Here is a 72,089-nt window from a genome sequence, read left to right on the forward strand (position 1 = left end):
TTAGAACAGATCATAGACCATTAGCATACTTATTTGGTATGAAAAATCCTACTTCTAAACTGACTAGAATGAGACTAGATTTAGAAGAATTTGACTTTGAAATAGAATATTTAGCAGGTAAAGCTAATGTTGCAGCAGACGCATTATCGAGAATAATTCTTAACTCGGATGACCTAAAGGCATCAATACCAAAATCCAAAACGATTTTAATGGTTAATACGAGAGCCATGGTTAAGAAAAATAACGCACAAACTGATATAAACAAAGGTAAACCAATCGCAACAACAGGGACTGATCACCCCGCGATGTGGAAAACAGATAGACCTTCAGAAGTGAGAAAGGTATTGAAAATAGGTACGCAGAGAAATAAGAACAACGTTGAATTCATTATATACAACCATTCATATGGTAAAGCACTAGGAAAATTTCTTTTGAGAAAAGATGTAAATGGAAGTCAAGCATTAGAGTTTGCTCTTCTAGAAATGTGCAAAATCGCGAAGCAATATGGAAGAAATAAGCTAGCGTGGTCAGAAGAAGACCATTTATTTAAAGAATATTCCCAACAAACTATTAAGGAAATCGCCAACAGAGCCATTACCAAGTTTGAAATAATCCTGTTTACTCCAACTAGATGGATAACAACAGAGAAAGATAGGCTGAGAATAATTGCAGATTATCATATGACCCCTTCGGGAGGACATATAGGCCAGTACAGACTGTACCAGAAAATAAGGGAAAAATATAAATGGAAAAATATGAAAGATGATATCAAGAAATACGTACGAAATTGTAAGGCATGCATAGTTAATAAGACAACTAGACATACTAAGGAGGACACAGTTGTAACTACAACACCGACAAAACCTTTTAACATAATATCAATCGACACAGTAGGACCACTAACAAAAACTAACAAAAACAACAGGTATGCAATAACCATACAATGTGACTTAACGAAATACATCGTAGTAATACCTATCCATAACAAAGAAGCAAATACTATAGCAAGAGCATTGGTAGAAAACTTTATTCTTACATTTGGAACATTTATCGAATTAAAATCAGATCAAGGACTAGAATATAACAATGAAATATTACACAAAATCTCAGAAATCTTAAAGATCAAACAGACTTTTAGCACAGCTTACCACCCACAGACAATAGGATCATTAGAAAGAAATCATAGATGTCTAAACGAATACCTAAGAAGTTATACAAACGAACATCATGACGACTGGGACGATTGGACAAAATTTTACGAATTTGTTTACAATACAACAGAACACACAGACACAAACTACACACCATACGAATTGGTATTTGGAAGAAAAGCGAATTTACCACAAGATATATTTAAAACAAAAATAGAACCAGTTTATAATATTGACCAATATTATTTTGAAATGAAATATAAACTCCAAAAATCAAACAAAATAGCTAGAGAAAATTTGATAAAAGCAAAAAATAAAAGACAGCAAATCTTAAATAAAGATACAGTACCACTCATTATAAAGATAGGAGATCAGGTTTATTTGGAAAATGAAAACAGAAAAAAATTAGATCCAGTCTACATTGGACCTTTCACAGTAGTAAGTGACCAAGGGCCTAATTGCATAATACAAAACAATACAACTAAGAAAACCTCTACAGTACACAAAAACAGACTAATTAAGTACACAGGAGAATAACTTCAATCATTGTAATTCATTACGTTATTCTATTAAAGGGGGGAGGTGTAGCATATCTGCTATACAGAACTTATTATAATACACACTATCAGCTATAGACACATTGTAACACACTTCGGAAAGCCAAATCAAACCATAGCAACACATCCAAACCATACCGTTCATAGAAAAAACAATTGAGACACATTTATCGAAAACAACCGAAACGCGCAACATAAGCAATTCAAGCGTTACTGCGGCAAAGTGGACAAACAGAGAACGCATAGCAACTTATTGCTAAAAAGCGCAGTGTAGGCAAAGATCGACCAACGCACCCGTTCCTTGGCTAGAACAGTTGAAACTTTCCAGAACCTTTGTAAAAACACTAAAAGCGCAACATAGGCACAAATTGATAGACACCTCACTCCAATACAATGTATGAATTGTACTTCATATCAATAACCTTTAATTAGGACAAAAACACATTCCAAAACCAAATGTACGAAACCCACTGAGTATAAATAAAACCATTTCCGACCGTGGCAAGTCAGATTCGTTCGGACTGCCAAGATAGGACGTTACGCTTCCTAATACTTCGCCTTCCAACTTATTTCAAGAGTTTAGTTATGTCCCCCTACCCAAGGTAAGGCTTCTAAACTCCAACGTTTCCAGTAAGGGAAACCTCCTAAAGGTTTCTATGATCGCCTGGACGATCAAGTGTTGAAAAGTCCGCTTCGAACAAAAGTGTTATTCCACCTCGGCTCATGTCAGTAAAAACTGACCTACCGCGACGGTACTTGAGGTACAGCTGTACGCTCATCATATGGCGACCGTAGCTATCGCCTAACCCATTACAACAGTCATCGGATCAGTCGATAAACGACTACATTATCAGCCTTAAAGCGAAAGCGCAATCGTGCGATTATGGATCGTTTTTACCGGATGCGCTAAGGGATCAGTTTGTTGCTGGAATCCGAGACCATGAGCTTCGGACGCGGTTGCTGAGAGAATCGAGAGTGAAATTTGCGGATGCGTGTGAAATAGCGCGTTCGTGGGAAGGGGCGCAGCAGCACCGGCACACGCATCAACTTCACAGGCTCAAACACTAACATCACCACAATTGGGAGAACACACGCTGAACGACACTACTCATGGTCCTAATTCAACACTCATTGACGGCCCGCTTTTAATTCGCCGCACTTCCAACACCAACTTACAACAGACCACACTTGACCGTTTCTTTCACGAATAGACGAACCTCTGTTAAGTCTGCACAAACACCTACCTGTTATGTTCCTGCTGCAAATGCGCTTCGCACTGCCCGTTCCACTGCCTCTGTTTACTATCAAAACGTGCGGGGACTGCGCACGAAGGTCGATGAGTTTCGCCTGTCGGTGTTGGAATCCAATTTCGATGTAATAGTGCTTACGGAAACCTGGCTCGATCCTAGTCTACCTTCGGCTTTGCTGTTTGACGATAGCTTCCGAGTCTACCGATGCGATCGTAGTGTTGACAACAGTACATGTTCCCGCGGTGGAGGTGTGTTGATTGCGTGCTCTCAGTCTCTGACGTCACGGGAGCACACAACGGTGCATCCATCGCTTGAGCTAGTGTGCGTTGTAATACAACTAGGCAATTCCCGACTATTCATCATTGCTGCATACCTCCCGCCTAGACTTGCCGCAAATGCTGCCACGCTCCGTGAAATCGAAAATTGCATTCGCTCATTATGCTCAACTATGCATCCCGGAGACGGTTTACTCCTGTTAGGAGACTTCAACCAACCTCTCGTCTCCTGGTCAGCCGCTCAGCATGATCCGGATTTGCCATTTCTGCATTATGAGCCACGTACGCGATCGGCTCTCTCCGCTCTGTTTATGGACGAGATGCATCATAGCGGACTCTTCCAGATCAATGGTCATCTTAACACCAGCGGACGCGTCTTAGACCTGGTGTTTGCAAATAATGCTGTTGCTTCTGTTTGCCTTCCGCTTGAACTTTGCCTCACCCCGCTGTTAGCAATTGACACCTATCACCCGGCGCTTGAGTTGGCCATCCCGCTACCACGAGAGGAATCAGCCGTTCCTGCGCTAACATCACGCCTTGACTACGCGCGGACGGACTTTAACAGGCTCCTGCCGATGATCGCCTCGTTCGCGAATGTCTTCGATTGTTCCCATTACGCCACTCTTGACCTCGCTGTGAAAGATTTTGAGCGGTTCATGTTGCAAGCCCTGAATGAATGCACGCCGGTGAAACGACCTAAACGAGGCCCCCCTTGGGGTGACAGAACGCTGCGCAGGCTCAAAACGGCTAAAGCTGCCGCGTATCGCGATTATTTGTTGCGTAGGTGTCCCGCTGCATTGCGCAACTATAACACTGCGCACTCTCTCTATCGGCGCTATAACAGGTTCCGCTACCTGGGGCACGTACGGCGTACGGTTTTGCGCTGCCGCGGCAATTCACGTGTACTGTGGAACTTCGCAAACAATCGTCGGAAATCCTCTGGTTTTCCTAGCTCCGTCAGTTACAACGGGCGCAACGGCAACAATCCGTCTGCTGTATGTGATATTTTTGCCTCGCGCTTTGCCGCCACCTTCCTTCCAGCTGTAACTGATGAGAGGCAGATAGCCGACGCATTATCAAACGTACCGGTGGATGCTATGGCCCCAAACTTGCCGATCATCGATGAGTATTCAGTCTCGAAAGCGATTGACAGGCTGAAATCTTCGTTTGCTCCAGGGCCTGACGGGATCCCGGCTTCCACGCTTAAGCGTTGTGGCACCACCATCGCGCCTATCCTGGCCTCGATTTTTCGCGACTCGCTGCGTTCGGGCATCTATCCTGCCTGCTGGAAAACTTCGTGGCTTGTTCCAGTGCACAAAAAGGGGGACAAATCAAATGCATGTAATTACCGTGGCATTACATCGCTTTGTGCCTGCGCTAAGGTCTTCGAGCTCCTGGTGTACGAACCTCTCCTCGCAGCTGCCTCGAACTACATTAGCACAGCTCAACATGGATTTGTCCCTCAGCGTTCAACCACCACCAACCTGGTTGAGTTCGTTAGCCTCTGCCACAGGACCATCGATGCCGGCTCGCAGATCGACGCAGTCTACACGGACATCAAGGCTGCCTTCGATAGCGTTCCGCACGCCTTGCTGCTCGCAAAGCTCGAAACGCTTGGTCTGCCTGTGCAGCTGCTGGCCTGGATGCGCTCCTATCTTACTGGTCGCACATACTGCGTGAAGATGGGACCCCATACGTCGCGCCGTATCGATGCTTCTTCTGGGGTGCCGCAGGGGAGTAATCTTGGACCGCTGTTGTTTGTCATTTTCCTGAATGACGTAACACGGTTGCTCCCTCCTGACGGCCACCTACTGTATGCAGACGACGCGAAGCTGTTCCTGCCTATCCGCGACCGGTCAGACCAACTCCGCCTTCAAGCCACTCTAAGTGCCTTCCAGTCATGGTGCTCTTTGAATGGTCTTGAATTGTGCGTCGAGAAGTGTGTTGTCGTTACGTTTGCGAGAAAGCGGTGCCCCTTAGTGTATGACTATGCGTTAAATGGATCTACCATTGGTCGCAAAAGCTGTGTCACGGATCTAGGAGTGCTCCTTGACGAAAAGTTGAGCTTCCACGACCAGCTAGAGCACGTTGTCACTAAGGGTAACCAATTGATCGGCTTACTAAAACAAATAGCACGAGACATCACTGACCCGATTTGCATCAAGACGCTATACTGTGCTTTGGTGCGACCAGTGTTAGAATACGCTTCTGTAGTATGGTGGCCTACAGCTGCTCGTCCCCTAGCTCGTTTAGAGTCGATCCAGCGCAAATTCACGCGGTTCGCTTTGCGCTCCTGGAGTGTCCAACTTGACTATGAGGGACGCTGTGCGTTGCTTGGCATCGAGACGCTGAAGCAGCGGAACTGCAACGCTCAGAGGCTGTTTGTCGCGGGACTTCTTGACAATCGGATCGACTCGCCCGCGCTTCTTTCGAGGCTCAACATGTATGTCCCGCCGAGATCGCTCCGAGCTAGATCGCTACTTGACGTGGAGGAACGCCGCACTCGCTTTGGCTCCTCTGATCCGTTTATTCGTATGTGCCGTGAGTTTAATGTCATTTGTGATCGTCATCAACCTGACATGTCGCGCACCGCATTGTTGAATAGTATTCGTGTCGTGCGACCTTTTACATGTTAATTATGTTACTTAAGACTAAGCGTGACAAATGAATGACCGTAATGTGACTATGTTATAATGAATGAATGTAAATGAATTCGCTTCAAGTGGGCCACTTGCGGTCCGTTGAATTTTAATAAATAAATAACAAATAACAAATAGCAGAACGCAGCGATGGTGGAGAAGGAGATGCATGCGGTAGCGAGCGTGCGTAAAACACCTGTACAGCAGCAGAGCAAGCAGTTGGAACGAGAGTATGTGTATCGTCGAAGCAGCCAGGAGCAAAAGACAAGTGCGGAGTGTCATCGTTGTGGTCGTGCGCACAATCCTGCAACTTGTCCAGCAAAAGCGTGGAAGTGTTACGTGTGTGGAAAAATGGGACACGTTTCATCGAAGTGTCGGTTTGCAAAAAAACATATGAGTAACGCTAGTAGAGGTCAGCTACGGAAAGTAGATTGCGATAAAGGTCAAAATCCTCAGATGGTCCGTCTTGCTTGTAATAGTAAGCAATTAGAGTTTGAGATAGATTGCGGTGCGTGTGTTAGTGTAATTTCGGAAGAAACATATACTAAAATGTTCAACGATGTACAAATACTACCAACCGAGGAATCCTTTTTCTCAGCGTCAGGGCAAGCGATAAAGCCAATGGGAAAAATGTGTGTAAAAGTGGAAATAGCGAGGTGCGCTAAATTATTTGAATTAGAACTAATAATAATTCGATCGGAAAGAAGTGTTACGCCACTGCTAGGAAGAAATTGGTTAGATGTTTTGTTCCCGGATTGGAGAAAAGCATTCGAGTTAAAAAGTGTAGAATCAGATGTGCTGGCTGAGTTACAGAAAAAATTTCCGTGTACTATTAATGCGTCAAATGAGTCAATTAAGGGATTTGAGGCAAATTTAGTATTGAAAGAGGATTATTGTCCAATTTTTCATAAAGCCTATTCCGTTCCCTTCACCTTACAAAGGAAAGTCGAAGAAGAGTTAAACAAAATGGTCGAAGAAGGTGTGTTAGTGCCAACAAAGTATTCCGAATGGGCGAGTCCTGTGGTAATAGTGGAAAAAGAAAATGGTTCTGTTAGGCTATGTCTAGATGGAAAAGCAACGCTGAATAAGTATTTGTCGATGGAACATTATCCACTTCCAAAAATTGAGGATATATTTGCTAAAATTTCTGATTGGAAATTATTTTGTAAAATCGATTTATCAGGTGCATATTTACAAGTCAAATTGTCCGAGTCTGCGAAACAAATATGCACGATTAATACATCCACAGGATTGTTCAATTATACACGTATGCCATTTGGAATCCATACAGCCCCAGCGATCTTTCAAAGTATAATAGATCAAATATTAAGAAATACGAAAGGATTGGCATATATAGATTATATTATTGTCGGAGGGAAAAATGCGGAAGAATGCAAAACGAATTTATATGAAGTAATGGAAAAATTGAACAGTCATAACGTAAAGATTAATGCGAATAAGTCAGTTTTTTATGTGTCACGTATAGAATATTTGGGTCACACTATAACGAGTAATGGAATACACCCAATTGAATCCAAAGTAGAAGCTATTGTAAAAGCACCAGTACCGAGTAATATAAGTCAACTTCAAGCATACTTGGGATTACTGAATTATTACCATAGATTCCTTCCAAATGTATCAACCACATTATACCCTTTATATCAATTGTTGCGAAAAGAGAAAAAGTTTGAATGGACTAAATCATGTCAAGAAGCGTTTGAAAAGTCGAAAATATTGCTATGTGAAAACAGAATGTTAGTTCCATATGACCCCGAAAAACCGTTAGTTTTGCAAGTCGATGCAAGTCCATATGGAATAGGTGCAATTTTGTCGCATGTTATTAATAACGAGGAAAAGCCAATTATGTTTGCGTCAGCGTCACTATCAAAAGCCCAAAAGAATTACGCTCAAGTCCATAGAGAAGCGCTAGCTGTTGTATTCGGAGTGAAGAAATTTCACAATTATCTTTACGGGAGAAAATTTAGATTAGTAACGGACAACAGTGGAGTCAAAGAGATTTTCAATCCTACGAAAGGAACGTCGAAAATTGCTGTTGCAAGATTACAGAGATGGTCGTTAATACTAGCAAACTATGAGTACACAATAGAACATAGAGCTGGAAGGAAAATGAGCAATGTTGATGCACTGTCGCGTTTACCTTTGTCAGAGGAAAATAAGATAGAGGATACAAAGTTGAGTCTAAAAGTGTTAGAAGAAGAGACAATCGATCTAGAAACACTAAAAGAAAGTCAAAAAAGTGATGAAGAGATACGGCAATTATATGAATACGTTAAGAAAGGATGGCCAAAACAACTAAACCAAGAGTTTATACCATACTTTAAAATAAGGTATCATTTTGGGATTGAGCAAGAAGTCTTATATTTCGACGAAAGAGTGGTGGTACCAAAACGCTTGAAAACGAAAATACTACACCAATTTCATGGAAACCACGAAGGAATAGTTAGAATGAAAATGCACGTAAGGCAACATTTGTGGTGGAGAAAGTTGGATAAAGACATAATTGAATTTGTACAAGCGTGTAAGGTATGGCAAGCACGTCAACCGATAAAGAGAGAAATAGTTGACACCACTTGGAGGAAAGCAGAACAGCCCTTTGAAAGGATACACTTCGATCTATTCTATTTTGAGTCGCGTACGTTATTAATAATCGTAGACGCATATACAAAGTACATTGACGTGAGAGTACTTAATATGTCGAAAGCTACAGATATAATCGAACAGTTAGAGTCAGTCTTTGCTTACTTCGGAAGTCCAAAGGAGTTAGTGTCTGATAACGGTCCTCCGTTCAATTCCGAAGCATTTAAAGTATTTCTAGAAAAACATAAAGTCAAAGTTACAAAATCACCACCATACCACCCACAGTCGAATGGTTTAGCAGAGAGAGGTGTGAGAACTGTCAAGGAAGTGCTGAGTAAATTTTTATTGGATGAAAAAAGCAAACCATTGTCGTTAGTAAGGAAGATAAACAAATTCCTCATAAATTATAGAAATACGCCGCATACAGTAACGAAAGTAACACCATCTAGTAAGATGTTATCATATAGACCAAAAACGCAATACGATGTAACGCATTCTTTTATATCAGATTCCGTCACTAAGCCGAACGAACAAAACTACCTAAGTGGTAAACAAGATAGAAAGGATCGAAAGGGGAAGTACCAAAGAAACAAAATTGTAGTATATAAATATGGTGAAAAAATATGGTACAGGAATCACTTTAAAGAGATATTGCGATGGATACCGGCTACGGTATTAAAGAAAGTTAGCCCCCTCATCTATTTAGTAAATTTAAAGGGATCTTCAAGATTAGTCCACATTAATCAAATACGCAAAAGAGGTATCGTAAGGTCATTTCATCCTCCAATAGAAATAGAGAAAGAAATCAAATTCCATGAAATACGCAAACGGAAACGAAGTGAATCAAGATCGCCTCCGATCAGACGATCTGACCGATTAAAGGGTCAGCCTAGAAGAAAATATTGTAAATAGTGTAAATCCAAGTTAGTCCGGGAGAATGTAGTGTATGCGTGAGGTTTTAGTTTAAGAGTAATATGTATTAGTATATGTGAGTTTAAAGTGTAACTTGTATTGGTAATAAAGTAGGTCAGTCTAGTCCAGTCCGTCGATACGTATAGATGTCACATAAGGGACAATACTGTCCAACAGGCATTCAATGCCGCTTTAGAGGTGTCTCTACTACCAGTAAACAAGAATGTAACTACGAGCGAGAGATGGAACGCTCAAAAAACCAAAATAATAAACTGAGGGGCCCTTTCCGTTTGAAACTCGTAGGCTGAAATTTCAGCCTGTCAGCTGTTTGCATTGTATAGCAGTTTTCGAGCAGCTATCTGAGGGAGTATAATATACAGGTGGGCTTATCCCAAGGTGTATGAATTTAGAAGACTGATTTTTATCGCTTCTGCTTCTGAATGCAGATTTTAAGAGTGTTTTGAGTATTCGTCAAGCCTCCAGAAAGGTCGTTGGAGCAAAAGTTTTCACTCGTTCTGTCAAAAAGTGATATTCAAATTTGATTATAAAAAAATGCTATGAGACCACCTGGACTACATACACTTTGATTCCAGATTCGATCACCTGATTTCTTTAATGCACCTTGGGATAAATGTAAACAAAACCGTGTTTTCGAGCAGGTACTCGAATCTAATTCTAGCTTTTAGGCTAAAATTTTCTAGACTGAAAATCGCAGGCTAGTTTTTTGTGTGGTTTTGTATGGATTGTTTACATGATTTCAGCCTACAACTGTCAAACTCCATACAAAAAACTAACTAGAATCGTGAAGGCCTCCTGTGTCAGAAAAATACTCCCATCAAATCTGGCTGGTTCGAAGATTAATGCAGATAAGTGACCGAACGTAAGAATACTGCATACCCAGCAATGCAGCAATGGCATAGTACGCGGGCATGCGCAGAGGAATATTCACGGCTCAGACGCGAAGAGAAACGAGTTCACCGCTCCAAGAATGCTTTGGAAGAGCAAAACAGTGGGCTCATTGCTTTGATGAATTAATCAATGACTCCACCAGCTGATAGTGTCATGCTATTGCCACCTAACATACAAGAAACACAAAAGGCTCTCCGTCGGAATCGGTTGCTGAAAAATAACAAGACACCCGGAACCAACGGAATTACAGCTGTACTGGTCAAGAGTGGAGGTGCTCGACTAGAAAACGAGATTCATCAAATTGTTACCGAAGTGTGGATTGACGATTCGTTACCTTGTGATTGGAAGCTCGACATCATCTATAACCATATACAAGAAGGAAGACAGGTTTGACTGCAACAACTACAGGGGTATTACGGTGTTGAATACCGCCTATACGAAATTCTCCCTGATCCTTCAGGATCGTCTAGTCCTCTACGTCGAAGAGATAATCGGAAACTATCAAAGAGGATTCCGAAACGGAAAATCAACCACTCATCAGATCTTCACCAGGCGGCAGATCTTGGAGAAGATGGCTGAATACAGACACGACACGTACCATCTCTTCATCGCCATCAAAGCTGCAAATGATATTATAGCCAGGGCAAAACTATACGACGCTATGAGCTTTTGGCTACCTGAATAAACGGTAGACCATTTTTATATTTTGAGATTGCCAAGATTTATTTAACTTTGTCGAGTGGTTTACAAAATTGGATGTGTCTTTGAGAAGAGAATAAAGGGAAAAGAGATCGCGTATAGTGTTCGCTGGGTTTTTATAAAAGATGAGGCGGAAGTGTATTGCGCGGCCTCGTGGCTTATGTCACGTTGACGTCTTCGGTTAATCCGTGCGCGGTGTATGTCAGGCTGACGTTTCCTGGATTAACCGTGTGCGGTGTGTACAACTGGAGGTCAGCTCCGAACAGTGGTAGAGCCACACCGTGGTCGCCACAGTACTCCCCCATCAGACTGGTGTTACCGGAAACGAAGCGGGATAATGACGCGACGCTGTGAACGAGTGACACCGGTCGAGAAATCGTTCGGAGATGACGATGTATCTGGTGGTGGTGGGGCAGGTGGTGGCGGCGTTGGCTGCGACACAGGTGTCGGCTCTTGTAGCGAATAGCAGGGCTTCAGGCGGTCGATGGAGATGTTGGTCGATCTACCGTTAATTTGGATCTGGAACGACTTACCGGAACGCTGTAACACCTCGTAAGGCCCTTGGTATGGTGGCGTAAGGGCGGGGCGTACGGTGTCGTTGCGGACGAAAACGTGGCTGCATGTCCTCAGATCTGCGTGGACAAAGGAAGCTCGTTTGTCGTGCCAGGCGGTCTGCGTTGGTCGAATGTTGTCCATAGCCTTTCTAAGCGTTTGCGTGAACTCGGTCGTGTCGGGAAGATTCGTCTGTGGGCTGCTGCAGAAAAACTCGGCCGGGATTTTCAGCGTGCTGCCGTAAACGAGTTCTGCTGGGGAAGCTTTGATGTCTTCTTTGAATGCCGTCCGCAATCCAAGCAGGATGATAGGCAAGTGATCGGCCCAATGGGTAGAATCTCTGCTACAGATGGCTGCTTTCAGGGTGCGATGCCAGCGTTCGATCAGACCATTGGCCTGAGGATGGTAAGCTGTCGTTCGCAGGTGTTTGGTGCCCAGCGCTCGGGTGAGCTCGGCGAAGAGGGTCGACTCAAACTGCCTCCCTTGGTCGGTAGTGATGAAAGCCGGGACGCCGAAGCGGGCTATCCAGCCGCTAAACAGAGCTGACGCTACCGTTGGCGCTGCGATGTCGGTGATGGGAATGGCCTCCGGCCAGCGGGTGAAACGGTCGATGATGGTAAGGCAATAGCGGTAACCATTGCTTATCGGGAACGGCCCAACGATGTCCAGATTGATGTGGGCGAATCTGGTGTCTGGTGACGGGTATCGTACGAGTGGGCTGTGTGTGTGACGATGGACCTTCGTTGTTTGGCAGGCTAAGCAGCTGCGGACGAATTCTCTGGTGTCTCGGCGAATGTTCAACCAGATGAATCTCTCGGTCATCAGTCGAATAGTGGTTCTCGCGCTGGGATGGCTCATGCTGTGGACGGCACGAAGTAGTTGTTGTCGGAAAGGTCTCGTGACGTACGGGCGGATGATGCCGGTAGGACAGTCGCAAAACAGTGTCTTGCTGCTGCCAGGAATTGGGACGCGTTGAAGGACCAGGTCCGTCCTGATTTTACCGCTGAGGATGTCAGTCAGTTCGGGATCGCGGGACTGGTCTTCGGCCAATTCGTTGAAGTCGATAGTCGAAGAGGACTGGATTGTTTCGATACGGGACAGTAGGTCGGCGGTGACGTTCTCCTGCCCTTCCACGTGACGGATGTCGGTGGTGAACTGTCCGATGAAGTCGAGGTGTCGTGCTTGCCTTGGAGATGCTTTGTCCAGCGACTGTTGGAACGCATAAACCAGTGGTTTATGATCCGTATAGATGTGGAACGAGCGTCCTTCCAGGTGGTGACGAAAGTGTCGAACTGCGAGGTACACTGCGGTCAACTCGCGGTCGTAAGTGGAGTATCTACGTTGCGCGTTGTCGAATTTCTTGGAGAAGAATCCAAGCGGTTGCATCTGCCCATCGACGACCTGGTGTAGTGCGGCGCCGGCGGCGAAGTCAGAAGCGTCACACCAAAGAGATAGCTCAGCCGATTGCACCGGGTGCGCAAGCAAAGCGGCTTGGGCAAGTTGCTGTTTGCTGTTTTCGAAGGCTGCGTCGGTAGCGGGCGTCCAGGGAAGCGGTGTTTTGTCGCGCCGCTTATTGCCGGGTATCATGTCCAATAGTGGCGCTTGTGCTCGTAGGGCATGAGGGATGAAGCGTCGGTAGAAGTTCGTCATGGCCAAAAACCTCTTCAGCTCCATGACGGTGGTCGGTTTCGGGTACTGACGAATAGCTTCCACCTTATCTTCTAACGGCCGGATGCCTTCGGCGGTGACGCGGTGTCCTAGAAAAGAGATTTCTATTTGGGCGAACTCACACTTCGCCAGGTTAATGGTTAGCCCGTGTTGCGTGAGGCGATTGAAAAGCTGTCGAAGATGGTCTCGGTGTTCCTCCGGTGTCCTTGAGGCGACTATGATGTCATCGATGTACGGGAATACGAAGTCGAGACCGCGTAGGACGTTGTGGATCAGTCTCTGGAACGTTTGGGCCGCGTTTCGCAACCCGAAAGGCATAGTGGTGTATTCGAAGAGTCCGAAGGGAGTGATGATCGCCGTCTTGGGGATGTCGTCCGGATGGATGGCGATTTGATGGTATGCCTTCTGTAAGTCCACCTTCGAGAAGATGGTCTTGCCTTCCAGCTGCATGGTGAAATCGTGCAGATATGGCAACGGATACCGGTCGGGGTTGGTGCGTGCATTGAGAGCGCGGTAATCGCCGCAGGGACGCCAGGTACCATCCGCTTTACGCACCATGTGCAGCGGACTGGCCCAGCTGCTGCTAGACGGCCGGCAAATCCCGAGTTGTATAAGGGACTCAAACTCTGCTTTGGCTGCAGCATATTTGTCCGGTGGTAGACGCCGTGAGCGGGCGAACGTTGGCGGGCCCGTGGTCTCAATGCGGTGTACTACTTCAGACGGATTTCTCGTTCGAGGTGAGTTCGTAATGAGATCGGGGAACTCATTTAGCAGGTCGGCTACGGGTGAAGACGCGTCACATACCTTGACGATGGACTGTCGGGTTGTGTCCGGCTGACCGGCTACGCGAAGGTTAGATTGCGCGTCAACTAAACAGCGATGGCGTAGATCTACAAGTAAATGATAATGGCGCAGAAAGTCCGCTCCTATGATGGCAGATCTTACGTCCGCGATAACTAAATTCCACAAAAAAGGACGGCGTAAACTAAGATCAATTGTACGGAGGGACTCACCATATACCACTATCGGCGAACCGATGGCTGCATATAGCCGCATCGTTGACGGCTTCGAGGGGATGTAGTTAGCTGACTTCGGGATGACGGAAACATCAGCGCCAGTGTCGATTAGGTAGCGGTGTTGTGTTTTGCGGTCGAAGATCACCATCCGGTTGCTGACAGGTGAGATGGTGTTCACTTGCGATCCGATGTTCCCGGCGCATCCTCATGCTGATGACGGCGGTTGACCCGAGCTCGGGGACACGGGGGCTGGATACGAGCAAGGCTGTCGGCAGGATCGTGCTGTTCTTCCAAAACGGCGGTGGTAGTAGCACTGTCCATCGGTGGTGTCAATGACACGACGAGGCGGTGTCGGTGGCTGTGAACGAGGGTGAGTCCAGAAGCGTTCGCTTTGGCGGCACTGTCGCATGAACTCGTTGAGCTGGCGGCTAAGGTCGTCCACTTTCCGCGTCATTTGTGCTTCGAAATCGGTCGTCGTGCGTACCTCGGCCATGGTGTTGCAAGCGCTGGTCGTGGCGAGAGGTGAAATGCATTCCATTATAGCGTCGGCGACGGCGGTCTTGTCTGCTGTTGCTCCTTGTGCGGCGATAACGGCCGACTGCACGTGTGGAGGTAGCTTCCCAATCCAGAGGTCCACCAGGAGCGATTCGATAATCGTATCGCCAGCGGCACGACGCATCTCCGCAAGTAGCTGGGACGGTTTGCGGTCTCCTAATTCGGTCGCGTACAATAACCGATTTAGTCGCCTGCGTTGAGATTCGCTGTAATGTGCGAGGATGTTTTTTTTTACGAAATCGTATCGGTCAGTCGCAGGCACGTTCCCTAGTAGCGGTTGTAGCTCCGAGAACAAACGAAGAGGTATCTGAGCCATCGCTATATGGAAACGTCGGTTGTCCATTTTCGCGGTGATACCGGACGCTGCGAACCAATGTTCTAAAGCACAGAAAAACGACGGTAGGTTGTTGGTGTCCATCTCCGGTACATTCAGTCGTATGGCGTGGCATGTGTCCACTTGGCGCTCTTTGGTGGGCTCCATCGTAGGTGCTGCTGCAGCCGCGTCGTTAACATCAGCCGGTCTCATCTCAGCCGCCTCTGGGACGAGGACTCAAACTCTGCTTTGGCTGCAGCATATTTGTCCGGTGGTAGACGACGTGAGCGGGCGAACGTTGGCGGGCCCGTGGTCTCAATGCGGTGTACTACTTCAGACGGATTTCTCGTTCGAGGTGAGTTCGTAATGAGGTTCGTAATGAGGTCGTCCACTTTCCGCGTCATTTGTGCTTCGAAATCGGTCGTCGTGCGTAATGCTAGGGAAGCGCGCTGCAGGTCGGGGCTGTGTTGCATCATCTTTTACGCCACGTGTAGAATCGTGGTTTCGCTGCACGCTGCTTTGAAAACCCGAAATGCCGCTGTAGGGTTCCGAAGACAATGGCGCTGTCTGCTCGTACACAATGGCGCGCTGAACTGATTGACACAAAATGGTGCGCTGTACCGACACGAATAAAATGGCGTCGCTGTGTCGGAAAATGGTGTGTCGCGAATGACGATGTCGCTTGCACTGGCCGGCTTGACGGCGTATTTGGGCTTACCGGAATGACGGCGTAATTGGTTCGAGCCAGATCGTTGGTACGGGTCGCTGGTCTCACAGGCGTAGACAGCTGAGGGCACGTGCCGGATCGATGACGAAGGCTGCTGGCTGTGTGCCGGAACCGGACCGGAACGTTGGCGCGGTGCGTGGGGTCGTACGCTGAAGCGTTGGCGTGGGCTACTAGCTACACGGGCCGGATCGTCGGCGTAAGCTGTCGGTCGCGCGGGCCGGATCTTCGACGAAAGCTGCTAGCAACACGGGCCGTAACGTCAGTTTGCTTCTTAGATCGTAAGGCGAGGTTTCGATGGTTACACGGGCCGGAACATCGGCGTACCGTGCTAGTTGCACGAGCCGGATCGTCGGCGTGTTTCGGTGGTTACACGGGCCGGAACATCGGCGGAGTGTGCAGGTTGCACAAGCCGGATCGTCGGCGGTGTTCGCAGGTTACACGAGCCGGAACATCGGCGTAGCGTGCTAGTTGCACGAGCCGGATCGTCAGCGTGTTTCGGTGGTTACACGGGCCGGAACATCGGCGGAGTGTGCAGGTTGCACAAGCCGGATCGTCGGCGGTGTTCGCAGGTTACACGAGCCGGAACATCGGCGGAGTGTGCAGGTTGCACAAGCCGGATCGTCGGCGAGGTTAGCTTGTTACACGGGCCGGAACATCGGCAAGTGTGCTGGTCGCACAAGCCGGATCGTCGGCGTGAACTGCTGGTGTAACCGTTGGGGTGCTCTTTCTCTCTCTCTCTCTCTATCGTCGATCTGCTTCCGTGGGGGGTCGGTCGGTCGCTGACTGCCAGATCGTGGATCCTGTGGACACTTCACTGGCACAATTTTCACTCGCGGCGGTAAAAATGCTCGGTCGGGCGAGGCACTCACGCACTCACGGAATACACGCACTACGCACACACTCACAATAAAACAAACGCACTCGCGTCGAAAAACTCGCAGTCGCGATAACAAAAGAAATTTTTCTTGGCAATCACGTCGGGGTCACCAGTTTTGGCTACCTGAATAAACGGTAGACCATTTTTATATTTTGAGATTGCCAAGATTTATTTAACTTTGTCGAGTGGTTTACAAAATTGGATGTGTCTTTGAGAAGAGAATAAAGGGAAAAGAGATCGCGTATAGTGTTCGCTGGGTTTTTATAAAAGATGAGGCGGAAGTGTATTGCGCGGCCTCGTGGCTTATGTCACGTTGACGTCTTCGGTTAATCCGTGCGCGGTGTATGTCAGGCTGACGTTTCCTGGATTAACCGTGTGCGGTGTGTACAACCGGAGGTCAGCTCCGAACAGTGGTAGGGCCACACCGTGGTCGCCACAAGCTCTTTTCGAATTCAGGCCAAATTGATAAGGCTAGTTAGAATGAAAAACATCACTTACCAGCTCATATAAGTAACATTTTATGTTATGTAGTCATTTACAGCGTTGACAAAAATATGATTTTCGTTATTAAATCCTAAAGATTTTGAAAGAATGTTGACAACTTTCACAAAATAATGGATTTTTCTGTCACTATGTAACGAAATGGTCCCATTTAACTTTTAAACCCTTTGTAAAAGACTATAGAACATTTCACAAGAACATAAACAGCTTAATTGCTCTTAAATTATCAAATGGAGCGCATTTTAATGCAATACCACCACTATTGGTACTACCAACACTATATGTACGTTTACCCTAAACCAGTGCTGCAAAATGTCATGAGCATCACGAGATATTCACCAACGAAAATAATGCACATATACATGGTACCCTGAAGCTCATTGTTGATAATCAATGAAAGTGCATCATGACATGCCAAACACGACATGCGAGTGCTTGAGTCAAATGCAAAACTCTGATTGACAAGCTGAGCTTAATGCCGGCGCAAGCATAATCGTCAAGCATATGCCACTGTTTCAGTCACCAACACTCATGACTGAAACGAAGCTCAAATGAGCTCACGTACACAACTGAGATGATTAGAGGTGAGACTCAAGCAGTTGGTGGATCTGTTATGGGATCTGCATGCTAAGGTTAGCGTAGTGTAACGCATGCTTTAGTTTATAGCAAACCCGAAGCTAGGGAGTGCCCGCGAGAGGCACTCAGTTAGGCTTTATAAGTAGTGGCAATGTGGCAACGAAGCTCTCTCTTTTGCTCGACACCGAAGCGATCAGTTCGACACACACACCCATCCTGTTATCTTAAGTGGTGATAAATAAAAGTACTTGTAACCCCTGTAAACCCACAAAACAGATCAATCACATGCTTGGTGACATTTAGCACCCAACTCTTGGTCACTCACTTGATTACGACATTTTATGTCGGTGATAATCGCGACATTCATGGAATATACTTGGCGTGTGGTTCCAAGCAATATAATGAACATGCTTTCTCGCTCTGTCTACTTTACTTGCTCTACTCTTCTGTCGGGTTAAACAGAACGAGAAAACATGCTCATTTTGTTTCTTGTAACAAATCACAAGCACCGCATATCACCTATGACTATCGTGATGATCACCAAGACAAAATGTCGCGACCAACTGACTGACCAAGAGTTGGTCGCTCAAAATGACACCAAGCATCTGGTTGGTAATCTGGTCATTAAGTGCGTGACGCTGACATGAATTTTGTTTCAAAGAAAGAGAGAGAGCTAGAGATAGAGAGAGACAGAGCAAAATAGAGGGAGAGCTAACTTACAGCACGCATGTAGTGAGTATTTTCATTTGTGCAGCGGAGCTTATGCAGTTTAGGTTGAACTGGGCTCGCGGTACTAAATTATAATTAGGGAATACAGTTTTTAATACATTTTTGTCGATTTATATGAGTCCTTTTTGTCATTGTGATACCGTCCGTGCATTCAACATAAAAATTAGTACGTTCACGTTCATGAAAATGAACCGAATTGCCCGAGCCTAAACCGGGCCTGAAATTAAAACCACGATCAGTTTTAAAGGCCACAGTTCCCATTGCTGATTGCTATCAGTTGGAGGTGTTTCGTAGGACTATATAAGTGGTGTGCTAGTGTGTTGTAAAGTTTATGCCAGGGAATTGATCGAAATATTTAAAAACGTTATTCGTGCTGAAGAATATCTACCACCACAAATTTTTAATTATGATCAAACTGGCTAATTTTAGGAAATAAGTCTATTGAGAAATATTCAACAGCGAAGCAACCAACTTTTCCAAGACACAAAATGATCATTTAACAAACGTTGTATTCGGGATATATTAGAGAAGAAACTCAATCAATTCACCACTATTTCAATAAAATTGGCTGCTCTTCAGGGCCAAGCAGCGTCATTTTGAAGAGTCAGACGAACAGTTGCTGGAGCAGCTTGCTCAGTCGATGGACACCCGCTTGTTTTTCACGAAATTGAAGGAAGCACGGAGCGGGTTTGCACCTAAAACCGCAATGTACCGGGATGTGGAAGGAAATCCTGACAGACCTGACCTAACAGACGAGCGGGAGGTAACCGAAAGATGGTAGTGATACATTGAAGTGACACCTGAATGGAGCAGATGCAGGAGAGGCTGGTGCAAGTGGCAGAACCAGGAAACCACCACAGCAGCAGCACAGTAGTAACAATAGCGACAGCATTGGCGCAGACGACGAGGTGCCCCCGCCATCTCTGGATGAGATTGTCAGCCCTATGAAGTAGAAACCGCCATGAACGAGGTGCAGTGCAAGGTGAGTGTTGAACTTGACATCGGAATCGTTCGAATCTCACAGGGGTCTGAGGCAAGGTGACGGACTCTGCTGTCTGCTCTTTAACATCACTCTGGAAGGTGTCAATCGAGGCGCGGGGCTAGACAACGACATCTGTGGCACGATCCTCTACCGGTCCCTCCAATTTCTTGGCTTCGCGGATGACATCGACATCATCGGCAGGACAACAGTGTGTGGAAAGTGTGTGAGGCGTACACCCGACTTAATCGCGAAGCAGCAAGAATTGGATTGAGAATCAATGCGACGAAGACGAAGTACCTGCTTGCGGGTGACTCAGACCATCTGAAAAGCAGTGTATTAGTTGACGGCGACAGTCTCGAGGTAGTAAAGGAATTTTGCTATCTCGGGACGGTCGTTACTTTGGACAACGACATCAGCAGCGAAATACGGAAACGCATTGTTCAGGGGAATCGGGCATACTATGGGCTTCAACGACTGCTGAGATCCAGCAGACTTCAAGCCCGCACGAAATGTGAGATATATCGCACATTGATTCGCCCGGTGGTCCTCTATGGACACGAGTCTTGAACCATCCGAACGGAGGATGCAAACGTTCTGGGCGTGTTTAAGCGACGCATCCTCCAGACCGTTTGGCGATGTGTTCGAGCATGGAACTTGAAGGAGAATAATGAACCACGAGCTTGATGAACTGTACGGCGAACCGAGCATCCTGACGGTGGCGAAGGCTGGCAGTATGCGATGGCTGGGCATGGTACGAGGATGCCGGACTCATACCCCACCAAGAAGGTATTCGACACCGGTTTAGGTTCAACAGGTTTAGCGAGACCTGTTAGAGATCGGTTGTCCACAGGGATGGATAGGCTGCTGCCAGGAACCGAGCATCCTGGAGAAAAATTGTTGATCGGGCTATGTCATAAAGACGTGCTCCATCGTAAGCGAGAAAGAGAGATCCAAAAAGAGAGAGAAAGAGACACAGACATAAACACAAAACGGTTGTATATTAATTCCAATTACGATCATCCACAATGCATTTGTTGCCGACGGTATCGATTTCTCGCCATCCCAACTTATTGCTATCGACAACGTGATGCACAGTACACATCTACAATTTTCATACGCCGGCGGCATAGATTTTAGCCCACATGGGAAAAATATAAATATATGTAGACACTCGTTCGATGGCAAAGAAGAAAAAATGAACTGAAACTAACGTACATGCCAAAAAAACGCTACCACAAAAAAATCTACAACACTCCTAGCCAGTGCTGCAAAATGTCATGAGTATCACGAGATTTTCACCAACGAAAACAATGAACATATCCGTGGTAGCTTGATGCTCATTGCTGATGGTCAATAAAAGTGCGTCATGACATGTTGAACACGACATGTGAATTCTTGAGTCCAACGCGATACTCTGACTGACAAGTTTAGCTTAATGCCGGCACAAGCATAATCATGATTTTTTCTGGCTGTGAACAGTGCTGCCAAATGCCACTGTTTCAGTCATTAACAATCATGACTGAAGCGAAGCTCAAATCAGATCACGTACACAACTGAGATGATCAGTGACTATACTCAAACTGTTGGAGAATCAATCACATGCTTGGTGACATTTAGTTTAGCACCCAACTTTTTGTCACTCACTTGGTCACGACATTGTTGTCGGCGATAATCGCAACATTCTTGGAATATACTTGGCGCGTAGGCTCTATTAACAAAATGAGCATGCTTTCTCCCTCTATCTGTTTTGATTATTTGTCGGGACAAACAGAGCGAGAAAACATGCTCATTTTGTTTCTTGGAATCACTCGCACGCAATGCATATCTCCCGTGACCATCGCGATGATCACCGACTGAAAATGTCGCGACCAAGTGATTGAACACGAGTTAGTTGCACACAATGTCACCAAGCATGCGATGGTCGCACCAACTGTTTAAGGCTTATCTTCGCAGTAGAGCTCGTGACGCTGAGATGATTTTGTTTTAGCCAGAATTTTTCATGACTATGTCAGTGAAATTTTGCAAAATTGATCTAAAAAAAAAAGTAAAAAAAAGTCATGATAAAGTGACTGACCAAGCGATGGTCGCAAACATGTCATGAGCATATATTAGTCACACCAATCGTTCTGAGTATCACCTCTGATTATCACAATTAAGTACGTGACGCTGATATCGATTTCGTTTCAGTCAGATTTTTTATGACATTGATAGTGACATTTTGCAGCACTACTCCTAGCAAATTTCTTCTTTTTCTCCTTCTTCTTCTTCTTCTTTTGGCTGAACAACCGTTATCGGTCATGGCCTGCCTGTACCACTTGTGAGGTTGGCTATTCAGAGACTTTTGGATTACCCTCCATAACAGGATAGTCAGTCCCTACTTATGGCAGCTCGGTCTATTTGGGGCTTGAACCAATGACGGGCATGTTGTTAAGTCGTACGAGTTGACGACTGTACTACGAAACCGGCTCTTGCAAATTTCATACTGCTGTTTAAATACAATACAACAGCATCGACTTCGTACAAAAAATCAACATGCTCCCGGTTCTTGGAAAGGTTGGAGATAAACCGTTGTACTCGCAGTAGTATTAATAGGTCCAATAGGAATGCATCCAATACGATGTATCGCAGAATAAATAAGCGCGCACGTGGTGGAAGGAGGTATTGAACAGATAGCATAGTCGTTTCCTACAGCTAACGTATCTTTGGAATTGCTCCAACTTCAATGGAATGATCTGGTCCCTCTATTTCGTTTTTTAATTGATAACGATCATGGCCTTGTAATAGAATAGTATGCAATGTATATTTCAAAAATAATCAAATCTAGTAAATTTACTCGAACATTTCAAAGTGCCTCTATCTAGCTATCCAAGGCTCCTGACTAGACAATGGAGACAGAGTTTCATCCCTCTCTCTTTCTATCTCTTTCTCTCTCTCTCTCTCTCTCTCTCTGCTTCTCTCTCTCTCTTTCTATCTCTCTCTTTCTCTCTCTTTCTATTTATCTTTCTTTCTCTGTCTCCTTTCTCTTTATCTCTTCCTGTTTTTCTCTCTACACCTGTCTTTTCTTTTCTATATCTTTCTATTTTCTCTCTCTATCTCTCTCACCAAGTTTTTTTTTTCTTTCTCTTTCTCTCTCTCTTTACATTTTTACTTGTTCTTCATGAGGGTTGCCTCCGATTTGGACGACTTGAGCCTTAACCGCTGCTCGCAGAACAGATTACCGAAGGTGGCCGATGCGCCCGGTAATGCCTGCATCGGGCTGGTCACGGCGGACACACTGCCAGTGCTGATGAACGAGGCTGACGAGCTGCTGGCGGACAAGGGTAAAGTCGATGCAGGGTGCGTCCCAGTCGGTGTTGTCGGCGAGAAGTCGTGTTTCTTGCTTCGGTCCCGGATTGGAAATTTGTTTCGTGAGCAGCTTAGGTCCAGTTCGAGCGTGTTGAACCGGGGTCGCGTACTGGCCGTCTCACCAGCGCTGCAGCTTTGCGCTCCAATTGAACGTGGTCGATGGGCAACGGTAGGCGGGAGCGTGGTAGATGAGGAGGAAACGGTGGTGGGTTCACTTAAGCGCATGGTGACTTCTTCTTCGGCCGGCTGCCGGGTCGGGGGTGGCTCGGGCACAACAATTGTAGTCCGTGCCTTTGGCAGCTTCGGCGTGGACGACATTTCGTCCAGATTTTCTACGCTCGCCTCGTGCACACTGGCGAGCGGTGGTGAGCGAAGAAGAAAGGCGACGCCACCGGCGAGCGGCGGCCCCTTGCTCGGCACCGCCGACGGTGGGAGATTCTGCGTTTGGATCTGGAGCGGGGTGTTGAGTGCTTTGGCAGTGGTTGCGGCTAACATGAGTTGTGGCTGCTGTTGGTGCTGCTGCTTACCACTCGTGGCGCCATCGGTCATTGATTGATTGCCGGTCCCTAAAAAGTCGAGATCCAGGAACAGCTCCTGCAGGAAGCGGCGCGAACCGAGCCGGTACGTGTTGCAGCCGAGCAGCTGGCACACCTCCGAGTACAGGCAAACGTTCTGGAAGGCGGTCGGGTGAGACTGTTTTAAATCAAGCAGGACGCTGCGGGATTGCTTGCTCCACACTGGGTTCGCCATACGCTGCACGTGCCGCAGCACGTTATTGGCGATCGTTTCGTCTAACGGGGGTCGGTCAATAGCGTCGACCGCCAGGTTCCAGCTCTCCTCCGGACGCTTGCTCCGGCAACAACGGACGCATTGGGAGCGGTTGTGCATGGCGTACGACCACCACTGCGGCTGACCGTCCTCCGTAGTGTCGTGGGGATTCGCATTGTGTTGGGAGGAAGACGAGGGCGAATTGAACGACGAATGGGCTGACGCAAAGCCCTTTGCCTCGCACTCGTAATCAACCACAATGCCTTCGTGCACCTCTGGATCGGTTTTGACCCGCGCCTTTGTCACCTGCATCGATCTTCCCGTGTTTTTGGTTCGCGTTTTGGAGCGATCTAGCTGTACCAGCGATCCGAGCGCCAGTGAGCGACGTTTCTCTAGCTCTGGGAACAGCTCCATTATGTCTAGCGGGAAACAAATTCCTGAGAGGAGGGCAATGAAAAAAAAGAGCAACGGAAAGGGGAGTTTTTATTTTACTCGGACACCGATTGGAATGGTTCGTGTCGTGTTCTAGCTTAACTCTCTTACCGATAAAACAAGGTCCTTGCGTATTTGACTTGGTGGGGTGAAATGAAGGTTTCATCTTAACGCTGGGATGTCCATCCTCGCTTAAAGAGTAGCTAGAAAGATTTAAAAGAAACGAATGAATCCCCATGTGCGTACCGCTTTCTACTGTTCAACTTACTGCTGTAAACTGAGACGATGGTATTTGCGATCGAGACTGCGAATCTTGGCACTGGACTCGCTCGGTTCGATAAACATAGGAGTGCGGAAGGAAAAAAACAGCCGCTCACTGCCGTCCAGCAGCTGCTGCACATCCTCCGGATCGGTCATATCCGCAGACGAGCTGGAGAGCAAGGGTCGTCGCACGTGGAACAGATGCCGATGGTGCTTGCGACCACTGATGACCTCCCGCTCGACGCTGCCCGGGTGTGAGCTACCAGGTATGGGCGAAAGCTCCCCTGTCACCGAGACCAGACAGGAGGAGGCCGGAAAGGACATGCTGTTGGCTGTGCTGTCGTCTTCGGTCGAAGCGAAGCTGTGTCGCCGTCGCCCGGGGCCCTCGCAGTCGCTCTCGTTGCTGGCGCTCGATGCGGACACCGCCGTTTCCCAATAGTTCGGCTCCGTCACCGGCCAGTGGGTGTTGCGGTCGTGCCGCACCGCCACCCAACCCATCGTACGCAGCGCGTCGGCACCCTGGGCCGTGCTCGCCACCAGACAGAGCCCACCGAGTGCGGTCGCCCGGATCGAGTACACGTCCGCACTACGCACCAGCTGCACCACATGGGCCAGCAGCCACGGTACGTGCTCAGTGAAGTACTCGATAGCTTCCTTGCTGGTGCAGGCATGCATCAGGGCCCACAGTGCCGCCTTCAGCCGCAGGCAGTCGCGCTCGTTACTGCACTGGCTCGCTCGGACCCGCTCCGCTAGTTCCAGCAGCCGGCCGTGCGTCAGCAGCTGTGAGAAACCTTTGCTCGTTTGCACCAGCTGCCCGTACAGATGCGGGGCGAGGTTCGGGGCGCCAGCGCCCCCACTCTCACCCGGGGAACCGCTTGCCACGTGCCGTCTGCTGTACGTACCGTCCTCCGTACGTATATGCTGGGTCAGGTGGGCGTGCGTGTCCGCCTCGACCAGCAGCACGTACTCCTCGTTGTACACCGCGACCCACTGCTCGAGCTCGCGCACCGTGTGTGCCTCGGGATGGAAGATTCCGCGCGGGATCGAGTAGAAGCGCATCATCACCATCTTGCCGCGATGGCCGAGCTTGTCCAGCCGGGGCCAGAAGTGTGCCAGCTCCTCCAGGTAGGCCCGCTCGTAGCACGCCTCCTCGAGCAGCTCGAGCGCTGCCGTCTGGACGCAGCGAGCCTGGCCGTCTCCGAGCATGGCCGCGACCAGCTTCAGCATCAGCTGTATGCCCCACACCTCGAAGTTGGGCAGCCGGGCGCGGAGAAGCACGCGCAGCATCTGCGTTGCGTACAGGCGCGCCTTTGGCGACGGGTGCCGCAGCAGCGCCTTCGCCAGTATGACACGCGGCTCGCCTTCGAGGCTGTAGTCCAGCCCGGACACGATTAGCTTCACGTAGCACAGGTGATTCGTCTTGAGCACGATCGTGGACAGCTCCTTGAACACGTCGGTGTTGCGCAGTATCTCGAGACCGCCCTCCGTCCGACACATGCGCCCAATGAACAGGAAGTAGTGCTGGCACATCGTGCCGGTCATGTGCAGCGGACTGAACAGACACTCGTGCGCGGACTTTTTCGCGTGAATTGCTAGCAGCTGCCGGCTGATGTCGGTGAACAGATCGGTCAGGATGCGTATGTACTCGAGCTGGAAACACAGGGGGGTTATGTTAGTTCAAGAGCTCGATCAAAGCCCTTCCGAGCTTACCTCCGTCGATTGAAGCATCGCATCGATCAGCTCCAGCCCAGCTGTTACGTATGCTGGCATCTGCCGGTTGCTGTTGAGATGCGCAAAGTCTTGGTGCGAGAAGCGGTTGTTGCTCGGCTTGAAGTAGTCCACAATCCGGCGCACAAAGCGTGTATTCTGTTCGTCTAGCTTCGTGCCCAACAAGTCCGACTGAAAAGAACAATCATCAAGCGATATTAAATAACCGTATCTTGCCGCTAAACTCCCAACACTATGCTACCACACACACACACACACACACACACACACACACACACACCCGCAGTATCGTGATGATAATGTCCCAGTCCCACAGGTTGGCATCCTTCACCGAGAGCACCCTCGATTCCTTCAGCAACCGGTCGCCCTCGGTAATGCTGGCCCACAGCTGCTGCAGCATGTTGCGCTTGGACGACCGTTTCATCGAACCGGTGCGGCTGGTGGTGCGCGACACGTCCCGCAAAAAACCGTCGTAGTTGGCGCTCCACTCGTACGCACCGCCACCGCCGCTGCCGCCACTACTGTTCATGAAGATGTTCCCGAACAGTCCACCGAACGTGCCACCGGCCGAACCGCTGCCGATGCCGCCACCGCTCGAGCTGCTCGAATCGTGCCGCGACCGCTTCAGCCCATCCAGCGTGCCGTACTTGAATGCACTGGCTACGCCGCCCACCCCCAACGGGCTGCCCTGCCCTCCGGCGACTCGCACCGGTGCAACGAGCTCGCGACGAAACGCACGGGTGTTAATCAGCTCGCCGCTCTGGATGATGCAGTCGAGGTACAGACTGCAGCTGGCCGGTCGGTTCTGCAGCATCAGGTGATGCTGCTGCAGTGCGGTGATGGCCGCCCGCGCCTGATGGTTCCCCTCGATGGCGCGGGCCACCAGCATCGGCAGGGTGGCGGTAGGCGTCCGGGCACACAGCTCCGCCGGCAGCAGACAGTGCAGCTGGTGGGTGATGCGGGCTAGCAGTATCGTCGCCCGGACCGAGATGAGCGTGTCGCTCGAGACGATGACCTCGATCAGCGCGTTCAGCAGCCCGTTCTCGACAAAGCAGTAGAGCAGCAGGGCGAGATGGATTTCGCACAGGTTCGGGACGGCCCCGGCCAGGCTCGGCAGGATCGCAATGCCTTCCGCCGCGACGAAGCCCTCGTGCAGGCGCCACGCGTCCTGATATTCGGCCGGGTCCACCGCCGCCATCGCGACCGAGTACTCGTCGGTCCACACCGGCTGCGGCAGCCCGATCAGCTCGTACAGCAGATCCAGCACCACCTTCCGAATCTCGAGCTGGTTCAGGTAGAGGATATCGATGAAGGCGCGCAGCCCGGACGGTCGGTGCGGGTCGCAGAACTCGATCGTGCCGGCCCAGGACCGCAGCACTGACAGCAGCGCCAACCGGCTGCAGGTGAAGCGCAGATCCCGCGCGTCCTTGTTCCGGTCGAGGATGCCGATGCGGTACGTAAAGTCGCAGTACGGTGCGGCGAAGCAATCCAACCGCACGCCCGCAATGTCGCGCGTCTGGGGCCACTCGAGCAGGTACAGCAGCACACCGCACAGGCTCTCGGCGATGCGCGGGCTGTGGCATTCCAGCACGCTGCGCGTAATTACGCCCACACCGCCACACTCGATCAGCAGCAGCGGATTCAGTACACCAACTTCGCACAAAGTCGCCAGACAGCAGCGCAGCAGCCGATCCTCTCCACCAGATCCTCCCACGCCCGAATGTGCACCTCCTGCGCCCGCTCCTGCTGCTCCTGGAACGCCGCCGCCGCCGCCGCCGCCGCCTCCTCCAGCACCTCCGCCAGGTCCTGCGGATCCGGCCATGCCGCCTGCGCCACTTTCGCACAGTGCGACCAGGCAGCGTACGAGGGCCGGTTGCAGCTCCTCCGGTGCGACCACCAGCATCCTACGCACCAGCTTTAGCGCCTGCAGCCGCTCCTCCCCATTCCGCAGCATCACGTCCAGGCTGCGGCAGACGAGATGCGGCAGCTGTAACCGGTTAAACTCGCGCAGATCGCTCGGCGCTAGCAGCAGGCGGCGCATCACCCGGAGCGCACCAGCCCGTATTTGGGGCAGCGGGTGAACGAGACTGCGTGCCACACAGCAAACCCACTGCTGCACCGCATACCCAAGACAAGCGTCCCGCTCGGCCGCAAGCAGCCCGACCGACCGGCCTGGCGGCTGGATCGCCGGCTCGAGCGAGGCACCACTGTCCAGGCCGGCGTCGCGCTTCCACCGGTCGATCAGCTTCGCCAGCCCATTCAACAAGCTGAGCCGCTTGTTCACGGTCGTGTGAGGCGAACAGAGCCCGCCATAGATATCGACCGCATTTTCCCGCAGTGACTTGTCCATGTCCAGTCGGTAGCAGTCTTCCGGTGCGGGGCGATCTACAAAAAAACGGAAACGATAAGTGGCGCACAGTGTACATAAAGAAAAAAAAAGATGTATCATTCAATTGGAAAACAGCTGAATGTTTCAGAAAATAGCGGATGGGGTAGGGCGCAACGAAAACAGGAATGAGATTGCAATTAGGTGGTTGGTTATTTTTAATCCTGGTAGACTGAGGCTAACTGTTGAAAAACATACAACACACAAAGGAGTGGGACACGCGTTCGGCTGGGGGATTCCGATCCGAAAGCATTCTTTCCTCCCCGTACGGACCGCCGCCCCTGTAAACCTCCTGAACTGATTGTTTGTTTTGTTTTTGCGATTGGTCACTGAACTCCCACACTGCGCACAGGGGGCGCACGCGGGGCGCGGAGGATGTGTTCATATGACCTTTCAACCAGTCAGACCTGTAATGATAGGATCAAGGGTGTGAAGGAGGTAGTAAACATTCACTCACTTTTTTGCCTTAAGCTTCGCCGGATCATCCAGCTGGACATGGCCATTTTGAGGATGTGTGTTTGTGTGTTTGTGAGGATGCTACTAATGGGCCACTCTACCGTGACGCGCTCGCTATCAATGCCCCCGCTATTGTTCGGACTGCCAATGTAAAGCTTCCTCGCGTTCCCGTGCGTCCCCTCCCCGGTCGGACGTTTCGGGATTTATTTTCGTCTCGCGTAACGCTGATGGACGATGAGTTTTGTTGATGGGCGCAGCGATTGGTGGCGGTTGCCTCGCTAGGCAAACAACCCCGGGGATCGCACTTCACGGTTCGGTCACGACCTTCGGCACACTATATGCCACACCACCTCCGACGGTCGGCGACGCAAGATGGTTTTTGATCGACGCGCCCCCTCTACCCCGTACGGCCTAGTCTTTTCTCGATCGCACGTAAGGTTGACTGTTGCTGCTACCTGATCGATTGCATTGCAGGATTCGTTCTTTCGAAAGATATTCACACACACAGACGCACGCTTGGATTTACACCCGACGCACACCTCCGCGGGCCACAATCAAAATAACCGACGCTCACCAACGGAGCAGGGGATGCCCGGTCCGAACTGACATCAGAGCCCCGCGTGGCGCGGTAGAAGCAATGAAGCGGCCGAGAGGTGCTGGGTGGTGGGTTTGATGTACACTTTTATGTTCCCACGCGCACCTGGTCGAAGATATTCCGTGCGTCTTTGTGGTGAGTGAACGTAACTAGTGCTTTTCCTTTTCTTTGCTTTTCTTCTTTGCTTTCACCACTGCTTGTGTCTAGACAAAACGGGGGCCTAATTCGTCTCCCTCTCGGTCCGCTTGTTGTTTGGCAAGTGGTTACGCGGAACCTTACAACTGATGCGACATTTTCCGACGGCTGTCAATTCCTGTTTTTAGGGTGACCAGATCAAAGTGTATCAATATGAGAAGCAAGGTCAAGATCTATGTATGTACGAGGTCAAATATTAGATGATATGTCGCAGGGAATACAGTGGAACGTCGATTATCCGGGCAGTACGGGACCGGGCGTTTGCCGGTTAATTGATTTGCACGGATAATGGTCCAAGAAATGTCAAATTCATATAAAAATTAAAAAAAAATCCACTAATTTTATGATTAATTCACCTTGAATCAATCGATAAATCGTTAGTATAATATTATTTTAATCAATAACTATAGGTTTAACCACTGTTCATGAACAAAAATAAATTTCGAAAACACCACTAGACACTACAGAGCTGCACAAAAACCTGGTTGCCCGATTGACTATCGCAGCAATTTTCGCTGTACGTTTGAACAGCTGTCACATTTATGCGCACGGTTAAGCCGCCCGCCGGATAATCGACGTTCTACTGTATTTAAGTATAAACTGGGTACATGACCAACTATAACGACATCAAACATAATTTCCGAGTGATTCTGTAAGTTTAAGGGAAGTTTAAGGCTCCAATTTAAGGGAATTTGCTCGAATTCCCGATTATTCTTGCTCCAATAACGTCACACAAAATTAGCTTTTGTTTTTCATTAAAAACTATAGATAGGAATGAAAAATGAGCTCGACAGTATCGTCCATCGATAAAAGAAAGTCTAATTTACGAACACACCAAATCTTGGCGCTTTTAACACACTTGATCACACACAAATCCACAATTTCAATCGTATCGAGTAGTAATCGAGCAGATATACGAAAAGAATTTCGAGCAAATGTCACTTGGGAACCCCGATTTTAGAACACAAAAATGTCAATTGGGAAATTTTACGCTAGATAAGCCTGACAAAGATTTAATTTTGATTGTTGTAAAAAAAATGCACGATACGTATAGTAATAACCATTTATTTAAAAAAAATATAATAGTCGTTTCACAGACCACGTCTGTTCACGCCACGGGCCGCAGGTTGGAGATCGCAGGCACTAATTACCGAATCGAATACCAAAAGCTGGCCCTAGACCAAGGTGGATTTAAAATTATCAGGTGGTGGACTCTAGTGCATTTTGACAATTAGTCATTTGACGTAAGGTCCCCAGGATTCGAACTTAGTTTACATTTATTAAATTTGTTCATATAATTTATCTACCCCATTTTTTCGATTAAATATTCTTTAAAAATTTATTTTGGACTTTGCGAGTTCTTATTTAACATTAAAATATAGATCAAAGTGAGTTATTTTGTGTTATTCCGTGAATTTATTCTATAAATCATTGTGTCTTCGACATTTTTGATGATAAAAACTAAGAAATCATTATTTTTTTCAATTTTCACATTAATTCCTCATTATCTACGAGCCGCATGGACAATGTTCGTGAGATTAGAACTCTTACATACATGATTTTAAATTTCGTGCATAAACAAATCATCAATTTGTTTGTTAACAAATCTCATTTTTTCGATAAAATCAATAGACACACAAAAATGTACATAATAACAAAGAAATCTGTTCTATTTGCTAAGCTTTGTATGCGGAAACCAATGGTTAACGGTTTTAAAATGACGTAAAGTCCCTCAACTATGGCGACCCCCCAAAGGCCCTTATCCACCACCTGATATTTTTAATCCACCTTGGTTTACACCAGAAATTTACGCCTCGAATGTCGTCCGTATTACGCGAAACAAATAAAGGGGAATAGACCGCTCCTGTTTTCGAGTTTTTCGGGCAATATTCCAACCCCGCATCCGAAAACGAATCTAAGGAATTGGTTGGTAGTGCGGATGTCCGCGAGGATGTAGTTTTGGGTGACGCGCAAACTACTGGAGCGAAAATTTTATGTCCGAATATTCTTCTACTTCCACTCAAACGCACTATCAACACGCTTAGAACGATTTGCCGAACTGTTCAACGCCAGCATGACGGGTGATTTGATCAATGAGCCGATTTTGGTAACCGGCAGCTACGACCACACGATACGGGTATGGCACCCGTACACAAGCCAATGTATACGCAACATGCAGCATGTAGACTCGGTAGGTAGCGTAGCTGAACTACTCTGCAATTATTTCATTTCATTTTCATTGCCACCCCCCTCTCTCCTTCCTTCTTTCGCACGCAGCAAGTGAACGCGCTAGAGATTTCACCAAAGCGCAACATGCTTGTGGCGTGCGGCTACCAACACATCCGGCTGTACGATCTTAACTCAAACTATCCGAACGTCAACTTCGAGGGCGTGACGAAAAACGTGACGAGCGTCGGGTTCCAGGAGGACGGTAAGTGGATGTTTACTGGGGGCGAGGATGGTAAGGTGCGCATCTGGGACATGAATTCTCCCAGCCCGGCCTGCAAGCGTATCTTTGACTGCCAGAGCCCGGTCTACGCGGTCTGCCTGCTGCCGAACCAGGTGGAGCTGCTGATGGCGCACCAGGGCGGAGGCATCTACCTGTGGGACGTTAAGTCCGACCAGCACGACCACCTGCTGCCCGAGGTGGAGTGCTCGATACTGGACGTGGCTGTCAGCCCGAACGGTATGTACATGGCGGCAATCAACAACAAAGGCAGCTGCTTCATCTGGACGCTGACGAGCTGGTCCGGCTTGCCCGACCAGGAGACGCAGCTGACCCGGTCCGAGGCGAAGCTGAAGATACAGGCGCACGACAAGTATGGGCTGCGCTGCAAGTTCAGCCCGGACTCGAACTATCTCGTGACGTGCTCGGGCGACGGCACGGCACGTATATACCGCACCGACACGTGGACACTGCACGCGGAACTGCGCATCGAGCGGTACTGGATGTGGGACGCTGCGTTCAACAACGACTCAAAGTACCTGTTCACTGCCTCATCCGATAGTCTGGCCCGGCTGTGGCGAATCGACACCAAGACGGTCGAGCGCGAGTACACTGGACATCTGAAGGCGGTTACCGCGCTAGCGTTCCGGGATGAGCCAGTGCCCATCAGCACAACCGACGTCACCGGCACGGGGCTATCCTCCACCCACTAGGTCCGGGGGGATCATCCTTTTCCTTCGTATTTTTCTCGTTGTGTATAATAAACCAAATAATATTAACTCACTCCCGTTCCCTTAAAATGCATGTTGTGCCATGCAAAGCAAATCATTACATAGATAGTTTAGGAAAACAGTAAAAAAAAGTGAAAATGCAAAAGATTCGCTTTGTTTTTTTTAACCTTTCACGCCTTGACTCATTACGATTGGCAATTTACGCAGATCGAGCATACCGAACGAACAAATTAAATGCGATTATAAAATACACGGTATGACTCCACTGATTGGGATACGATTGCGTGCCAACTGAGTGAGTCCGTTGTGTTGCTTGCCCCACGGTGAATGTGATGAATAAAAAGGACCCAGGAAAACATTATTCACAAATCTTAGTGATACAAAATGGAATGCATCGCAATGTCTTTGCTTAATTACTCCATGACTACCATGCCAGTGTTTCTTTCTGGTTTCCGTTCAACCATTGCAGGTGCCAACCAGTGAACCACCCAACTAAACAAGAGCAGCAAGCTTATACTGTACAACATACCGTATTTTTTCGTGTATAGTAGTGATGGGAAAATTAAGTTTTTGACGGAATCGATTCCGGCTAGCTCCGAAGTTTTCTGGAATCGATTTCGGATAGTAGGTCCAGAATTGGTTCCGGAATCGGAATTGGGTCCGAAATCTCAGCGTCGGCATTGAAACGGAGTCGGTTTTGGCATCTCCACAAGAACAGGCGTTAGGGTCCAGTGATACTACGTACTCGTAGCCGCAAAGAATCAAAATATACTTCTAAAGGATTCTTTCACATAGAGATTTCCGGACTGATTTCGCTTCTAAAACTTCTTATTTCAATTCAAGAACTGACTCATTCCGGAGCTAATCCCATTTTTGGAGTCATTTGTGATTCCGTTACCGCGTTATTGCGATTCCCAGGTCAATTCCGATTCTGGAAGCGATTCTGATTCCGGAATTGATTTCTAACACTGAATCGGAATCGGGTAGGTCCTTTCGGGATGAGTTTTTTTACTTGTAACTTTACAAAATTCAAAAATAACATATACAACTTTTATCCATGCTATCATTTTGATTCAAATCAAAATTTGATTTATTTTCGTACTTCTAAGACAAGCGAATGGAAGGCCATCAGCGTTTACCATCATATTGTTGGGGTATTTTCTGAGCTTTAGTTTTTGACCTCATGCCTTAAGTGGTTCCTTGATATGAATTTGAATCACCAATTTAAAGAACCAGTGAGATCACTTGTTTATTCAGTTTCCACAACTCTTTCCTTGTGTCTTTGTGGATAGCCATGCACGAGACTGTCTTTGTTTGTGATCGGATGTAATGTCTCAGGTGTAATCGAAAAGTAACTACCCGTGCATAACACGACCCCCTGAATCTGATTTTGGCCTTTTCCGACCTCAAAGTGGGTCGTTGTACACGCCAAAGTACGGTATTATCGGCTGCACACGTTTGTCGCTTCTCGTGCGCTTGGAAGCCAGTGACTCAGGCGCTGGCCATCCCTATGCTCGTTACTCGCCTGCCCTACACATGCACTTTTGCCAATCGCCCCCTTCCCTTCCTGCGCTTTTTATATAGCCTTCGTTTCACGCTCTAGCCAGGCGAGCGTGTCCAGATCGTTTGTTTCGCGTAGAAGAGGCCCAAGCGTATCGAGCACAGTTTGATGGTACGCATTCAAATGGTCGCGCTCCTTCGCAGTCAGCAGTGTGACATCAATCAGCCGCGTCTGGATCGGACACATGGTTATCGTGCGGAAGGTGAGTGCGCCGCGCCCATCAAAGTTGGTACCCACATTGGCCGTCACCACCTGCACGATGTCCTCGATGCGAATACCAAACTGGCCGTCCTTGTAGTAGCCGGGTTCTGGGAGTGAGAATGCTGTTACTCAAACCTGCTCACCGCAATAAGTAGCCGTGTGTGTGTGTGTGTGTGTGTGTGTGTGTGTGTGTGTGTGTGTGTGTGTGTGTGTGTGTGTGTGTGTGTGTGTGTGTGTGTGTGTGTGTGTGTGTGTGTGTGTGTGTGTGTGTGTGTGTGTGTGTGTGTGTGTGTGTGTGTGTGTGTGTGTGTGTGTGTGTGTGTGTGTGTGTGTGTGTGTGTGTGTGTGTGTGTGTGTGTGTGTGTGTGTGTGTGTGTGTGTGTGTGTGTGTGTGTGTGTGTGTGTGTGTGTGTGTGTGTGTGTGTGTGTGTGTGTGTGTGTGTGTGTGTGTGTGTGTGTGTGTGTGTGTGTGTGTGTGTGTGTGTGTGTGTGTGTGTGTGTGTGTGTGTGTGTGTGTGTGTGTGTGTGTGTGTGTGTGTGTGTGTGTGTGTGTGTGTGTGTGTGTGTGTAGCTTACCATTGGAAAGGAACATGTTTTCCTCCAGCCCCGGATCGTTCGGCATCAAGCGAATGCCGATACCCATCGGGCCTTCGTGCACGTTGAGGAAGTGGCCGATGCCGTGCCCGGTGCCGTGCCCATAGTCCAATCCAATGTCCCACAATGCCTTTCGCGCGATCGTGTCCAAAAACTGGCCCTTCACCTTGCGCGGGAAGATGGCCGTCCCGAGACTTATCTGCCCCTTGAGCACGTGCGTGAACGCGCGTATCTCTTCCGCCGTCGGCTGCCCGAAATGCATCGTGCGCGTCACATCCGTGGTCCCATCGCTTCGGGTTGCGGAAATATAAACGACAAACAAAACCGAGCAAATCATTACTTGAAGCTTCCCGCCAATCCTTCCAGCCGCTAACTTACAGATACTGAGCGCCGGAATCGCACAGGTAGAGCTCGTTCGCCGTGATGGGGCGGTTCGTTTCTGGCAGCGGATGGTAGTGGATGATGGATCCGTTCGGCCCGGACGCGCTGATCGTCGTGAAGCTCAGCCCTTGGTAGTGTGCCTGCCGGCTGCGCAGCTCCTCCAGTCGGGTCGCCCCACTAATCTCATCCACCGGCGTGCCGTCGGCCATGCAGCGCTCGAGCCACGCAAAGTACTGGCAGAGCGCCACTCCATCCCGCACATGGCAGTCCCGAATGCCCTTCGCTTCCGTTTCGTTTTTGACCGCTTTCATCAGGTTGATCGGTGTGATGTCGTTCAGTCGCCGCTCCTCCGGCACGAGCGCGACCAGCGCGTAGCTCGAGCCGGAGCTAATCCAAACTAACGGTCTGGTGCCGCTGGGCGTGGCCGACGTCGAACTGTTGCCCGCCAGCTCCTGCAGCACCGCGTGCACCTCGCCGTACCCGCGCACCTCCACCGTGACGCCGTTCGCACGAAAGTGGTCTTCCACCTGTGGACGCATCTGGGCCGGATCGATGAACAGGTACAGAGCGTCTGGCGTCACGATCACATACGCGAAGAAGACGGGATTGTAGTCGATGTCGGTGCCGCGCAGGTTCAGCAACCAGGCGATCTCGTCCAAAGCGCTCACGACCAGCACGGACGCCCGCTTGTCCGCGAGCTTCTCGCGCACCGTCGCCAGCTTCTGCGCGATCGTCGCACCGGTGAAAGTCGTGGCGAGCGGCAGCAACGGATTGTGCGGAACGGCCGGCTGCTCTTTCCAGAGCAGATCGATCAGGTTCGGAACGACGGGCTGCAGGGTGCAGCCGGCCGTCTTGAGCGAGGTTTGCAGCGGCATCCAGGCGGCGGCCGTGATCAGGTTCGCATCCACGCCGACTCGCGCACCGGGCTGGAGCGCTTTTGCGAGCCAGGCATCGATCGAGGGCGTTGAGGGCTGGCCGTCCCGCATCAGCGTCCAGTTGGTGTCGAGCTGCTTCGTCGCCTGCTGGTAGTAGCGACCGTCCGTCCAGAGCAGGGCCTCACGTTCGGTAACCACTGCCGTACCGGCGCTACCGTCAAATCCGGACACGAACGCGCGCCGCTCGTCCCGCGCCGCCAGATATTCGCTCTGGTGCGCATCGTTCGACGGGATGATGTACGCGTTGATCGAGCCGAGATTGTTCGGCAGGTTCTTCATCAGATTCCGCAGGGCGGTCAGTACGTCGCCGGTCGGTTTCATCGTGGCCGGGCTGGAATTGCTGGAACAAACCGGTACGTTATTCATGGCGGTTGAAGTGTTACGTGTCGACTGACATCGTCTCGAACTGCATCACCTCCCTGCATCTCCATCGTGGGAGGTGTTGCCGGGTGGGTTGTAGGAAGAGGAGAGCAGGGGAAGAAAGCTATACAATTCAAGTGGCACACGGGTATCAGTTAGACACAAGGCCCTCTGTGATGATGGATTACCCATTATACGCGATATACTCCCTAATACTTCCACCATATCTTATCTGGCAGATGTAAAGGTTTCCTCCCCCGTTCGCTCACCCAGTCCACCAAGAGGGAGTCGCATACATACCCGCACAATTTCTAGAATGATAAGGCAGTTTTCGGTTTATGGGTAGTCGGGAGAGCTTTCCCTTTTCTGCAACTACAATCCGTTCTTCTCGTTAGCCACAGTGCAATTTGGTGGACGATAAGGATTGTTTGTTGAATGAAAAGTGCACGAACCCAACGGAGAGCAGGATGGCTACCAGAAAATGTACGATCATGCACACAAAAAATAACGTACAATAGTAAATAAAACTCCCAATCGCACTGCCAGCAACGATGTTGCCAGCAGAAACGTTATGCGGGTGGGCGGTGGGAAATAAGGTGGATTAAAAATTTCAGGTGGTGGAAAAAGGCCTTTGGGGGGATCGCCATAATTGAGGAACTTTACGTCATTTTAACCGTAGAGTTGGCAACCAGATTTACACACGTAAGTTGGCAACCGGCATACCCGGGTATTCCACATGTTTTGATGCAAAAAATTAACGATTTTCATAGGTAAACAATGTTTTCTATATTTTAATGCTGTAAGCAAGTAATGCCGATCATATATTCTCTCCTATTTCATTTATTAATTAAGTTTTTCCATTTTATTATAAATATAACGGTCAAATTGAAATTTAGAATCGCTTGAATTTGACTCGAAAATAAGCACAATACAAAACGAGGAAGAAGAGAAACGTCATTCTCCATACAAAATGTATGGAATACCCGGGTATGCTGGTTGCCAACTTACGTGGTAAAGTTTAAAAAATTCAAAATAAAATACTTACAGACTGTTTAAAATTAAAATTTATGTACCAAAAAAATCATAAATTAAAAGTTGGGAGGCTACGGAAAATTTCAGGTCAATAAAAGCAATGAATCAAAAGTTATTGCAGTTTAAAGTTTAAAAAAATACCCGGGTATCCGGTTGCCAACTTAAAGGTTAAAACCGTTTAACCAAGGTGGAATGTATAATGAGGTGTAGTTATAGCGCTTTTGGCGATCCCTCCCCTGGGCTCCGATTTTGAGAGATGGTTTTCCGCTTGTATATGCATTGATGGATTGTTTACGTGTTGCATGGTCAATATTTGGTGGAGATCAATTTGGGTGAATATTTTAGTTTATTAGAACACAGTCCGTGATTTGAAATGGAAATTTTTCTTCGAGAACTTGAAGCGTTCGCCAAAAGCGGAAAACTAACTGTCAGTTTTCTTCGTCAATTCTTCTTCCACCTAGCTGTCAAAACGGGCTTATAACTTGACCTGATATCTTTACGGTCCTTGGTATGGAATACCCGGGTATGCTGGGTGCCAACTTACGTGATAAAGTTAAAAAAAAATCAAACTAAAATACTTACAGGCTGTTTAAAATTACAACTTATGCACCAAAAAATCATAAATTAAAAGTTGGGAGGCTACGGAAAATTTCAGGTCAATAAAAGCAATAAATCAAAACTTATTGCAGTTCGAAGTTGAAAAAAATACCCGGGTATCCGGTTGCCAACTTATGCAGCGCTCTAGCAGCAATCGAACACGACATCGAACATGAAAAATATATGGGATTTGACATGTTCGATTTGATAAACAACAAATCGAACATGTCAAATCCCATACATTTTTCATGTTCGATGTCTTGTTCGATTGCTGCTAGAGCGCCGGGTTAAAGTTTAAACCAAGGTGGATTAAAAATATCAGGTGATGGATTTGGGCCTTTGGGGGGTCGCCATAGTGGAGATCAACCAAATATTGACCATGCAAAACGTAAACAATCCATCAATACATATACAAGCGGAAAACCATCTCTCAAAATCGGAGCCCAGGGGGGGGGATCGCTAAAAGCGCTATAACTACACCTCATTATACATTCCACCTTGCCCTAGACACTACAGAGCTGCACAAGAAACTGGTTACCCAATTGACTATCGCTGCAAACTTTCTCCGCACGTATGATCAGCTGTCAGATTTATGCGCACGGTTAAGCCGCCCGCCGGTTAATCCGTCCCCGGATAATCGACGTTCTACTGTATAACCGTAGCAATAGACGATGCGCATTCTCAGATTGCGCATATATTTATCTGTCAAACGGGTCGATTTGATATATTTATTTGTCAAAAAAAATTTATATATCTCGGACATATAATCTTGAAAATTTATGCGCAATCTTGGCGCAATCTGAAAATGTATGGAAATGACGTTTATAGCTCAGGGTTGGCTTCGCGAAATGACTTGTTTTGATAAAACGAATATACAGGCGGTCCCCGAGATACACGGTACCTCTTATACGCGGATTCGGAGATACGCGGTTTTCTAAATTTGACAATTCTTTGAGCAAATTGTACTGATTTGACACATCAATTGCAAATTGCCAAATAATTTCCGTTTTAATCGAATGTTAAAAACTATTTAAAAAGGTTTAAAACAGTTATATTCAGTCAGAATAATATCAAATAATTCATAAAGTGATCAAAACCACCCCTTACTTGCAAAATTACACGAAAATTAGTGATATTTTAGCTGGAAATCACGAGATTCGACTTACGCGGAAATTCGAGATACGCGGTATTTTGCGGCCGTTTTCGGTCCCCATTAACCGTGTATCTCGGGGACCGCCTGTATGCGCAGTCTGAGATTGCGCATCGTGCAAGGACCGTAAAGATATCAGGTAAAGTTATATGCCCGTTTTGACAGCTAGGTGGAAGAAGAATCGACGAGGAAAACTGACAGTTAGTTTTCCGCGTTTGGCGAACGCTTCAAGTTCTCGAAGATAAAAATCCATTTTAAATCACGGACTGTGTTCTAATAAACTAAAATATTCACCCAAATTGATCTCCACCAAATATTGACCATGCAAAACGTAAACAATCCATCAATACATATACAAGCGGAAAACCATCTGTCAAAATCGGAGCCCAGGGGAGGGATCGCCAAAAGCGCTATAACTACACCTCATTATACATTCCACCTTGGCATCGTGTATTAATACGGTAAGAGAATACATGGTCGGCATTACAGGCGGTCCCCGATATACACGATTAATGGGGACCGCGAACGGCCGCAAAATACCGCGTATCTCGGATTTCCGCGTAAGTCGAATCTCGTGATTTCCAGCTAAAATATCACTAATATTCGTGTAATTTTGCAAGTAGGTAGCGGTTTTAGTCACTTTATGAATTATTTGATATGCTTCTGACTGAATATAACAGTTTAAAACCCTTTGAAATAGTTCTTCACATTCGATCAAAACGGAAATTATTTGGCAATTTACAATTGATGTGTCAAATCAGTACAATTTGCTCAAAGAATTGTCAAATTTTGAAAACCGCGTATCTCCGAATCCGCGTATAAGAGGTACCGTCCCAAGTGCCACAAATCCACTAAACGACCACTGAACGGCTTCTAAACGACTCAAGTTCTCTACCTAAACGGAATATAGAAAGACTTCGTTTAGCAGACGGCAAACGACTCATGCATTCTAAAAATAACAAAAAAGCTGATGGCGCTATCTGTTGGTGGGATACACCAACCAGTTGAGCCTTCATCGCTTGGAGGAGAGCTTTCTCATTTCCTCTGTACTGTTGTATGGTTTCGCATTGAAGTTATGCATCGCTAGAACTAGAACGGCGATATGATTGTTTAAATACTAAACTCCAACGGAAATCACCAGCACTGAAAAGCAAGTGAGATTAGCGTAATGGTCGTTGGTGTTAATACCCACGTATCTGACCACACGACTATCCATATAGATTTTTGTTAAGAAAGTTAGAAGGCCCCGAGATACACCCCAAGCGCCACAGATTAAGCTTAAACGACTGGAAAATTGAATATCCATAGAAAAAAAATGAAAGCTCCACAGCTTCATTGGTTTGATCAATAGATGGCGTATTACAACTCATCATTATATTGCTATCCTTTTCTTGCAATGTGTTTCGACAAGTTTCATCTTATCATGACCTATATAGCCTTCTAACTTTCTAACAGACTTAATATAAGAGCAAAAATCTATATGAATGGTCGTGTGGTCAGATCCCAAGCGCCACAGATTAAGCTTAAACGACTGGAAAATTGAATATCCATAGAAAAAAAATGAAAGCTCCACAGCTTCATTGGTTTGATCATTAGATGGCGTATTACGACTCATCATTATATTGCTATCCTTTTCTTGCAATGTGTTTCGACAAGTTTCATCTTATCATGACCTATATAGCCTTCTGACTTTCCGAGCAAAAATCTATATAAATGGTCGTGTGGTCAGATACGTGGGTATTAATACCAACGACCATTACTCAAATCTCACTTGCTTCAGTGCTGGTGGTTTCCGTTGGAGTTTAGTATTTAAACAATCATATCGCCGTTCTAGTTCTAGCGATGCATAACTTCAATGCGAAACCATACAACAGTACAGAGGAAATGAGAAAGCTCTCCTCCAAGCGAGGAAGCTCCGCTGGTTGGGTATCCCACAAACAGATGGCGCCACCAGCTTTTTTGCTATTTTTAGAATGCATTAGTTTAGGTAGAGTGCTTGAGCCGTTTAGAGGCCGTTTAGTGGTCGTTTAGTGGATTTGTGGCACTTGGGTTTCTTCTTAAAATTGAGTGCAAATTGTGTAAAATAGCTATCAATAATATTTGCAGTGCTTCACAATCAATTATAACATCAGATATACAGGTTTGAAACGTATAAAACTATTACGTGTACACAATGCATGTGCCCAAATAGCCAGAATTGCTTAAGCAGCTCATTTTGGCACGCTAAAGATCGCTGCTCTAATTCGCCTTTTGCAGTAGATAAACAGCATCAAAGTTCCAGGCGGTCCTTCTAAATAGCGCCTAAGCAGCTTCCTTAAGCTACGGTGCTGGGGATTATTTTTCTTTGTGTTTTATTTTCAAGCAAACGTCATCGATTAAATAAACAACAGGATTTGTTTTGTTTGTGTACATGTGTATATTTTTAAACCCTTAATATTCATAAATTACACGAAACGTATCACAATTTACTGTACAATCACATCACTTCCTTCAAAATCCCTTCTTCAAAGAACTAATCTAACTTGTACAGCAGCAATGAGATGATTGGCGGCGTCTGTCTTTGACACTTTGACAAGACCCACCTTGTACCGATGTCATGCATTAAAAAGCTATGAAGTTCCACCAAGTTCGGTACACGTTCTTAACAAGCCTGACAAGTTCCATCATGAATCCTACACATAGTGTTAATCAGCCGCAAAGTTCCAAAGCGTACCATGTGCCTGTTAAAAAGCTCCATAGTTCCGCAAAGTGCCGTCTATCTCTTAATCAGCCACAAAGTACGACATTGGAACGATTTTTCGTTAAACAGCCCTAAATCAGCTATAAAGTACGAGCTGGCTATTTGGGTGTACGCACTGTATGTGTTTTATATTAAATTTAATTTTTAATTTTATTTAATTTATCGAACAGCTGACAGAGCACCTATCCAACAGAGTCGTGTTTCATTGTCTCGTTCGATTGGTACCAAATAACCAAGATACCGAAAACGCCACCAATTTCCTGTACTAAAAATCCAGTTGCATCAAACAAAGCCAAAACACTGTCAGTTTTGTAGGTTAAACCACACGGCCTCAGAAGCGGTCACTTCAATGTTGTTAAAGTAAGTTTTTATACACGGGTAATTCATTTGCTGGGCCGGTCTGGTGGTACAGTCGTCAACTCGTACGACTTAACACCATGCCCGTCATGGGTTCAAGTCCCGAATAGACCGTGCCCCCATACGTAGAACTGACTATCCTGCTATGGTAACTTTTGTGTTGTAACGTGGGTTTTGTGATATTTAATGTTGGTGTTACTATCTACATTAACTGCACACGTATTAAAACTTTATCAATTAACATAAATGTATCCCATATAACCAAGATACCGAAAACGCCACCAATTTCTTGTACTAAAAATCCAGTTCCATCAAACAAAGCTAAAAAACTATCAGTTTGGTGGGTTAAGCCACATGGTCACAGAAGCAGCCACTTCAATGTTGTTGAAGTTAGTTTTTTATGTACGGGCAATTTATTTGCTCAACATGTTTCACCTGTGTTAAAATGTTATTTAATTGTGCGAAGGAAACAATTAAACGTGTGTGTTTAAGTTGGTTTGTTGTAAAACATTCATGTGTAATATGTGTATATGTGTGTTTGTTTACTTGCGAATGATCGCTCCATTTCGCTGGTCAGTGCATAGTTTATAGACTAATACTATTGCTGAAGTTGAAGTGCAGTGATGTAAGTGAATGAATTTAATCAATCGAGGAGTTAAAATCCTGTCCAGCATATTGGCCCTAGCCAACCCTTGATCAAACTTTTCCTCAAAGCATTTTTGGAAAAGGTGGGTTAAGGGTGGGCAAGATAAATACATCGGATCGGAACTGGCAGCTCCGATTGTTCTAAAATTTGGTGGGTTAACGACTGAATCGACTACCACAAACCCACGTGGGTTTGAAGTCCCAAATAGCCACATTACGACCACAAGGTCGGAAAAAAGTCTTATAATTTTGTTTTATTCTATTATCAGACTCCACAGTCTTCAAAGGAAATTGGTTCTGATACTTGCTATTTTATATCATGCAGATAGCTGAAAACCTAAGACAACAACCGAAAAAATCGAAATGTTTCCGAAAAAATCGAAATCCCAAGTGCCACAAATCCACTAAACGACCACTAAACGGCTTCTAAACGACTCAAGCACTCTACCTAAACGGAATATAGAAAGACTTCGTTTAGCAGACGGCAAACGACTCATGCATTCTAAAAATAGCAAAAAAGCTGGTGGCGCCATCTGATTGTGGGATACCCAACCAGTTGAGCTTCCTCGCTTGGAGGAGAGCTTTCTCATTTCCTCTGTACTGTTGTATGGTTTCGCATTGAAGTTATGCATCGCTAGAACTAGAACGGCGATACGATTGTTTAAATACTAAACTCCAACGGAAACCACCAGCACTGAAGCAAGTGAGATTTGAGTAATGGTCGTTGGTATTAATACCCACGTATCTGACCACACGACCATTTATATAGATTTTTGCTCGGAAAGTCAGAAGGCTATATAGGTCATGATAAGATGAAACTTGTCGAAACACATTGCAAGAAAAGGATAGCAATATAATGATGAGTCGTAATACGCCATCTAATGATCAAACCAATGAAGCTGTGGAGCTTTCATTTTTTTTCTATGGATATTCAATTTTCCAGTCGTTTAAGCTTAATCTGTGGCGCTTGGGTGGATGTTGGTATGGTGCTGAATAATCGTCGAGTCACAATTAAAGTACGGGCCATAATAGCGGATTCTCCTGCCAGAGCTTTTTTAAAAGGTAAATACAAAGTAAGCATGTATTTTAAAAAATGGAAAGATACTAATCCTTTTCATCAAATGTCTGTACTTTTGACCGAATTTTTTTGTATCATTCGTAAGCTTTGACTTTCTGGACTCGAATGATCTTTATTACCTAAACAAGTAACACTTCCTCTTACATTATATCACTTAGAATTGGTCCCTAAATAACGCTTTTACACAAACACCATTTCATATCATAAATTTGGTTGTCAAAAGTGCGGATTACTGGGCGTGAACCTTACTTTACCCGATTGGTACATCTGTAGTAGAACTATCATCGGATTTAACCAATCAGGCCAACAAGAGTGAGAGGAGGATCGAGCGTCTTGTAATACCATGTAAAGATCTCATGTTATTGTAAAAAAAACTAGTAATGAGTAAAGACAAAAATCGGCATCGTTTCTAAATGACTCCGCCAAGCGGCTTCGTAGGTAGTAGTAGTAGTAGTAGTTTATTTGAATTCGAAGCATTAAATGTAATTATGTTTTACAAGTTTTCCTTGCGATAATGGGTTCGACTCTTAAGCTTTCCTCATTAATGTTTTCTGTGTAGCAATTGCTGGATTTTTCGATTTTGTTCTGATGTTGAGTAGTAACGTGGGAAAAATTTACAAAAAAAAACCACAAATTTAGTTTTAGAAACTATCCTATCTAAATATGCTAACTAAACTAACTAACCTAGCTTTGCAAACTACACTAACACTAACTTTACATTATATATTACAAACAAGACCATAACCTATAACTAAGCCTAAAATTTAGCTAAATTATATGCTAAGCTACCAATTGATTTAATATGGGAATTTCGCTCGATTCACAACTATCGTGATATTTTCAATAGATTCTTTCAATGTATTCTTTAATTGTAGCCATATTTGTAATCCTATGAAGCTCTCTTGTGTTAAACCATGGATGGACATTAATAATCATTTTAAGGATTCTGTTTTGCTTAATTTGTAACTTTTTATAATGAGACTGAGCAATTCCCTTCGAGGCTGGTGCAGCATATGTCATTACTGGCCGAAAAAATGCCTTATAAATAAGTAATTTGTTTTTTAAATTCAATTTCGATTTCCGGTTTAAGAAGGGATACATAGTTTTAACCATTTTGTCTAATTTTATAAGGGTATTCTCAGTTTGTGTTTTGAATGTAACACGTTGTTCAAAGTGCATACCAAGGTATTTTATACTCCTTTTCCATGGTATGTTTTCTTGTCTCATCACTAGATCTCTTTGGGGAAGTCTTCTCAGACACGTATTCCTTGTAAAAAAGATTGCTTCTGACTTGGTACTATTGGTTTTGAGCTTCCAGTTTATACAATATTTAGCATACGCCTCTAGTGCGATGTTTAAGCGTCTAATGATTGTTTTAGGATTTTTCGCTGAGGACGAGATAGCGAAATCATCAGCATAAAGGAAATTAGAACAATATCTTGTGTTTGGTATATCTGCTATGTAAATATTGAATAACAGAGGAGACAGCACGCTTCCTTGTGGTACACCAGCTACATTATGGTATGGTTTCGATTTGGATTTTCCAATGTGTACAGAGTTTTTCCGGTTATTCAAAAATGATCTTACTATGTTTGTTATGTAAGGAGGAAAATTAAACTTATTAAGTTTGAAAAGTAGTCCCTGGTGCCATATCGAATTAATTGTCTAAAAGCACTAAACCAGTAGATTTTTTTAATTCCCTATTTTCAACAATGCTATTTTTTAATCGATGGATCTGATGTGTTGTACATCTAGCAAGCTGAAACCCAAATTGAGATTCCGGTATAATATTATTGTTATCGACATGTTTGCGAATTCTGATAGCAATCAGTTTTTCCAAAAGTTTTCCCAAACAACTTAGAAGACTGATTGGTCTGTAGCTTTCAGGATTCGTATGGTCTTTACCAGGTTTAGGAATAGCAATTATTTAAGCAATTTTCCATTCAGAAGGAAAATATCCTAGTTGTAGACATGCGTTAAAAATAAGAACTAGATAGACTATGGCTTTTCTCGGGAGATGCTTAATGGTTTTGTTGTTGACTCTATCACAACCAGTTGATTTTTTATTTATTAAGTTTTTAATTAATCTCGTAAGCTCGCTTGGTTTAATAAGTTTAGATGAATGTGGTTGTTTTCTCATATTGGAAGTCAAATATTTTTCATTTTTGTTAACTATCCTACTTTCAATGGGACTAACATTATGATGTGTTATATTATGCGCATTTTGAAAATGATTTTTAAGAGCTTCACATTTTTCTTTAGTCGTAAGTAAATAGTGGTTGTGGTTTTTGAGTATAGCAATATTTCTTTGTTGGTTTTTTATAGTGCCTACGAGCTTCCAGAAGCGATTCGTGTTATTATGACGGGGATTTATACTTTCTAGGGTATTAGCCCATGCCTTATTCCGTTCCAGGGTTATTAAGTATTCAATTTTCCGTTTAAGAAAATAGTAATTGTTTTGGTATGAAGAATCTAATCTGTGTCTTTGCCATTTTTTTCTAAATTTATTTCTAAGTTTTATCAAGGTTTTTATACGATCAGGTAGTATAATGTTAAATTTACCTGGAATCACTGTTGGTATGGCTCTGTCATGTGCTCTGTTTATGTTTGAAGTAAATTTTTTAATCATTTCATCGATTTGAGACACATTATGAATATTACATAAATGCGTTGAAGTTAAGTCAATAGATTGATTAACAAGGGATTTAAAATTGTTCCAATCTGCTTTGCTATAGTCAGGGATTTTATGCTCAGGGATTATATTTGCTCTAGAATTGTAAATTGTAAAGGAAATTGGTAGATGATCAGAAGTTAGCGCTGTGATTGTTTTTAACTGAGAAAAAAGGTTAAGGTTATTAGTTAAAGCTAGGTCAAGTATTGATGGCTTTCTAGAGGGATCTCTAGGGACGTAAGTTGGTTTATTTGGGTAATAAATAGAAAATTGACCTCTTTGTGATTCCTCAAAAAGGATTTTTCCTGCTTGATTACGAGAAGCACAATTCCACATTTTGTGGCGAGCATTAAGATCACCACAGATGAAAAAATTATCTTTTCTTGACGTTAGTTTTATAATGTCATTTTTGAATGCCTGCATATTAATATTCGAGCCGGGATGATATGCAGTGATAAATGTTAAGCTATTTTGCTCCGTGAAAATTTTAACTCCTATTGTTTCAATTATTGAAAGGTTTAAGTGTTTTATCAACTGGTGTTTAATTGTTTTACTAACAAGAATCATCACTCCTCCTTTGGGGCCCGATAATCTATCTAGTCTATAGCTATTGTATCCTGGCATGTTAAACACGTGCACCGGTTTTAGGAACGTTTCCACTAACATCATGTGATGCTGATATTGTTTTCATTTAAAAAATGGGTCAACTCTGTTTTTTTATTGGCAATGCCGTTGGCATGCCAGTATGAAACTCGTACATTACCTTGGAAATCCATCACGGAAAACAAAACTTGGCAACCACTTGGAAGATTGCTGTTATCTGGTCTTGTTTGCTTCTGCATTGCTCCAGCTTTATGAATACTTCCTGAACAATGGGAATTATTTGTTCTGCGCTAAACAGCTCCTCATGAGCCTTAAATCTTTCACCCTGACCTATGCGCGTTGGTATCGAATTAGATGTGTGTTGCGTAGGTTTGTCTACTCGTGAATTTACTTTCCAACCCGGTATCGGTTTAGGTTGAGGAAGTGTAGGAAAGTTTCCTAAGTTCGGTCGATAGCCTTTCGTAGTGTTGGTAATGCGTTTTGCTACGACGGGACGTTTTGGGCAGGAACGTGCGGTTTTGGGCATATAACCCGCTGTGTGGTTTCCTTCGCAATTGGCACATTTCAGTTTATGTTCTGGTACTTTACCATCACTCGCCGATGTCCCCGCGGTAAGAGGACATACCGATGATGCGTGTTCATCGGCGCATTTATTACATCTTTCTACGCGGTTGCAGTTCATTGCTCCGTGACCGTATAGTTGACACCTTTTGCATTGCATGGGTCCGGCTTTTTTGGAATAATATCCCCACTTTACCACACAGTGGTCTAGAGCGGTGATAGTTCGTAGTAGTTGCATAGACACGCTACCCACACTAAAGTGGATTAGGTATACTGCGTGTTCGTCATAGCGTTTTTGTCTTAGTGCAAGCTTTTTTACACTTTTAGGAACTAGGTTTTCCTCTTTTAACAGTTTTTCTACTTCTTCATCTGGTAGTTCATGTAAACCATAAAGAACGATTTTAGTCGTTTTGTCCTCTTCCAGTTGGTACGTGTGAAAAGGGATATTTGTTTTTTTGAAGTGATTTACTACTGATCTAAAATCACTTGTATTGGTGACCTGAACGATCGTGCCGTTATACGTTGCTTTCGTGTTGTAACGTACTACTCCTGCTGCTATTACGGCTTTGTGTACAAAACCCACTGATGAACTTTTAACCACTATTGGTGGTAGTTTACCGGTATCACTGCTTGGTGTATTTGACGTAATAGTGTTGGTCACTGGCTGAGATCTCTTACTCTGCTGATTAGGTGGCTCTTCTTCGTTGTCGCTAAGCAGAGCGAAACTGTTTTCGGATAGATCCGAACGACTGCGCGTGTCGGTTTTGTCTATGTGTAGTTGTCTTGGTGGTGCTTTGGGCTTTCTGCCCCTTCTTCCTCTTCCTCCCATTGCGAGAGAAGAGTATGTGCGTACCTTCGTATACTTTGTGATTTTGTGCGTTTGTACGTATTAGTTTTGTTATTCGGAGCTATCTGGAAGTACGTCTGTGCTTGACCAGAGCCCATTTGCAACTGAGCGGCTTCGTAGGGAAGGTGCTATATTCCAAGGCTAGAACCTTTTACCATCCGGAGCCGCCAGTCGACATCCGGAATCTTACGAATCGTCGGAGTCAATAGCCAGTTCCAGCTGCCGGCTAATGGATACGGATTGCTCTGTTGGCAACCACTTAGGAAATGACTGAATGTAGTTGTTGGTGATCGTACCACATACCGCGTACCCGTAAGGCGCTACGTTTTTGTGTTCAGCACTGTCAGCGCCGGCAGTGCAATCACGACGTTGTACTAGCGTCTGCTAGATGGCACTAGAAATGATAGGGAGTAGCAGGACGACAACGTAGGGACCGAACATCCACGAACCATAGGAGAGCAGGGATAAACGATCGCACCGATAGGAGAGCAGGGATAAACGATCGCACCGATAGGAGAGCAGGGATAAACGATCGCACCGGGCGATCGTCTTTCTCTTATCATTCCGACCGCCAAACGGTACGCTCGTGAGGTTCTTCCGTTCCGGTTATCTGTGCGTGGTTATAGTGCGTATTAATAAAGTTGGTGTACGACTAAAACCCAACAAGTGGTGACCCCGACGTGATCCGCGCATAACGAAAAAAAACGGTAGATAGTGCAATAGTGAACGCTACATTGCGCTGTTTAAGGTGCCGTTGTCCAGGAAGATAGTGCAACCGCACCGACCAGCTTCCTCTTCGCGTGCGAGCTTAACCAACGCCGTCGCACCGCACCGCGCAGCATCCTCTCTGTGTGAGAATTTGTGCAATGTCGTTGCACAGCACCGTACTGCACCGTGCTTGAGTTCATGGTCACACCAAACCGAGCCACGTTTAGCTACGTTTCGCCTGAACTACGTCATCGTCTCGCACTACGCATTGACACAGCAAAGCTAAACGCACTTTGGCGCGTCGTGCCCAAACGGGCAAACCAACCGCGCATTGCACCAGTTCCGAGCGTCACCGGAGTCCTGCCATCCATACGCACAAGCAGTGCCATCCATGCGGACCCCATACTCGGCATTAAAAGTGCAAGCCTGTTTCACATTCCGGTTGCCGTCATCACCCTAACTCAGTGGCACCGATCGGCAGTTGCGAAGTGCCTGCAGCACCGCAGCAGGATAATCATCTTGCGGCAAGTACCGTGTCATCGGGATTATCGCAGCTGCACCAGAAATCACGTGAAACGATACCACTGCTGCGTCATCGCTCTCATCGCAGTTCATCGACGCCACCTCGTGGCAACCGCCATCGCAATTCATCGACGCCACCTCGTGGCAACCGTCATCGCAGTGCATCGAAGCCACCTCGTGGGAACCGCCATCGCAGTTCATCGACGCTACCTCGTGGCAACCGTCATTGCAGTGCTCGAAGCCTTCCCGTGGAAATCGCCATCGCAGCTCATCGACGCCATCGCAGCTCATCGGCGTCACCTCGTGGCAACCGCCATCGCTGTGCAGCGACGTTATCGTTGCAGTTTATCCACCACAAGGAAACCATCGGTGAGCGCGTTCCATTGTCTATCATTTTTTTTTGTTACTCTGAATATTATTTTTTTTTTTACGTGGTCGAATATCACCAAACCATTGTAAATTGCCGCACTACGCACACTAGATTAGCCAACAATCATTATATCATATTACTTTATTATATTCATTTACACATTATTACATCATTATATTCATTTACACATTATTACATTATTGTATTCATTTACACAATATTACATTATTATATTCATTCACACATTATTACATTATTATATTCATGTACAAATTATAGTCGGTCGCGCACATTATATATGGTGAAATTAGAACAGTGTAGTTAGCATAGTCGAAAGTGTCAAACGAACAACAGCCATAATTGTGAAACGTAGTGATTGCAATGCCGGGGGCTGCGGTGAAGGACACAAAAACTGGCGGGGGGTCGGTACCTGGTACTCCAACCGCCAACCCACCTCCAGTCGTGATCACAATGCCGGGGGCCGCAGCGAAGGGCACGAAACCTAGCGATGGCTCGGTACCTAGCACTTCTGCGACCAATGCAACCCCAGAGATAGCACGTGTGTCCACAAAGCTTCCTTCTTTTTGGGAAGACTCTCCTGCAGCGTGGTTTGCAGCGGCTGAGGCAGAGTTCGACGTTTCTAACGTCATAAGAGAACGCACACGTTATTCGTATTTGATAAGTGCGCTTCCAAAGGATGTTTTGAAAAAGGTGATGGACGTTGTTTCCACACCGCCACAAGATCAACCATACACTTATTTGAAGACTCAATTGCTTGAACGCCTTACGATCAGTGAGGAGCAAAGGATATCGCAACTTTTATACCATGTTGAGATGGGAGATAGAAGTCCCTCGGAATTTTATCGCCACATGGTACAGTTAGCCGGAAATTCTGCTAATTTGACCACTGAGCTTATTCGTAAGCTGTGGCTCTCGAGGCTACCGAAAACAATAGAGGTCACGCTCATTGCAATCGACGCAAGAGACATTAACGAGCTTCTACGGATAGCAGATAGATTGTGGGAAACAACACAAGCTGGAACAGTAGCTGCAGTTGCAAGTGGTTCTTCTGAGAGAATCTCGAGGCGAATTCCCGAAAATCAAAATACGGAATTTCTGAAGCAGGAAATAGAAGAACTGCGACGAATGATTGAGAATCTTTCCCGACGTTCTAGGAGCAGCTCTCGTGGACGCCCACGAAACGACACGCGTGGTAAGCGATACAATCGCTCACAAAGTCGAAGACAGCATTCGACTTGTTACTATCACCATCGTTTCGGTGAGGCAGCAAGGAAATGCTTGCCACCCTGTGATTTTGGGGTTTCACGTGACACGTCTTCCAACCCTTCCGTCCCAAAAAACTAATTCGCTCAGCGGATGAGACGGAAAATCCGCGAGCAGTCAGAGGGTCCCATCGTCTTTTCATTGACGATGAAGCATCGAAACTAACCTTTTTGATCGATACTGGAGCCGATGTTTCCGTCATACCCCACAACTTGCTTGGCAAATGTGCAAAACAAACTGATCATTTTTTAGTTGCAGCAAATGGCATCTCAATTTCTACATACGGTACTCAATTATTAACAGTCAGCCTTGGTTTGAGACGAGTTTTTAGCCATTACTTCATCCTGGCAGCCGTAAATCGCCCTATTATTGGAGCTGATTTTTTGGCCACACACGGACTGCTGTTAGACCTCAAGAGGAAACGTTTAATCGATCCTCTCACAGGACAGGAAACAACAGCAGTGGTCGCAGTAGTAGATACTCCGACGCCGAAAAACTACCAAATGGAAACCAATCCATTTTCAGCCATTGTAAAACAGTACCCTTGCTTGGTGGAACCCCCTAACTACAAGGCACCAATTCGTCACACAGTGACACATTCTTTAGAAACCAAAGGTCCATTGCCATTTTCTAAACCACGGCGTCTCGACGCACAATAACACAAGATAGCTCAAGCAGAATTCCAACATATGTTGGACTTGGGAATCTGCAGAGTTTCTTCTTCTTCAGCTTCATCTCCTTTGCACATGGTACCCAAAAAGGATCACGATTGGCGTCCATGCGGAGACTACCGCCGGCTGAATGCAATAACTACCCCTGACCGATATCCAATTCCGCACGTGCAAGACTTCACGATGAATCTGCACGGTTGCAAATATCTTTCGAAATTGGACATAGTGAGAGCGTACCACCTCATCCCCATTGCTGAGGAGGACATATATAAAACTGCCATAACAACACCGTTCGGATTGTTTGAGTTTCTACGTATGCCATTTGGTTTGAGAAACGCGAGCCATACTTTTCAACGATTTATGGACAGTATATTTAGAGATCTCGACTTTGTTTTTGTTTACATCGACGATATCCTGATTGCCAGTTCGTCACATGATGAACACGTTGAACACTTACACACAGTCTTCAAACGACTAGCGGAGCATGACATAAAAATCAAAGCATCCAAATGTGTTTTTGGTGTCTCCAAATTGGACTTCTTAAGCCATACTATATCGGAAGAAGGTATAACTCCCTCGTCAGAAAAAATAGACGCAATTCGCTCCTATCCGACACCAATGTCAGTGAAGCAACTTCAGAGAATAATAGGGATGATCAATTATTATCATCGATTCATCCCTCATGTCTCAGAGAAGCTTGAACCATTGTATCGCGTAATTGCTCATTATAGCAACAAAAAGGTGAAAGAGAAGTTCATTTGGACGGATGAATGTGAAATTGCTTTTCAACAAGTAAAGGATGATATATCAAATGCCACTCTTTTAGCACATCCCCAGCGAGAAGCACCTCTAACCTTGACAACAGATGCATCCAACGTCGCTGTTGGAGCAGTGTTACACCAGAAGCAAGGCCAACATTGGGTACCTTTAGCATTTTTTTCTAAAACTATTACGCCTACCGAGCAAAGATACTCCACATTCGATCGTGAATTATTAGCAATAGCACTAGCCATTAAACACTTTCGATACTTTCTGGAAGGTAGATTGTTTACAGTATTCACAGACCATAAACCTCTCACAACCGCGCTAACATCGAAGGCAGAAAAATCACCACGTCAGAGTCGACAACTTGATTTTATATCACAGTTCACCAATGATATTCGTTACATAGCTGGTGATAGCAACGTTGTAGCTGATGCGTTGTCGAGAGTGGGCGAAACACAAGTTATAACCAGCATAACTTATGAGACGTTCTCCCAAGAACAGAAAACAGACAAACAATTACCACAGCTATTAGAAAACATGAAAAACACAAAATACAAACTTAGTCAACTAGTGCTAGACAAAACCAGCCTAGTTTTTGAAACCTCTGCGGGAAAGAACAGGTTGTACGTACCATTGTCCCTGAGAAAAATCATTTTCGATAATATTCATAGCTTTTCGCACCCAGGAATCCGTGCTTCACGGAAAATGCTGGTGGAACGATATTTTTGGCCTTCTATTAATAAAGATGCAGCAAACTGGACGAGAGCCTGTATAGTATGTCAGAAAGCAAAAGTGGTGCGACACACTCGTTCGCCACTGGAAACATTCCAGGTACCAAAAGGAAGATTTGACCACATCCACATGGATATCGTGGGTCCATTGCCTCCTTCAGAGGACAAGATGTATCTTCTGACCATCGTCGATCGCTTCACACGATGGCCGGAATGTTTCCCCATGACAGACATCACAGCACCAACTATTGCAAAAACATTTGTAGAGCAATATATATCGCGTTTTGGATGCCCGTTAGTTGTAACAACTGATAGAGGTCGTCAGTTTCAATCTAGACTGTTCGAGGAATTGACAAAATTGCTCGGCACTCATCACATAAAAACTACAGCCTATCACCCGCAAGCCAATGGCATGGTCGAACGATTTCATCGGCAACTGAAGGGAGCTATAAAAGCGCACGATGATACCTTACATTGGACTCGATATTTGCCTCTAATTTTGCTTGGCATAAGAGTTTCCTTTAAAAACGACATCAAGGGTTCCCCAGCGGAAATGGTGTATGGACAAAGCCTAAGGCTTCCGTCCGAAGTTTTTACACCCTCCGATAATAACCCGACAGATCTCCCCGATTTCATCCTAAATTTGAAAAATGCATTCAGATCCGTGGAACCTATTCCCCCTAACATAAAACATAGCTACTCACAGTTCATACCCAAAAGCCTGGAGACGTGCAAGAATGTCTTCGTTAGAGTTGACAAAGTCAAAACTGGTTTACAACCACCTTACGAAGGACCCTACGAAGTAATACGTAGATGCAGAAAATTTTTCATAGTCAAACGAAATAACAAGAACGAATCGATCTCCATAGACAGACTCAAACCAGCGTTTGTTCTCGAGGGTCTGACCAAAAAGAAGCAACTACGATTCCACATCAATTAATGCCATAGTCCGCGTCTCGCGTTTGACGGCAATCATATCAAAAAAAAAAACAGTGACTCCGTCACTGGAGGGGGGTCCTGTGGTGATCGTACCACATACCGCGTACCCGTAAGGCGGTACGTTTTTGTGTTCAGCACTGTCAGCGCCGGCAGTGCAATCACGACGTTGTACTAGCGTCCGCTAGATGGCACTAGAAATGATAGGGAGTAGCAGGACGACAACGTAGGGACCGAACATCCACGAACCATAGGAGAGCAGGGATAAACGATCGCACCGATAGGAGAGCAGGGATAAACGATCGCACCGATAGGAGAGCAGGGATAAACGATCGCACCGGGCGATCGTCTTTCTCTTATCATTCCGACCGCCAAACGGTACGCTCGTGAGGTTCTTCCGTTCCGGTTATCTGTGCGTGGTTATAGTGCGTATTAATAAAGTTGGTGTACGACTAAAACCCAACAAAGTCTTTTTTCATGCAACTTGTATGGTTTTGACAGGAAACGCATCTTTATTGCGCGCTCTGACGCAGACGAAAAACTACTAGACGTCTTATATGTTATCCTCCTCAAATTCCAACGCGCTATGTTTTTTCGCCTTCTCATATCTTTTGTTTAGATTTGGAAATCTATAAAATGGTTTCCCAGTGTGTTTTATACTTTTATTCATACAGAAACTTGCCCCATACTTTCTTCGCAATTTGTGTAAGCCTTGCACGCTTAGTGTGTGCGACAGTGTGCGTGTACACACTGCCGTCCCCGTGGACGTTGACCGGTGGCAGCGCAACTGCCACGGTAAGTCCAAGGGTCGGCACGCACGGCTGCCCACAACATCTCTCCCTTTATTTATCCGGAGGAGTCGAACCGACACGGGATATTCCACTGAGGGAATACCGGTGTGGTGACACCTTCTGGCCGATGCTGATGAAATCTGGGAATACTGTGGTGTGGGCGCTTTTCTTAGCTTACGGCTACCGGCACCCTTTTCCGCCCCGCCATCGCCATCGCACTTGATCCGTGTTGGCGACGATTACTTGCGGCGGCGGTGATGCTGCGTGTGCCTTCATCGGGTTGAAGCTCCTTGATGAGATGGTGGTTATTAAGTCCCTGTCCCTGTTTTGAAACGGGCTGTAGCCGGGGCGGCATGTCCTCCCTTGCCCCTATAGAACAAGATTGCCACCGGGACGTCATGTGGTCTCGCCCCTCTTTCCACTCACAGTGTTGTAGCAGGGCAACCTCGCCCTCCTTGGACATTGTGACACTATTGCTACTGTTGTTGATGCTGGGCGACATGGACCCTCGCCCTTCCTTCACACGTTCCTGCTGTTTTTGCTGCTGCACTCTGCTGTTGATGCTTGGTGGCATAGACCCTCGCCCTTACTTCACACGTTGCTGCTGCTCGCTGCTGCTGGTGCTGATGCTGATGCAAGTGATGCTGCATCCAGGGAGGTATGGCACCCTTGCCCTCTCGATCACGATGCAGCCAGGGCGGCATGACCCTTCACCCTTTCTTTGCGCGTTGCTGTTGCTCGTAGTGCAAGCTTTTGTATGGGATGGGACATAAATGACAGCAGCTGCGATTTTGCCGCTTCGTCGCATGCATTTTGTTAAATTTCAAATGGTTTAAATCACATCATATTATAATTATACCTATAGAGAAACAATAATGAGTCATAATAGTACCTCAAACAAGTAGAAAATTGAGAAAACTAATTTCTTGGCGCTTGTGACAAAATCGCATTCAGCGCTTTTCTGTCCATTACCTAAGAGAACGGCTAAAAGCTAAAAGTATAGCGTCGTTTCTCACCTTCTAACGGTGTTTTTTTTTAAATTCTGCTTCTTTGGCTCAACAACCGATATCGGTCAAGGCCTGCCTGTACCCACTTGTGGGTTTAGCTTTCAGTGAATAATTGATTCCCCCCATAGCAGGATAGTCAATCCTACGTATGGCGGCGCGGTCTATTTGGGGATTGAACCCATGACGGGCATGGCTTTTTTAAATTATTATGTTTAAAATTATAGATACACGGTACCTCTTATGCGCGGATTCGGAGATACGCCAAGGACCGTAAAGATATCAGGTCTTCTTCTTCTTCTTAATAGAGTTGGTAGGTTGAGGCCTCCTATACCCTCCGTTTTTTTGAAGGTACAATCAGAGGTTTGACTACCAGTTTTGGAGGGGAAATCATCCATTCTCCTTTGATGTTTATATTGCTGTTTTGTTGATGTTTATATGTTGTGGTTGAGATCTTTCTGATTGATGCACAGTGTGTTGGTTTTCGTGATATCACCAATCGTTTTTTCTTTTTGATGGTTTGTGTTTCCTTTTCAGTTTGTATTCAAAAGCTAGCGTTGTTTCATCTTTAAGTTCGCTTGTGGTTTAGTGGATTTGATTTTCTTCTTTTTTTGTGGTGTTTGTATATATCTTTATATATATATGTTTTGTCACCAATTTCTGATTATGTGTTGGAAATTTTTCTTATTTTTTGATAAAATAACCCAGTTTTTATGAACTTCATTTTTTTTCAAAGAGAATATTTGAAATTTGCCATGAATTATAGTGTTTTTTGTTATGACAATGTGCTCTTATAACCGCTTTTTCAAATATCCTCCTCATAACGCAATGTCACTTTTGTATTGAACTGTCATTTCTCAACAGCACGGATAAACGGAAAGCCGGATAAAAGGTACCCGGATAAACGGCGCCCCACTGTATATATATATATATATTTATATTTTTTTTTTATTTCTTGGGAGAGGATGAGGAATTTTGTTTTTTTTTTTTGTACCGGTTCTTGTTCTTGTATTGGGTTGTTTATTTTGTTTTTTTTTTGAATTGGCTTGTTTTGTGAAGTTTCAAAAAGTTTTTTTTTGGTATGGTGGTTTTGATACAAGGCCCTTTCAGTTGGTCCTTTTGGCATCTTATTTCTATCCTCTAGTGATGGAAATGGATGTTTTTGGATTTCTCATGTTTGCAAGAACAAACGGAGTACCCAACCTTAGGAGGCCCCCCTGATGCGTGTAAAATCGGATTTATTATTGAATTTATTAAATTTTATTATTGTTATTGTTATTTTTTTGTGGTGTGGTGTTTGGATTTGGAATGTGCAGTTAGGTGATTTTTTGTTTATATATATATATATATATATATATATATATATATATATATATATATATATATATATATATATATATATATATATATATATATATATATATATATATATATATATATATATATATATATATATATATATATATATATATATATATATATATATATATATATATATATATATATATATATATATATATATATATATATATATATATATATATATATATATATATATATATATATATATATATATATATATATATATATATATGAGCCGGTCTCGTAGTACAGTCGTCAACTCGTACGACTTAACAACATGCCCGCCATGGGTTCAATCCCCAAAGAAACCGCGCCGCCATACGTAGGGTGCTGAGAAATGATTGAATAAATAGTTTTAAATAATTGAATAACAAGGAAAAAAACATGGAATAACGTTTCATTATACAAACAAAATTGATACTTTGAACACATAAATATGATAAATATAATAAATATAATAAATAGAATAAATATAATAAATGCAATAGATGTAATAAAAATAATAAATAGATTAATAAATAGTAAGTACTTATCCTATTGCTACATCATTTTTACTGGAGTGTTGAGTGCAGGTTCTATGTTGTGAGTTTTGAAGATATAGGAAATGTGTAAAAAAAAATGTTGAATTTTCTTTTTATTTGAAAATGTGTGTGATGAAGTACTACAATGTAATATTGTTTTCTTTTATGAATTCTATAATTTTTTTGCAGGTATTTCCACTGGTTTCCATCTATTTTTCGTACAAAGTGTCTAGGGAGATGTCTTTATGTCTTTTATATTTTTGACACTCAAAAATTTTGTGTCATCCTGTTTCTGGGACTAGACATTTCTCACAGGTTCCATTTTCTACTATTTTCATTTTATGAAGCCAAAATTCGGAAAGATCATGCCCTGCCAGTATTTTGTAAATTGTTTTTACTTCATTTCCGTTCAGGTTAACCTGTTTGTGCCATAGTTCTGTTTTGAAAACATTTTGGAATTGCATAAACTTTTTCCCTCTGTTTATACGGGTTTGATTACGTTTGCTAGTTTTATTTTTGTCCTACGTTGTGTTACAAATTACAAAGTTTTAGTGAAGTTAATGAAAAAATGGCTGAACAAAACCCTTGGTGTTTTAAATGTTGCGCACAAGTACGTCTTTCTCTTCTCGAGTTCACGAAGCGTCTGTCTTCTCCTTACAAAAAATTGGTAGTGATGAGCGTCACAGCGGAATCGATCATTTCGTGCGGATCGGAACTGTATCCCTCACTGAGCTGTCAAAATATGACCCAAGCAGCAAATTCTCCTAAACAAAATGTATGATAAATTCAAATTCAAACATGGCGCCCCTCTAAATTTAGGATAAATTTACCCCTCAATTGGCAAAATACAAATCTTTGAAGTTGGTCTGGTATAACTGCCTTTCTGCGTACGCACTTTAACTACTCGTACAACCTGATCTGGCCCTACAAAAGTCTTCTCGATCCTTCCCATTGGCCATTCGCAAACTGGCACATTATCCTCCTTCAAAAGAACTACCTGTCCCTCTTCAACTCTTTTAACAGGCGATACACGTTGCCCATAATTATGTAGTTCACTTAAATATTCTCGCTGCCATCGCTTCCAGTGCAGCTGGATCAATCGCTGAAGCTGTTCATAACGACGCAGACGATTTTCAGGTTGATTGGAGACATCCTTCTCGGGTAACGCCGTCAGGGGTGCCCCAATCAAGAAATGCCCTGGCGTAAGGACATTCATTTCCGATGGGTCTTCGGATAGTGGAGTCAAAGGACGGCTGTTCAGCTGCGCCTCGATCTGCGTTAATACCGTTGTCATCTCAGGGAAAGAAAGTCTCTGGTTGCCCAGCACCTTCCGCAGGATCCGCTTAGCAGACTTTACGGCCGCCTCCCACAAACCACCGAAGTTCGGAGCATGTGGCGGAATGAAGTGCCACTCGATGTCATCTTGGAGAGCTGCATTTTGGATACGCTGTTGATTCTCTGGTTCGTTCAGGAGTTCATACAACTCCTTCAGCTCACTGCTGGCGCCACGAAAGTTGAGTCCATTATCCGAGTAGACCTTGGATGGAAGACCACGCCGGGAAACAAACCGACGAAACGCTGCCATAAACGCTGCCGTCGATAAGTCCTCCACCAACTCCAGATGTATTGCTTTCACCGAAAAGCAAACGAAGACTGCCATGTAGCTCTTTTGCGCCGCCGCCCTCCGATGCACCGGTCGCAAATAGAATGGTCCACAGTAGTCCATGCCAACCACTGAGAACGGTCGAGAAGGAGTAGCACGCGGTTCCGGTAGTTGTCCTGAAGGTTGTGTCACTGTTGTGGGTGCCGCTTTGAAACAAATAACACAGCTTCTGCAAACGCCGTTCACCACGCTCCTCCCGTTGATTGGCCAAAATTCCCGTCTCATAGCTGCCAACGTTGCTCTCGGACCACCATGCATAGCTCGAAGGTGATACACACGTGCCAGTAACTTCGTCAGATGTGCGCTGCCAGGCAGAATCAGAGGATGCTTCTCAGCATAAGGAATTGCTAGTTGTGACAAACGTCCACCAACCCGCAACAATCCTTCTTTATCCAGAAATGCTCCCAATTTCTTCAATTTAGAGCTCGGTGGTATGACACGCCCACTCGCTAGCTCCTTTATCTCCGCTACGAAGTGTTCTTGTTGAAGCATCTTCACTAAAGCCATCTTAGCTGCAACGATTTCAAACATAGTTAGAGACTTACTTGGATACACTTCGCCGGACTTTCTGCATCCTTTTACAAATCTGAGGCAGTAGGCTGTCACTTTGAGGCATCTCCAAAACTGCGAAAACCTCTCAGCCCATTCCTCAGTCTTTTCGCTGCTAACTGCTACCAAGACCTTTCGCTTCCTTTCAAGGTCGCCTTCGTCAGGGGGATCCAACGGCATCGACTTTCTCCACTTGTCCTCTGAAGACATCAACAAAGAAGGACCGTGGAACCACGAAACTGATGCTATCATTTCACTCGGAAGCGCCCCACGAGAAACGATGTCCGCCGGATTCTCACTGCCTCTGACGTGTAGCCATGTATAGCCCTTTCCATTTTCCTGTACCGCCGAGACGCGGTTTGCCACAAATGTAGCCCACGTGTAAGAAGGTGATCGCAGCCACTGCAAAACAATTGTGGAATCCGTCCACATGAAGGTTTCAGCCTCCTCCATCTTGAGCGCTCTGCCGATACACTTTCTCAAGTTCGTAGCTAATACTGCTCCACACAGCTCTAGTCTGGCAAGACTAATTTTCTTCAAAGGGGCTGGCCTGGATTTCGCTGCTACTAGCTCCACTTTGACGTTACCATCGCCGTCCATTGATCGAAGGTAAACACAGGCACCATACGCCACCTCTGAAGCATCGGAAAAACAATGAAATTGGATACTCACCGGATTGCTGATAACCACATGCCGCGCAAATTTGATTTCCTTCAAACGGGGTAGCTGATCCTGGAACTGGTTCCACAGGAGTTCCATTTGCATCGGTATTGGTTCCCAATCGTCGGTAGCTATCCACAAAGCCTGCATCTGGATCTTCGCCCATGCGGTAACTGGTGCTAGAAGGCCAAGAGGGTCGAACAATCTAGCCACCATGGAGTACACGCGTCGCCGGGTCCATGGCTCATCAGATACAGGAATGCTGGCCTCAACAAACAATTCGTCATCTTGGGGTTGCCAGGCTATTCCCAAGGTTTTTACCGGCTCCTCAGAGCTCAGCTTCACAACATTTGCACGTGGCCAATCATCAGATGCCACTTGTGCCAGAACAGCAGATGAATTAGAATTCCATTTTTGCATATGGAATCCTCCTTTCGCCATGAGTTTTATCAATTCATCAACCAGATGCCGTGCTTCTTCTTCATTGTCTGCTCCTCCCAAGAAATCGTCCACATAAAAATCTTGTAGCAACGCTTGCTGAGCTCTAGGGTAGGCGTCCCCTTCGTCAATCGCCAGCTGCTTTAAAACCCTGGTTGCCAAGAATGACGATGAAGTCAGACTAAAAGTAACACGCTGTAGCTCATATACTTCTATCGGCAATGCTGGATCCTCGCGCCATAATATACGCTGGTATCGCGTATGCTTCGGATCTACCTTTACCTGTAGATACATTTGTTTAATATCCGCCACCAATACAAATGCTTTCATACGAAATCGTAACAATATGTCCAATAATGAATCCTGAATGACAGGCCCTTTCAGTAAGGCTTCATTAAGCGAAACACCATTCGATGTTTTGGCGGAACCATCGAAAACTGGCCTTACCTTCGTGGTGGTGCTAGCTCTTTTGATAACCGGGTGATGAGGAAGATAGAAACTCTGCTGACGGTCATCACCGGTTTCGTCGATAGTTACTTTCTTCAAAAAACCTTGATTAATGTAGTCGGCAATCACTGCAGCATAATCTCGTCCCAACGACGGATCCCTTTTCAAACGCCGCTCCAACTGCAGAAACCTTTTGGTCGCACACTGCTTCGACTCGCCTAATGGCTCATGCTCGCCAATCTTAAAAGGCAGATTAACTACATACCTGCCTTCGTCGTCACGATGATGAAATTGCGCAAAACTCTCCTTACAATCCTTCTCCTGTTGCGAAAATTGTGGTTTGTCTGGTAGCTCCTCAATGGTCCAAAAACGCTCCAAACATTCCGTCAAATTTTCCAACGACGGCTCAGCGGTGACAAGGTGACATGCGGCTTGCTGGTTCTTGGGAAAACTTGTTCTGCCAGACGCAACCCAACCAAACACAGTCTTCACAAAACCCGGGTGATCACTACTTACTGGAACAATTTTACACTCGTGCTGAAGAATGTCCACAAAATACTCCGCACCCAATAACAGATCGATCGGTGCCTTCTTATAAAAATTAGGATCTGCTAACACCATGTTACCCGGCAACCTTTTCACATCGAAACGCATATCACCACAAGGCTGATTTTCCGTAATATGTTCGAGCACTACAAAATCAACTTGTTCCATGAACGTTCTTCCTTCCGATGATACTAACGCCTTTGCCATTGGGGTATTTTGCACACCGATCTTTTCTATACCAGTAACTGTTACCGAACCGCGCACTTTGGGCAAACACAAACGTCGACAAAGATCTGCTGTCATGATGTTGATCTGCGAACCATTGTCCAAAAAGGCTCTAACGGAAAACCATTTTCCACCTTTTCCTTGAACACGAACAATCGCGGTTGATAACATCACTTGCCCATGCGTAGACGATTTCAGCGCAGGTAGCGCGGCTAACATACTGCTAGCCCCCGCGGACACTTCTTGCTCTTCTTATTCACCTGACACTTGTTGCACTTGTTCGATTGCAGGCATGTCTTCTTTGTGAAGCAAAGAATGATGGCGTTTTTTACACGTGCCGCATCGACCTTTGGAAAAACACTTGCTCGCAAAATGGCCAGGCGACAAACAATTTAAACAAAGCCTTTTCTGCATAGCCACGTTCAACCTGCCATCGATTGTTAACTCACCAAACGACCTGCACACCACAATGCTATGCTGTTTGCTACACTGCGCACATTTCGTTTCTCCTTTGAGAGCAAGATTAACAAAGCGACGATAAGATTTCTTCGTAACACCCAAACTGTGTTGATCAACCGCCATGGCATCCAGAACACGCGTTTCTGCTCGAAGAAAATCGAACAAACTTTGCACCGAACACTCGCTATCACTCTCTAACTGCCGTTCCCAATTCCGCTGAGTTTCATCATCCGATTTTGACAAAAGAAGCTGAGTCAAAAGCATACCCCAACCACTGGTTTTTTCGCCAAGCTGGTCCAAAAGCTTCGCATTTCGCTCGAAACTATCCACAACGCTGTGGATATCGCAGGCCAGAACTGCGGTTGGAATACCATCAGGTCCAGGGTTGTAGGATGGTTTGACCTGCTTGAGCGCCTTTAGCACAGAATCTCTGGAGATGTTTATGTCACGCACATTAACATCGACAGCGTCGGAGGGCACGTTGTTGAGAGCAGCATCCAATGAGAAGCCAGGAGCTTCAGTGGCAAACGAACTCATGAAACGATCAGCAAATAAATTGCAGGTTTCCTCTTTGGTACACGAAGTTGTTCCATTAAAGGAAACTATAGCTGGCAGGGAGCTGTTTTTCCGTTTTGTGTCGACATACCTCCAAAATTTTTTCGGTTTTCTTCTTAAGCTGAACTGTATACGGATCAAAAAACGAGAGTGAAGTTGTCTATTATAGCTTCGATATACATTGTGTGCAGCGATGAACCGCAATCTCGATTGTTGTGTTCCACTGTTTTGATAAAACCGATAGCAGGAAGATTTGTTTCGTTTTAAGCGGCGTAATTGAGCATTACCCCACGGTGGACCCTGTCGTGGACGTTTTATAGGGCAACAGGCAGATAAATGTTCCGCAAATTTCCGATTGAACATATCGAGTGCATGGTTTACGTCCGGGTTTCCATCAAGGAATGACCAGTCAGAAGATTGCAGTAGATCATTTAGAATCGAAAAGTTAGTGCGACTGTAGTCGAGCATGCCTAATTCTTGATGTGATGTTGTATGATGTTCTGCTTTGGCTAAGCCGTTCGGCAGGCACAGCTCTATAGGCGGATGATAGCAATCAATAGCAACTATAGGGAAGGGTGTTATTGTCGGTGGAGAACATTGTTGCAGGATATCGTCGCATACAAAGATCAAATCGAGGTAGTTAATCGACGCATTATGAATTTGGTTAATCTGGTACAGTCCGTTGCTATTCATACAATCAAGAAGAAGGCGACAGTTGTCCGTGATCCTCGAGCTTTCGTAGTCAACTTGGAGCATAATTGGATTTGTTTCATCCGGTATCCAATTCAGGTTTGACAAATTGAAGTCCCCGAATAACAAACACATTTCATTAGCTTTACATGCTACGTCGTCAATAGTTGAACAGATTGTATGAATAACCGACGTGTTATTTGCCATGTCAGGAGGAACATACATTGCGCCGATAACATACGTTTTCTTAATGCTGTAAATCTTTAACCAAAGTTGCTCGACAGTGTCTGTTGTAGAACATAAGAGTACTCGCAAATGTGAGGCGACAGCTATGAGAACCCCACCACCTTTGGTTTTCCTACTATTTCTGTCATTACGGTCCTTTCTGAAGACGTTATAATGGTCCGGAAACAACTGTGCCGAGTTAATAGAGGAGTCCAACCATGTTTCAGTCAGGATAATGACGTCGTAATGAGTAGTAGAAACATAATCGAATACCTCATGACATTTAGTTTTTAGTCCTCTTACATTTTGATATAAAAATAACAAATCGTCAGTATTATTTAAGGAGGCAACCCCTGCAGGAATGACATGACACCCAAACTGTGTTGATCAACCGCCATGGCATCCAGAACACGCGTTTCTGCTCGAAGAAAATCGAACAAACTTTGCACCGAACACTCGCTATCACTCTCTAACTGCCGTTCCCAATTCCGCTGAGTTTCATCATCCGATTTTGACAAAAGAAGCTGAGTCAAAAGCATACCCCAACCACTGGTTTTTTCGCCAAGCTGGTCCAAAAGCTTTGCATTTCGCTCGAAACTATCCACAACGCTGTGGATATCTTTTGTTTTACGCGTTTTCATTTTCGGCATATTCAACAGTTCGTTTACGTACCGCTTTTTCAAAAGATATTCGTTGGCGTATCTTTTTTCCAGCGCCTTCCAAGCGGCTTCATACGCCGAACCACACGTAGGAAAAGCGTCCACTACCCGGAACGCCTCCTCCTTCAACGCACGCTTCAGATACATTATCTTTTCTGTATCCGTCAAACTATTGTTTTCATGGACTGCCGTTTTGTACAAACTGTAAAAAGGCAACCATTCATCATAATTTCCCGAAAAATCGGGCAGCGCAAGAGGCGGTAGCCGAACCTTTTGTTCGTCCAAAACACGTACTGCCACTGCACTGTCACTTTCTGGACGCTTCAACTTTTCCTCGAATTGTCCGATCAACAACATGCACTGTTCGTCGATTTCGTCCACCAGCTCTTCGTTTGCTTGGACTATTCCCTCGATCGAACGAATTTCACGGGTTACTTCTTGGAATTGTTCCCAACACGAACGAACACGTTTCAACCTTGTTGGAACATACATTGCGTCACTTTGTGCGTAACTTTGCAAAAACACTTCCTGACGCTTCAAACACCGGATTATGCCATCACGTTCAGCTTTTTTCACTTCTAACACTGCGTTGGGCTCAACGAATGCTCCTGTCTTAGGGCCCTCCCCCGAGGCTCCCCTGACCATCTTCTTATCCGACTCCGTAGAGTGGTGTTGCACTAGCAAAAAACTAACGCAAAAAACTCCAAACAACAAATCGAAAACCACGCTAAACGATCACAATCACAATCCTGGTCACGGCACCATATGTTTATACGGGTTTGATTACGTTTGCTAGTTTTATTTTTGTCCTACGTTGTGTTACAAATTACAAAGTTTTAGTGAAGTTAATGAAAAAATGGCTGAACAAAACCCTTGGTGTTTTAAGTGTTGCGCACAAGTACGTCTTTCTCTTCTCGAGTTCACGAAGCATCTGTCTTCTCCTTACAAAAAAATGGTAGTGATGAGCGTCACAGCGGAATCGATCATTCCGTGCGGATCGGAACTGTATCCCTCACTGAGCTTTCAAAATATGACCCAAGCAGCAAATTCTCCTAAACAAAATGTATGATAAATTCAAATCCAAACACCCTTTATTCCTGCCCAGGTCTGTGTACCATTTTTTTGTTTCCTCTTCCATTTCTTTTTTGAAATATTGGGTAGCGTCTGTGTATCTGATTTGTTCTTATAGAGCCAATTTGTTAAAGTGCCTTTTTTTGCCAGTTCATCTGCTCTATCATTTCCATCAATGCCTACATGTGATGGAATCCATACAATATCTGCTCTAATATTTGTTGCTGTTTTTATAATATTGTAACAAATTTCCTCTATTTTGTTTTCTGTCATTGCTTTTTGTAGAATTTTACACGATGTTAGACTGTCTGTGAAAATTACTGGGTTGTCTATATTGTTTTCTTGTGCTAAAAGTAAGGCCTTTTCGATTGCTATCAGTTCGGCGGTGGTTATGGAGGTGAAATTTTTTAATCTATAACTATAGTAGTAATGTTGTGGTTTGTTTTTTATGTATATCCCTATGCCTACTTTATTTCCGGCAATGCTTCCATCAGTGTAGATGGTGGGTCTGTTATTTTCGTACTTGTTCATGTTTTCAATGGGAATTTGTTTCAAGATTTGAGTGTTTGTTTTTGTTTATTTGTTTATTTGTAAATGTTAAGTGATTGGCCATAATTGGCCTTATCACTGATCTTATAAACTAAACTTATAATAACATAAAGCATCACGGTACAATGTAACATCAGCACAAAATAAATAACACAGAGTATCACAGCAAGAAAAACAGGTTAAATTAGGGAATTCCAGTCAAAAGAGTCATAATGTGCATTAAATCTGATAGCCATCGCAGTCAAAGGTTCATTATCGCTAAATGCACGTCTAGTTTGGTCAACTCTTAGTAGCCTAAAGTTTCTTAAAATACGAGCAGGTACGTGGAAATTAACTCTAGCTAAAAGGTCCGGTGAATCTATCTCTCCTAGGATGATTTTTTTCATGAACAATATTTGCGCCGTTTCGCGACGAGTAGCGAGAGATTCGAGTCCAAAAATTAAACACCGGGCATGATAACTAGGTCTCGCTGCTACGTTACGCCAGGGTGTGAACCGTAAGACCAAACGGGTGAATTTTTTCTGCACTGACTCAATCTTATTCGACCATAACGACGACGATGGGCACCAAACTACTGAGGAGTATTCTAAGATGGATCTGACTAGTGATTTGTAGAGTGCGACAAGACAATGTGGGTCGGAGAATTCTCTCGACTGCCTGCGTATAAATCCTAGCATTCTGTTCGCTCTATCAATAATTTCGTTATGATGCACATGAAAGTCAAGTTTACGGTCAAGAGTAACTCCTAAGTCTTTTACTGCACTGTGTCGTTGTAATTGTGTACCGGAGTTGCAGTAGTTAAACACTATTGGACAATTAGAACGGTGAAACGACATGGACAAACATTTATCAACAGAAATTTGTAGGTCGTTGTTCAGACACCAGTCGGAAAAAGAGTCGATCGATGCTTGCAGGACATAACAATCACCAAAACACCTCACAGGAAAAAAAAGTCTAAGATCGTCCGCATACAATAAACATTCAGATTCCCTTACTACAGTAGTAACGTCATTGAAAAATAGAGAAAACAGCAAGGATCCAAGGTTACTACCCTGTGGCACGCCTGAACAACTCACGAATTCCCTAGATGTCATACAATCAACTTTGACGCGATATCGACGATTGGTGAGGTAAGATTCGAACCACTCCACTAAAGAGGCAGAGAATCCAAGACGAGCAAGCTTCGCCAACAACAAGCGATGATTCACCCGATCAAAGGCAGCCTTAAGGTCGGTATAGATGACATCCATCTGGGCTCCCGAAGCGAATGCAGCATGGCAGTGAGGTACAAACTCCACCAAATTGGTGGTCACACTGCGGCGAGGGAAGAACCCGTGTTGGCGTGTTGATATCAGCGAGCGGCAACAGTTCAAGAGCGAGTTCTGGACGACGACTTCAAAAACCTTAGCACCTGCAGGCAAAGTAGTAATGCCACGGTAGTTTTCCACTAAGCTCTTATCCCCCTTTTTATGCACAGGAAACATGTAGGACGATTTCCATGCTGCTGGAAACATACGCTGATTGAGCGAGAGTGTGAAGATACGAGCCAGAGGTCCGGCCAAAACTTCGCTGCATTTGGCCAGAACTGCGGTTGGAATACCATCAGGTCCAGGGTTGTAGGATGGTTTGACCTGCTTGAGCGCCTTTAGCACAGAATCTCTGGAGATGTTTATGTCACGCACATTAACATCGACAGCGTCGGAGGGCACGTTGTTGAGAGCAGCATCCAATGAGAAGCCAGGAGCTTCAGTGGCAAACGAACTCATGAAACGATCAGCAAATAAATTGCAGGTTTCCTCTTTGGTACACGAAGTTGTTCCATTAAAGGAAACTATAGCTGGCAGGGAGCTGTTTTTCCGTTTTGTGTCGACATACCTCCAAAATTTTTTCGGTTTTCTTCTTAAGCTGAACTGTATACGGATCAAAAAACGAGAGTGAAGTTGTCTATTATAGCTTCGATATACATTGTGTGCAGCGATGAACCGCAATCTCGATTGTTGTGTTCCACTGTTTTGATAAAACCGATAGCAGGAAGATTTGTTTCGTTTTAAGCGGCGTAATTGAGCATTACCCCACGGTGGACCCTGTCGTGGACGTTTTATAGGGCAACAGGCAGATAAATGTTCCGCAAATTTCCGATTGAACATATCGAGTGCATGGTTTACGTCCGGGTTTCCATCAAGGAATGACCAGTCAGAAGATTGCAGTAGATCATTTAGAATCGAAAAGTTAGTGCGACTGTAGTCGAGCATGCCTAATTCTTGATGTGATGTTGTATGATGTTCTGCTTTGGCTAAGCCGTTCGGCAGGCACAGCTCTATAGGCGGATGATAGCAATCAATAGCAACTATAGGGAAGGGTGTTATTGTCGGTGGAGAGCATTGTTGCAGGATATCGTCGCATACAAAGATCAAATCGAGGTAGTTAATCGACGCATTATGAATTTGGTTAATCTGGTACAGTCCGTTGCTATTCATACAATCAAGAAGAAGGCGACAGTTGTCCGTGATCCTCGAGCTTTCGTAGTCAACTTGGAGCATAATTGGATTTGTTTCATCCGGTATCCAATTCAGGTTTGACAAATTGAAGTCCCCGAATAACAAACACATTTCATTAGCTTTACATGCTACGTCGTCAATAGTTGAACAGATTGTATGAATAACCGACGTGTTATTTGCCATGTCAGGAGGAACATACATTGCGCCGATAACATACGTTTTCTTAATGCTGTAAATCTTTAACCAAAGTTGCTCGACAGTGTCTGTTGTAGAACATAAGAGTACTCGCAAATGTGAGGCGACAGCTATGAGAACCCCACCACCTTTGGTTTTCCTACTATTTCTGTCATTACGGTCCTTTCTGAAGACGTTATAATGGTCCGGAAACAACTGTGCCGAGTTTATAGAGGAGTCCAACCATGTTTCAGTCAGGATAATGACGTCGTAATGAGTAGTAGAAACATAATCGAATACCTCATGACATTTAGTTTTTAGTCCTCTTACATTTTGATATAAAAATAACAAATCGTCAGTATTATTTAAGGAGGCAACCCCTGCAGGAATGACATGACCGTCGTGCGTTTGTGTGAGTGTAGGATCTGTACTGTAGCAATAGTGCTGCTGATGTTGCGTAGTGTTGGGTTCACGTTCGTTAAGTGGCCTGCACGAGATGCCGTTACTACAGACTGCTTCAGTGGTGGTAAAGTTGTTTGTTGTTGGAGGAACAATCATCAGGTGAGTGCGTAAATTATCAACAAAAGTTGTTTCGGCGTTATTTGGCTCATATGCGGTGTTCAGCTGATTAGCGTGCGTGCGAGTGTGCGTGATGTGTGTGAATTGTTTGTCGGTGTTGATAATTAGTGGGTTTGCGGTGTGGGTGAAGTGCGTGGAGTGTGTGCTGAAAGTATTGTGTGATCCAACAGCTGTGGTGATCGAATATCCTGCGCTGTAGATAGCGTTGTAGGTGTTGAAAGTCTCATTGGCGGTAGACGAAAATTTGCACCTGGTTGTTGAGCTCGGTAGTCGACAAATTCACGCACCGATAGACCAAGCGGCCAAGTATCGGGGGAAAGAGCCCTTTCACGTTGAGTAAGAGGCACTAACACCTTAAAGGATAGAAATGAGAGTGTTGCTGTGTTTGTGCCTTGTCGTATAAGGCAATATGCAGTGACATCCTCAATGGACAAAGCATGTTTGACCATTTGCACTATTTGGTCACTGGATGTATCTGGAGCGAGCCGGGAAATATACAATGCGCACTTTTGCACCGTAGACTGAGCGGGGACTATTTTGATCGGAAATGTAGTTGTATCTTTGTTTGTGCCTGTGATCATGGGTGCTCGATTTTTGCGATACATATCATCGATCGGCTTATTATGTTGGTTCTGGTTGTTATTGATTTGGGTGTTGATGGGTCTGGCGCCAAATGTAAACAACGTACGGTTGTCAGTAGCGACTTCCGAGAACAAACGTTTTGACTGATTTATGCGACGAATTTTAGCAGGCGGGTGGCTACTTCGTGGAGTTTTTAGATCGAGCTGGCTCATCCGTGCAAACCCAGTTTTAATTTCATTAGTCAATGGCTCCATAACGGTCTTGATGCTTTCGGCGACTGTTGTTATTGCCGCCTGGAAGCCAGATTGCATGGCTGCGTCTTTTACGAACTTGGTGCGCGGATTCATAAATACGTTGTTGCAGCCAATACAGCACCAGTGTAATTGTTTATATTCCGCAATGCGCAGGAACAGATCAGCAGGAACCGACGTGCAGCGCTGGTGAAATGGAGAGTCGCACAGGCAGCAGCTGATAGATGCCTCCACAATTTCCATAGTGCAGGCGTTGCAAATACGGGCCATTCTACGGGAGCGGTGCAGGTTTTCGTTGCAGCAATAAGAGCGATGGCGGTTAGGACGCGCGAACTCAAATGCGATCCGAAAAACGAAATTTACGCGAATTTTATTGTCAGCAGAGATAAACGCACTATTGAACGGTAATGGAACGGTGTTCTAAAATACTGTGATTATACAGAAACCGGAAAATAGTGTGAT

At 45.4% G+C, this 72,089-nt stretch overlaps 3 protein-coding genes across 3 annotated transcripts; 1 reads left to right on the top strand and 2 right to left on the bottom strand.

Moving 5' to 3' along the window:
- Nucleotides 1-22,261: 22,261 nt before the first annotated feature.
- LOC1270527 (rapamycin-insensitive companion of mTOR) lies at nt 22,262-29,746 on the bottom strand. Its single transcript, XM_061663230.1, has 6 exons — nt 28,864-29,746; nt 26,301-28,405; nt 26,003-26,191; nt 24,300-25,942; nt 24,143-24,234; nt 22,262-24,036 (listed from the first exon to the last, which is right to left on the bottom strand). Exons 1-6 carry the CDS (start codon nt 28,907-28,909, stop codon nt 22,631-22,633), a joined length of 5,481 nt encoding a protein of 1,826 aa, XP_061519214.1. The 5' UTR covers nt 28,910-29,746; the 3' UTR covers nt 22,262-22,630.
- Nucleotides 29,747-31,434: 1,688 nt separating this feature from the next.
- Nucleotides 31,435-33,219, top strand: LOC1270528 (protein LST8 homolog). The gene is made up of 3 exons (XM_003437133.2): nt 31,435-31,578; nt 31,698-31,843; nt 31,930-33,219. Exons 2-3 carry the CDS (start codon nt 31,727-31,729, stop codon nt 32,809-32,811), a joined length of 999 nt encoding a protein of 332 aa, XP_003437181.1. The 5' UTR covers nt 31,435-31,578; nt 31,698-31,726; the 3' UTR covers nt 32,812-33,219.
- A 659-nt stretch (nt 33,220-33,878) lies between these two features.
- LOC1270529 (xaa-Pro aminopeptidase ApepP) lies at nt 33,879-37,517 on the bottom strand. The gene is made up of 4 exons (XM_560264.5): nt 37,162-37,517; nt 35,564-36,841; nt 35,168-35,475; nt 33,879-34,698 (listed from the first exon to the last, which is right to left on the bottom strand). Exons 2-4 carry the CDS (start codon nt 36,820-36,822, stop codon nt 34,406-34,408), a joined length of 1,860 nt encoding a protein of 619 aa, XP_560264.5. The 5' UTR covers nt 36,823-36,841; nt 37,162-37,517; the 3' UTR covers nt 33,879-34,405.
- Between the last annotated feature and the right edge of the window lie 34,572 nt (nt 37,518-72,089).

This window comes from Anopheles gambiae, chromosome X (genome assembly GCF_943734735.2).
Source record: "Anopheles gambiae chromosome X, idAnoGambNW_F1_1, whole genome shotgun sequence".
NCBI lineage: Eukaryota > Metazoa > Arthropoda > Insecta > Diptera > Culicidae > Anopheles > Anopheles gambiae.

Bases quoted from the DNA above. Each gene is read 5' to 3' on its own strand.
- LOC1270529 (XM_560264.5), bottom strand. From the start codon at position 36,822: ATGAAACCGACCGGCGACGTACTGACCGCCCTGCGGAATCTGATGAAG. The intron at 35,476-35,563 runs GTAAGTTAGCGG...CGCAACCCGAAG, and splicing joins GATTCCGGCGCTCAGTATCT to CGATGGGACCACGGATGTGA. The intron at 34,699-35,167 runs GTAAGCTACACA...TCTCACTCCCAG, and splicing joins AAACATGTTCCTTTCCAATG to AACCCGGCTACTACAAGGAC.
- LOC1270528 (XM_003437133.2), top strand. From the start codon at position 31,727: ATGACGGGTGATTTGATCAATGAGCCGATTTTGGTAACCGGCAGCTAC. The intron at 31,844-31,929 runs GTAGGTAGCGTA...TTTCGCACGCAG, and splicing joins ACATGCAGCATGTAGACTCG to CAAGTGAACGCGCTAGAGAT.
- LOC1270527 (XM_061663230.1), bottom strand. From the start codon at position 28,909: ATGGCCATGTCCAGCTGGATGATCCGGCGAAGCTTAAGGCAAAAAA. The intron at 28,406-28,863 runs GTGAGTGAATGT...GTTTTTTTGTAG, and splicing joins GCGAAGCTTAAGGCAAAAAA to ATCGCCCCGCACCGGAAGAC. The intron at 24,037-24,142 runs GTAAGAGAGTTA...CCCTCCTCTCAG, and splicing joins GCAAGGACCTTGTTTTATCG to GAATTTGTTTCCCGCTAGAC.